This window comes from Ictidomys tridecemlineatus, unplaced genomic scaffold (genome assembly GCF_052094955.1).
Source record: "Ictidomys tridecemlineatus isolate mIctTri1 unplaced genomic scaffold, mIctTri1.hap1 Scaffold_568, whole genome shotgun sequence".
Taxonomy (NCBI): domain Eukaryota; kingdom Metazoa; phylum Chordata; class Mammalia; order Rodentia; family Sciuridae; genus Ictidomys; species Ictidomys tridecemlineatus.
In genome coordinates this window covers 184,811-256,899 of record NW_027523815.1, presented here as the reverse complement: position 1 = coordinate 256,899, position 72,089 = coordinate 184,811, and the positions used below count along the sequence as shown (strand labels likewise).

The following is a 72,089-nucleotide window of genomic DNA, read 5'->3' as shown; positions in this document are numbered from 1 at the left end:
GCCTCCCCAGCTGCTAGGATGACAGACATGGGCAAAGTGACTCCATAAAGAAATCCTTCAGCATATACACTGTGGAATACTGTGTAGCCATGAAGAAGGATAGCTTCCTTTCCTTTGTGAATGAAGTGTGAGTTTGGACCTTTTCAATGAACCTGCTGCTATGGGACCCCAGGGTAGCTCACGGCTCAGAAACTGCCCCATCACCCCGGATCGTAAGGGTCCCCGCCTTTGGATGTAGGCCTTGGCTTTCTGCAGCATCCGTCTGGTTGTGCTCCCCACATCCATGGGCTGCTGGTGACCTGAGCAAGAGCACACAGTTTTCCAGAGTCACAGGAACCCACAGCTGGAGAACCATGTGGTGAAAACGAGGCTGGCCGTGCTCCCGACTGCGGTCCAGGGATCCAAGAGGAGGCCACTGAGTTTGGCAGCCATGAGAATCAGGACGCCCAGAGCCAGGATTCAGGTGTAGCGGCTGAACCGGGCAGCCACTGTGACCCCCAGCTCTGGGGGCCTGTCAGGGTCACAGTTGTTGATCAGTGTGAAGGGCAGTCCATAGAAATAGTGGAAGCTGTGGTTCAGCGGGTGGTGGCAGTGGTCACCGCGGGACTCGTAGCTCACACCCTGGTGCCACTTTCCTGCGAGTGGGGGTGGGTGGTCAGCCACACAAAGGGCGCACGCTGTTGCCTGGGACAAAGAACCCCGGGGCCATTCGGATGTGGTCAGGGGAAAGAAAACCTCGAAAGAGCAGATCCTGAATCAGCAGAGGCTATGAGTGACCTCAACCAAGACTTGCTTTTGGTTTTTGGTACCAAGGGATTGAACTCAGGGCCACTCGACCCCTGAGCCCCATCCCTGACCATTTTTGTGTTTTATTTAGAGACAGAGTCTTGCTGAGTTACTTGGGGGTTCTCTAAACTGCTGAGGTGAGCCTCTAACTTGCGGTCCTCCTGCCTCAGCCTCCCAAGCTACTGGAATTACAGGTGGTGGAGCCAGCCTCTGAGGAGCTTTCTGATTCCTTGGAGCTGAAGAAGATAGACAGGGTCATAGAAGGAAAGAAGGCAAAATATATATCAAAGAACCCCAAACCTCTGCAATGAGGAGAACTTCTGAACTGAAAATCATCTGAGAGGGCTGGAGTGGAGCCAGATACCAACTCAGGAAGCGGAGAAGGATGAAAGTTTTTTTTTTTCCTTTAGACGAAATTGGTCCCTTGACAATTGGATGGGAGGGGAATCAGGTGTTCAAATGCTTATGAGGCTGATGGCATAGCCTTGCTCCTTTGGGATTTTTGCAAAAGTGGTTTCGTTGGCAGGAAGACTGCCTGAGCCTGCGTTCCAGTAGAGGACCAGGTACTCATCGTTGTCCATTCCTGCGGATCCCACAGCAGAGCAAGGTTCATGTTCCCTTTGCCAGGAACAGGTATTAGCAAAGGGATTCTGGGCACCAGGGGACAGTGGGCAAGAATCTGGCTGTCAGCACTTGGGGAATGTGGGGAAGTGGTGCTCTGGGTAGGGAGTGGGTACAGATCAGAGAGGTTGTTAAATTTGCTATTGTGCACAGCATGACCCCACCACTGAGCATCATCTGCCCCAATATCAGCTGCATAACTAGGACACACCTTGCCTATCATGAGAACCAACCCAGTCTGCGTATCTATCTATCTATATATCTGTCTATCTATCTATCATTACCTATCATCCAGGTACCAATACGTTGCATCTATCCCCTTTCTATCCACACATCATTTACCTGTCACCTGTATGTGCATTATGCATCTGTCACCTCTATATACCTCTATCACCCATCATTAGCTATCACCTGTTCCTCTATTATCTATTGACAGGATTGCTATCAATTGAGCATCATTAATCCATCTTCCTTCATTGATGGTATCACCATCATCATCTATGGAGCATTGTATCTCACCTGTCAATCACCGTATTTCTGCTTCTCATCCACCAATGATGGTGGTAAACCCGTCCCAGAAGGCTCCCTCTGCACAGCCTACCAAGAGCACCTAACTGGCAATTTTATGAGACAAGAGCTGGTACGTGGAAAATATCAGAAGGAAAAGAACCTTTCTCCTGTACCAGACGTACACAGATATTGGTGTTGGGTGTTTTTTCCCTGAGCAATTTTTTTCTCTGAGTATCAGCACGATTCCCGAAGAACCTGCAGTGTGCTGTGTGTCCCAGATCAGCTAGGGACAATCTAGACCTCAGGAAGAGGTGTGTGGTTATTTGTGACTCCCATTTGATTACCCCAGGGGTACCTAACCCCTGAGCCCCCTCTGTAGCCCTATTTGGCACTTTACTTAGAGACAGGGTCTCACTGAGTTGCTTAGGGCCTCCTTTTGGCTGAGGCTGGCTTTGAACTCGTGATCCTCCTGCCTCAGCCTCCCAACCGCTGGGATGACAGGCGTGCGCCACCATGCCCGGTATTGTGCGTAGGTTTTAACACCCACAGGGGCTGAGGGTCGTGAGGGGTGAGGGCATACGAGCTCCTGTTTGGGGCACACACTGCAGGAAGGTGACAGGAGGGCACATTAGCTTTCAATTTCCCAGTATCTGCGGGATCACTTCCCAGCTAGAGTGGCGATGGGGTCCAGGCTGCAGCCGGGAGCTGCTGTCCAGGGTCCCCGCGACACCCACCTGATTGGAGTGGCTCTGCTTGGGGTGCAGAGCGGGGAGCCGCCAGGTGCTGGGTGAGTCTCATGCCCTCCTCCACCAGCTGGTCGATATTAAGGGTCCTGAAAAAATCAGATGAATATCTTTTGGGAAAGGGCTGGGAATGCTCTGGGCCTCAGAGGAGGCCTGCATGGAACTTCCCGGGGCTGCGTGGCACATGTCTTTGTGCACCCACTTCTCTGAGTTTGCAAAGGACAGATGAGGCTCACCCTGGGCGGTTCCTCCTACAGCCCTCCCCCCACCACAGCTGTTGCAAAAGCTACAAAGGGCACCCCAGATTTTGAATTTTGGCTTTGGCCTGGGGGGCTAGCACAGAGACACCTTGCCCATTTCAATTTCTGGAGGTCATGAATGACAGATGTTGCACAGTGTTTGTCCAGCTGGGGAATGACGTGGGTTCTGAGCCCAGGCAGTCTGCGCTCAGCCAGGACCTTAGGTGGGTTCAGGGTACAAAATGCACATCTGCGTGGTGACATTCTTCTCTTAGGGTGGCTTATGGGGAACCCCCTGTCACAATAACTCTGTGGTTACATCACAGGGCTTCTTACAGGAAGATGGACCCCAACAAAATTATATTTGAAGGAAGAGATGACCGATGTCACACACAAAGGCAAAATTTTTGGCTTTTTCTTATTTTTTGGGGGGGTATGCAACCCAGGGGGCTTGTATGCTTTAAATATCTCATCAGCATCCACGAAGGGTGCACCCTGACTTTTCTACCAGGTTTCTCAGGTGCAAAATTCAAAGAGAAGATGAAACACTTCACCTAAGAGCTTTTGCAGTCAGACGTGCAAAAATAGATTGAGAATCTTACTGTGGATACGAATCCTAAAGGCAGTGACCCAGCCCCTAGAGCTCAAGGAATTCCCCAGGGACTGTCAGATGACAGGTGCTACTCTCTTCCCTTCTCCCATGGAGGAGACTGCATCTGGTGGGAGCTAAGCTATAAAAGCTCAGACCTTGTTCTTCATGCGCCTAAAGCTGACCACTCAGTGACCTCCCATAAGAAAAGTTTTGCTCCCCTGAGGACAACTGGAAAAGTACAGAGACACTGGACGTGTCCCACTTTGGTATGTGGTGCTATTGGTTAGCAGCAGGTGGAGACCAGAAATGTTGGTCAACATCCTACAATGCACAGGATGGGCCCATCACACAGAGTGATCTGAGCCAGTGTACCAGTAGGACCAAGGCTAAAGAACCTTGTCAGTTCTTCCATCCATCCATCTACTCACCCACCCACTCATTCATCCACCATTCAACCATCCATCTATACATACATCCATTCATCCATTCACCCATTTGCCCATCCACCCACCCACCCATCCATCCACCCACCCATCAATCCATTCACCCATCCACCCATCTACCAATTTGCCCATCCAACCACCCATCTCCCCACCCATCCACCCACTCATCCATCCATCCACCCACCAAGCCACCCATCCATCCATCCATCCAGGCACCCATCTATCCATCCACCCATCCACCTATCCATCCATCCACCCATCTATCCATCTATCCATCCATTCATCCACCCACCATCCACCCATCTACCATCCATACATCCAGGCAACCATCTATCCATCCATCCATCCATCTATCCATCCATCCATCCATCCATCCATCCATCCATCCATCCACCCATCCATCCATCCATCCATCCAGGCAACCATCTACCCATCCATCCATCCATCTATCCATCCACTCATCTACCCATCCATCCATCCATCCATCCAGGCAATCATCTATCCATCTACCCATCTATCCATCCACCCACCCACCCACCATCCACCCATCTATTCATCCATCTATCCACCCACCCATCCATCTATCCATCCAGCATAGGTGGATGGGCAGATAGACAAATGGATGATGCCTGGATGAAAACATGGACAGATGGGTGGGCCGAGGAATGGCTCGTTCATAAATGGATACCTAAGATTCAGGTTGATGGATTTAGGGTAAAATTCTAGTGATTTGCTAACCCTGAGAATAAAAGACTCAGAACTGAGTACAATTTTATAAGCCTGTGTGTAACCCTCTACCCAGTTTAGCAAAAATAAGAAAATACCCCACACTCTTTAAGATCCTCTGGACTCCAAAGACCCCCATTCAGACCTCCTGGACACCATTTTGGCCCTGGTTCCCCCACACCCCACTAAGACATGCGTTTTGCCCTAGTCTCCAGACATACTGGGGATCAGGGTTTCTGTGAACCCAGGATATGCGAGTATCTTTTGGACTCACTGCTTTCAAATCCTTTGGGTCTGAACCCAGTGGTGGCATTGCTGGGTCATATTGTGATTCAATCTTAAGCTTTTGAGGGGCCACTATATTGTTCGCCAGGGGCCACCTCGAGCCCCAGGAGCTGGAGAGGCAGGAGGAGCCTCCCTGGAGCCCATGGAGGGAGCTCAGCCTGGGACTCTGGTCTCAGCCTCCGCCCTTCAGGGCTGGGTGAGGGGTGGTGGTACCTGGATTACATTTAAGTCTCTGTGTTTTGGTTATTTATTACAGCAGCCCCAGAAAACCCTTACATACCCAGCAGGGCCTCAAGTCGTTTGAGAGGGCTAAGACCCTATTTTTACTGTTGGAAAATAATCATTTTTGGTGCTGAGTTCTGCAGCACTAAGAAATTTCATTTGCACTGGTGAATTTTAAGTGAATTACTCCACGAAACTGCACACAAGGCAGCACCCCACCACCCAAACCGCACTCTACCTCAGTGTAAGGTTCCCATAGCAACCAACTTCCCTAATGCCCAGAGTATCTGCCAAGATCAGCAGGATGTTTGGCTTGGAGGCGTTTGGTGATTTCTGCTCACAGGTCTGCAGAAGCCAACATACAAGGAGGAGAAGCAGGGTGGAGTCCCTGCAGAGGAAATAAATGTACAGGATTTGGCATGCAAAGTTTACACCATGCATATGTAGATGTGAGGTGTCTGGTGAGGAATTGAACCAAACTCCTATGATGCCTACTGAGCTCCAAGAGAATTATCCAGTTGTGGGAAGCCTCTGGTTTTGCAAGGAATCCAGCAGCCCAAAGAAAACCAGGGTGGAGTCTCTACTGCTAATGGCCAATCAAGACCAAAGCTGAGAGAGGCCCATTTCCTCCCTGCACCCAAACTGGAGATTCTCAGCAAGCAATAAGACACTGAGCCCTCCTAATAAGAAAGTCCCCTCCAATTTAACCCCATGCAAACAGCGGAGGTCCCTTCTTTATCCTCTGGGGACACATTCCAAAAATCTCAGAGGATGTTGAAAGTTCAGCTAGTACCTAACCCTATATAGACTATACTTTTCCAGTATATATAGATGCCTGTCATAACGTATAATTTATAATCCAGGCAGGGCACTAGCAAGACCAGACTCACAGGGACACTAGGATTTTAAACCACAGATGGGGGATTCAAAGCAACCCCAGAGACGCAGTGCAGCCGGCAGAGAGTCCCTGAGCCTCTGAACAGGGGGCCAGGCGCCCCACCGCCCCAGCGACTACTAGGAGCTTCACTGATGGGTCCTGGGCTCCACCTGCCCCAGGACCCAGAGGGACTCAGCTATCCAGGACGCGCTGGGGGTGGGGCAACCCGGGAGAGCAGGTGGGCGGAGTCACTGCGACGTCACAATGTGGGGGGAGGGTAGCCGGAGGAAAGGGGAGGGGGCTGCCATAGACCTTGTGCGCCCTGGGGCTGGGGGACTGGAGGCCGGTCCCACTGCTGGAGGATCGGGCCGCGCAAAAGTGAAGTGGGCAGACTGGAAGACCCAGAGGGGGACTGGCGTGTCCTAGCGCTGGGGAAGGGGGGCAGCTGTGGCGGGGGGCGGGGATGAGGAAAAGTCAAGGGTCCGCATCCTGTGGTTTTTAGCTGGCGGTGGGGGAGGGTCATAAGGCCCTGCACAGTTGCGCTGGGGCGGGATGGGGGACTTGGGGGCCAAGAGCAGGGCGGGGCGTGTCCTAGAGTGGGGGTGTAGGCGTGCTGGGGGTGGGCCAGGGACGGGACTGAGTGTTGGGAACCCCGGAGCTGAGGCTGCGAGGGGTACGCGCCCAGGAGCTGGATGGGGCCTTCCTAGGGGGACACAGGGTGGAGGGCGGTGCAAGGGCGTGTTCTAAAGTGCCCAATGGACTGCAGGGGGCGGAGCAAGGGGCGTGTCCTAGAGGAGATACGCTGGGGGTGGAGCAAGGGTCTTGCCTCAGTTTGAGCCGGCAACGCATAGCTGAGGCTGGGAGTGGACGTGCCCAGGAGCCCACCAGGGCCTGTCTAGGGGGAGACTAGGCCTTAAAGTGGGGTGGCGCAAGGGGTGTGCCCTAGGATGGGGGGACTGAACATGCTGGGGGCGGGCCTTATTGTTGGGCACCGCGGAGCTGCCTCAGGGTGGACACTTGTCCCAGGAGCGGAGTGGGGAGTGACTTAGGAGGGGAAGGGGCAGCGCAGGGGTCTAGTGGCGGCCCTAGTGTTGAAGGCACCGTCAGTGCTGGGGGGAGGGGAGAGAGGCCCTGGAGCGGGACAGCAGTGGCTTAGACTGTTCCTGGGGACTCCCCAGCAGCATCAGGGAGGGGGCGCGGGGTGTGTGTGTGTGTGGGGGGGACTCAAGCCGAGCTCCAAGTCGGGACCAGGTGGAATACAGGGAGTGATAGGGCCAGACGGCCATATGGGGAGGGGACTGGACAGGAGTCTCAGCCAGGGTCAAGACCGTGTTGGGTGAGGGACAGGATTTTGTCTTAGAGTGACAGGCCATGGCTGGGGGTGGGGACCAGGACGGGACACGGAAGACTACGAATTTATTGGGGGGACACGGGCATCGGGCTGCGTGTCTTAAAAAATGTGTATGTGGAGGGTGTCACAGCCGTGTCAGGGTGGGGCAGGGGACATGCCTTATAGAGATTGTGGGACTTGGCCCTGGGGAGGGGTCCCGGCTCCGAATGGGAGGGGTCAGAGCGGGTCTTAGTGGGGAGACACCTCAGCGCAATTGTGCCGACCTGGTGTGGGGGACACAGGTCATGAGGGGGCAGGGAGCGGGTCTTGGAGAGGTTCCGAGGCCCGAGGATCTCAGCATGGGGAGATGTGTCACCCCCTACGACCCGGGAGCAGCCCCGCCTTAGTCGCAGGCGCAGTTTCCAGGGGCTCAAACCGGCCCCGCCTCCTGCTTGGCCTGCGCCCCCTCCTCCTGCTCCGCCCCCCACCTCCTTGTGCGCCCCACCCCAGCGCTGCTTTCTGGGCCTCGAAGAGAATGCGCCTGGGGCTGGGTTTTGGTGACTCGCCATTTCTGAGTGCCTTGGCTTCCTTCCCAGGGTCTTGCGCTCGTCCCCTCCCCAGGCCGGAGTGGCTCAGTCCCCGGGTCCCAAGTACCTGGCGGTGGCCTAGGCACGTCCCCTGGGCCTGGGAGCGCACCTCTGCGTGGATCCCATGGCTGTGCGCTGGCACCGAGGAAGGACCTTGACCCCAGATCTGGGCGCAATCCTGCCTGGGCTGGTGTCTCCACCCACGGGGCTGCTGGGCGCGCTCCTGGACCCTGGTGGTTCACTTCATCCGATTAACCTCCCAACTGTGGGCCTGGGGAGTGGCGCCTGGAAACAGGTTCTCCAGGGTCCCCACCTCCTTGTGAAGCTGGGGCTTCTGCAGCTGCTTATTCTGGATGGGGCACAAGTAGGATGACTCCCAAGGCAGCCAGGGCAGCTTAGGGAACACCTCCTTTTTTTTTTTTTATTCCTTCCAAGGGTGTTGGAACAGCCCCACCTCCCTCATAGAATTGGTGGGAATTCAGCTCCACCAGGTTCCGCATTTGGAATCTCTAGGGGGCTGGACTCTTGCTCCTTTGTGCACGCAGGGCCTGGGGTGAAGCCAGAATTGAACAAGTCAGTCTAGACAGTGAAAAGGGGTGAGGCCAATTTTGATGAGTCTGGCAAGTTGGAGACTTCCCTGAGGGATTAAAATGTCAATTCCTTCAGTGCCCTTCCTCCACCTTTATCCAGAACCTGCCCTTTAGCCAATCTGCTGTTAAGATAGCTTGTCCCCGGAATCGCCCCTTTCTACTGGGAGCTACAAGGTTTTTGATTAATGTGTCCTTGGCTGCTCCATCCTGTCCTTCCCCCTTTAGCTCTTCTGGTTCCCAACTTTTAAGCAGCTCAGGAGCATCCCTGGGCCTACAGAGCTCTTAATGCTTAATGCTTAAGTGCAGTTAGTGCAGCTGCCACTCTTCAAGACCCAGGTAAAGGGCTTCCCCGCCTAGGCAGCTCTCAATCACCTGTTCAGTACAGAGCAGGCATGTTGGGTTCTGCTGAAGTGACTTCCCAGTTCTTTTTTTTTATTTCTCTTTTTTTTTTACTGGGGTTTTTCACAATCAGGAGTTGGTGAAGGGGTTCCTGTCATCCGCTGTCTGACAGGGTCACAGTGTGGGGGATGCTGTGGCAGGGCCACACCATCTGGAAACCGAAACCATGGGGAATGTTAAGTGTTTTGTTTATGATCCTCCTGATATGGAGAACAGGGCATCCGTCAATCAATAATGCAGGAAAATTCCCAGAATGAGACCAAGGACACAATTGAGACAGGCCCCAAGGTGTGTTTCAATATCTCTCAGGAGACAAACAATAGTGTTATTCCTTAAGAAACTCACAGGGGAAAGATGACCAATCAAAGTTCCCAAGAAAAGCCTAATCCACAAGAAATGTTTATCCCAGGGTTAACAATGTACACTAATGTCCCCCTCCCTTCCAAAGTCACAACCTCTACAATAGACTAGTTACAAAAAAAAAAAACAAAAAAAAAACAATCGCTGTGCCAACAAGGACCACCCTATGTAACTGGCTTAATTAAAGGAAGATAATAGTATTCCCCTCGAGGACAAGAGGCTAATAAAAATACATTCCCCCCAATTAACACCCCTCCTCTGCCTCACACAGGAATTCATGATGAAAGTGGAAAACACAGAGTTAATATCAATGGCAAATGGGTTGAAATGCACAACCTGCCCTTTAGTTAAAAGATTAAGAAGACATGAAATTTGGTGGGCTTTGACCAAGGATCAAGGAAACTTTAAGAAAACAGTTAAATAGGTCATACATAAAAAAGGAAATTACTTTGGAAATTAAAAATAGAATAATGTAAAATTAATATAGATACATTTTAGAGTCACTTCGGAATAATAGGCTTTCACTATTTCAAGTGTGTTCCACTATTTGAAGTGTGTTTTACTGGGACTTTAGATTAAAAGTAAGAAAGCTTACTAATGATTATAGGTGTGCTTTAAAGTTAAAGGTTAATGAAGTAATTATACATATGATTTAAAGTTAAAAGTTAATAATAGACCAGGAGACATGTAGTTGAGTAGTATAGTGTTATGGGCCAGGTTATATGGGCAATGACCAAACAGACTCCATTTTACCCCGAGACTTCATATCATGTAAGAAATGCTTCTTCCATGCTCAGGCTTGGGTCTGTTCCTTGCAGAGACAGTTATAGGTCCTGCAGGGAGCTTTCCCTGGCTGCCCAGCTAAATTTTGTCCATTTGGACAGAACTGGGAATTGGTGTGTTTTCTGAGTCACCTGCCCCACAACAGTGTGCACCTAGTGATTAAGGTGAAAATGTAAATAATTAATCCTGATTGTCAAAGGTTACAGGAAAATATTCTAAACCATGTCCTCAATATATCTTAGATAATCAATATTTCAGAAAAGATTGTGACTCTTGAAAAGTATGGACATCAAATAAGTTTGGGGCTTTGAGACTATTAACTACCTGGAAAGATATCTACAAAAATAATATAAAAATAAATGCCCTCCTAAGGGCAGCAGATTCCTTTTGAAGGCTGCTCAGAACTTGCAACCTGCACTCCTTCAGCACCACATAAAAATAAATAAAAATTAAATAAAGGTATTGTGTCCAACTACACCTAAAAAATTTAAAAAAAATAGGAACAGAGTAATACTGAGACAATCTCATTGAGTATGTTTGTTTCTCTGTGCACCATATCGCCCCTTGACATGTCTTGAAAACGTTTCAATATCTTGCTGAACCTCACTCCTCAACCTGGGCCAATAGCTGTTTTGTTTCAAGGATGAGGCCTCCTTGGTCCATGCCCCAGAGACACCCTCATGAATACAAGCAAATCATTGGCCTCAGCCCACAGGTGAAGGGAGACTGTCCCAAGTCTCCACAGAGTTTCCTACAATGTGAGGATGAAGAGGAGCAAGGAAAAGGTACATGTGCTTGAAAAAGAGTCAAGAAGTTTAAATAAAACCCAGAAAGTGACTTGTTCATTAAACACGGGTTAGCAAGGCAGTGAGATTTGAGGGTGGGGGTAATTAAACATATTTAAGCCATTTCAATGTTTATATCATTCTTCATGTGGAAGGAGAATTGTTTTCTTCAGAAATAGATATGAAGTGGAGTTTGAGGACAAGTGGTTAAATGTTAGTCACAGCATTCAGCAGAAATCCTGGGGCAGCAAACTCAGAAAATAGGAAGAGTTTGCAGCCCACTCAGAAATGCACCCTGTGGCTGGGCAGAGAGACGCAGTGCTTTGACAGACAGCTGAACTCCCAGAGTCCAAGTTCACATTAAGGATGTGATTCCTATTTCCTACTTGGATTCTGAATTATTTTCTTTCTGTTATTATTTTTTTCTACATTAAATTTGCTCTGAGTGATGATTGATTCAAGACTCCCATTATAATCTTAACTGCTTTCTGCTTGCTAAATGACCTTCTATGAATCTTCATGATTTCATTTAAATACTTGGGGATTATTTCCCAAGTACTAGGTACTGTTTTTATACAAAAATGTACAATGAACTTTTGAAAAGATTTTTTATGGATTCAAATTAGTTACACAGGACAGCGGAATGCATTTGGTCACATGCTACATAGGGGTATTATACCTCCTCATTCTTCTGGTTGCACATGATGTAGAGTTACACTGGTCATGAAATCATATATGTACAAAGGGTAATGACGTCTTATTTATTTTACTTTCAATCTACCCCCATAGCCCCTTCCCTTTGTTCACTTCCCTCTGTCTAATCCAAAATTCCTCTATTCTTCCCAAGAACCTCAACGTTATTGTGAGTTAGATCTGCATATCTGAGAAGACATCTGGCCTCTGATTTCTTGGGACTGGCTTATTTCCCGTAGCATAATATTCTCCATTTCCATATATTTGCTGGTAAATGCCATCATCTCGTTCTTCTTTTAGGCTGCATAGTATTCCATTCTGTATATATACCAAAATTTCTTTATCCATTCATCTGTTGAAGGGCACAGAGATCAGAGATCCTCCAACCTTTGTGACAAAAATGCCATTGAGTCTGAAAAACCAGCTTGTACCTCAGAGCAAAGCCTGTTCAAAAAAGGGGCATGACCCTTGTCCTTGAAAACACCCACAGAGCACTCCTAGGCATAAATGCACCCTGCTGAGTTGTTTGTCTGCAAATAACAGGAGATATCCGCTGTGCCAGGTGTCTCTGAGTTACTCTAGGTGGGGACCCATAGCAACCCCCTAGCAGCCACCAATCAGCATGAGACAGGGAAAATACCTGAGATGCCAGATGACCCTCCCTATAGTTTATGGTGGTTGATAACATGTTGGAAAACCATGTAGTTCAGCACCTACAACACTAATGGCCTAAACCAACCAGTTCAAATGAATTCCCCTTTGTACTAATCAATCACCGCTACCCAACTTGTTCCCACCATTGAATGTGCTAATCATGTTTTAGAGTTGTTTTATGATTTTCCTGCGGTGTGTGATGATTTGCCAAGAGATGCTATGATGTATGTGAAGTCCCTGCCTTCCCCAAAGAGTGTATAAAACTGCTGCAAACACTGGGCTAGGGGCCTCTCAGCATCACCAGTTGCTGGATGCACACGAAGGACCGAATTAGCTCCCAATAAACACCTCTTTGCTGCTTACATGGACCTTGGTCTCTGGTGGTCTTTTGAGGGTCCTGAATTCGAGCCTAACACGCCTAGGGAAGATTATTGTAATAAACTTCAATTGGGCGTGAATTTTGTTAAATCTTTGTCAATTCTATAATTGTTTTGTAAAAGTCAAATACATTTTTATAAATATATTTTTTTAAATTTCCCAAAAAGTAAAAGAAAACAGTACACCCCAAATTGACATAAGGATTCAGTGTATTTTCAAAACTTGGAGAGAAATTGACAAGTTCCATAAAACCCACATCAATTTGTGAAGAAAACCAAAACTATGACCCACTCTTTCAAATGCATGACAAAACTCTGTGGTTCAGCAGAGTGACATCAGTTGTTACTATAGAACTACACTGAACAAACCACAAAGTTGTAGCCTGAGATTGGATTCTTATAAACACATGGGAGTATTTGAAGATGGAATCATACACACAACTGTGAACAATTCATTATAGTAAATGGACTACAAACTTAAAATAGGATAGAAGTGTTTCTAAAATGATTCTAGAAGATTCAAAAGTTTTCCTGCAGAATGAGGAAGCTGGAGCCCCAGCACCAGCCACACACTAAATATATAGTCATCCATGGTTAACAAATATATGAAAAAAAAAAGTTCAATATCTCTAGCAATTGGAGAAATGCAAGTTAAAACTATTCCCTCTCACTCCAGTCAGGAGGGCAATTCTCAGGAATACAAGTATCATTAAATATTGGCGAGTAGGTGGGGAAAAGGTTCACTCACCTATTGTTGGTGGGACTGCAGATTGGTGCAATCACTCTGGAAAGGAGTGTGGAGATTCCTAAGAAAACTTGAAATGGAACCACCATTTGACCCAGCTATGCCACTTCTCGATTTATATCTAAAGGACTTAAAGATCAGCACACTACAGTGACTCAGCCACAAAAATGTTTATAGCAACTCAATTTATAATAGCTCAACTCTGCAATCAGCCCAGTTGCCCTTCAACAGATGAATGGACAAAGAAAATGTAACACACACACACACACACACACACACACACACACACACACACGGAGTTTGAGGAGGGAAAAAAAAGGCTATTGGATTAGATAAATGGAAATTATGTTAAGGGAGGGGGATGGTGTAGAAAAGAGAGTAAACTTAATGGGACACATTTTTTATGTTCATATATAACTACAGACCAGGGTAACTCCACATCATGCACAACTAAAAGACTGGGATCCTAATCAGAATAAGTTACACTCCATGTATGTATAAAGTGTTTAAATATACTCTAGTGTCATGGAACACACAGAAATGCAAATACTGAAATTACTCGAATTATCAGGGTGAAAAATAAGAGGGAATTTTGGTGAGCTTGAGAGAGGAAAGATGTCTTAGAATTAGACTGAAGGTACTATCAGGAACCACTTTTAAGACTTTTTTATTTTTTATTTTATTTTCTTGGTATAGAGGATTGAACCTATGGGCACTTAACCACTGATACACATGCCCAGCTCTTCTTTATATTTTATTTAAAGACAGGGTCTCACTGAGTTGCTTCAGGTCTCACTAACTTGCCAAGGCTGGTTTGAAACTCGCAATCCTCCTGAGCCAGCCTTCTGAGCTGATGGGATGATAGGCATGAACCCCTACACCAGCAACAACAGAAAATTTGATAAAGAGTACCTAATCAAGAATTTTCTCTTCAAACACCATAAAGAATGTGAAAATCGTCTCTAGATTGAAGCATTCCAAAATCTATGCATACATCAATATAACGTTATTTTACTAATGAATGTTTTCCAAAGGTTATTTATGTGCTCTGTGCAAATACCCTCATCTCTGAAATCTGGGGGATATTAGAGTAGGTCTTCACTTGCTGCTCAGGTGACACAATCTGAGGCTAACAGGGACCCTAAGAACTCTGCAGCTGTGTGTTCCTGCAAGAGCCTGGCAGGGGTCGCCCTTCCCACACACTTCACCCTTCTCCTGCAGGATTTTCAATTGGAGGAGGAATGATGGGGTCTGACTCTCATTTATGCTTTCACTGCAAGTGAGGATACAGAACAACTCCAAAGCTGAAACCAAGCCTCTTGTGGACAAGACAGCAGGAAGCTAGACTCAGCTCCCTGAAACCTGACCCCTGGCCTCATTTGAATGGCTTCTCCTCAATAAAAGGGTTCAGCCTGTGTGTGTGTGTGTGTGTGTGTGTGTGTGTGTGTGTGTGTGTGTGTTTGTATTTTCTGAACCTCCTACAGGATCAGATGGCTGTATCTCAGGGGAAGCATTTGTTTATCGCAGAAACAAAGCCATCCATGTTCCTGGGATGACCCCCCAAATTTTTCTTCTTGTTCCTGACCAAATAAATTAAAATAAATAAATAAATGTATACACAAGGATCATCAGCTACATCACATGATGTCACATGCAGTCGTGTACTCCTAGTTAAAAACATGTTGAAATGGATCCAAAATATCTTAAGAACCACGTGGTTACATAAAGTTAATCAATTATATACTGTATTTATTTTAGGTTATGCCCTTATCTGCAGAAATATCCAAGGACTTTAACTATATTTTCATTGATATCTCTTTTCTTTTTTAAAAAAATATATATATTTTTTAAGTTGTTGATGGGCCTTTACTTTTTTTTTTTATTTATTTGTATGCGGTGCCAAGAATCAAACCCAGTGCCTCATGCATGCCAGGCAAGCGTGCTACCACTGAGCCCCAACCCCAGCCCTCATTAATATTTTTTTTTATCAAGATACAAAGATGATTATTTTTCAGAAATTATTTTCAGAAATTATTTCAAAGTGTAACCAGGAAAAATTCTAAAAGGAATTTCAACAGAGGAGAAGCACACACTGGAGGTCCTAAAAAAAAAGAAATCATCTTTGGGTAAACCAAGATCTTTATATTCTAGATTTTTATGATAAAAATATTTTCCTAAATAGAAATATTTTTATATTATTAATTAGAGAATATAGAAATGTGAAAAAAAGGGATTTATATGTACTGGACTGACTAAAAGTTTTAACTGATTAATTCAAGGATATTTCAGGCTATTTCCCTGATTTTACTCTCTATGCTGACACTGAGCTAATATTTTTGTTCATATTTTGACATGATAAAGATCTATTAAAATGTTAAGTTTAATTCCTTTAAGCAAGGTCTTTATTGCCTAATGATTCTTATTGTTTAAGGCAAGGATTAATTTGGGTGAATAAATTCACATCATTGATTAAACACTAAATACATTAAACTGCTGACATAGATTCTAATTTTTACAATTCTCCTTGGAGACTAAATTTGATTGATTCAAAGACTGTCCATTCTTGAATATTTTGTTTGTTGAATCATTTTGAGATCTGGGAATTTTATTAGGACTGAGGTTCTCCAAATTAAAGTTGTATGTTAGTTTTGAGCAATAAAAGTTGCAAACCTTGTTGAAAATTCACAGACATGATAGAAGTTCTCTGATTGGACTATTATCCACAAAATTTGGTAGGATTTATATAATGCTTAATGACATTTTTTAAAAGACCATCGAGAGACACTTATTTAAAGGATAATATTCTGAGACATAAAGATATGTTGAAACCTTCTCTCAGAAAGAGATTGAGGATTCCTTTTAAATTGTTAAGATGGATCAACTAGTATATATATTGGGAAATTACAATAATCAATACAAGGTAAATCTTATCATTAAAATACTTGTACTACTAACTATAACTTAAATTGATGATACTATGGCTTATGCCAAGTCTTTACTCAATTTTATTAAATAAAGAAAAGGGGGAACACAGGACCCTAGAGGCACACACTAGTTCTTACAAAATATTTAATTTTTTTCTTAATTGTAATATTGAGAATCTCAGGGAATATAGCTCAGTTGTTAGGGTGCTTTGCTCACATGTACAAGGCCCTGGGTTCAATCTCAGCACCACCAAAAAAAAAAATTGAGACTGCTGTTGAATTTACTGAATCATGTTCATTGCTGCTGAACATGATTAAGTAAATTAAATCAGGTTTAAAAGATAGAATTTAAACCGTCATCATGAAAATGACTGAAAAACCTGACATAGGAAGGTAAATCTTCCAACTGCAGAGTTTCCAACCATGCAGCTTCATGAACTTGTCAAGTAAGTAAAAATTATGAAGAAACTTCTATGGACCCATTCTCAGATCTATTTTTTCAATTTGTTTTTTACTTGTAGATGGAAACAATCCTTTTATTTTGTTTATGTTCTCATGTGGTGCTGAGGATCAAACCCAGGGCCTCGCATGTGCTAGGCGAGCGCTCCACCACCGAGCCACCACCCAAGCCCTCAGATCCATTTTTAATGTACATTGTAGTGTAGACTGGAAAGCCCAACCATAAAACTAGATTAATCCTACTGACTGTAGTAGTCAGCTATATGTTGATCCTATGGCAAACAGGATGTCTGGGATTCTATTTGAGGAATAGACACCATACAAGAAACCTAAACCAGACAATTATGCTGCCTTTACAAATTAAGACTACTTATGTGGACAGTTGTCCAAATTGAAAGATTGATGAAATAGAATTTTTCTCTACAGGCCAGTTATGTACACAAGGTATCTACCAATGTAGGGTTGCCCTGATCATTCTACAATAGAAATTGGCACCTTTCCTAAGTATTATTCCTGAGTATTCCTAAGTATTATGCAAATGTCTAGTCAGTACCACACAAGAATTCTAGAAATAGTGCATACATTTAGGCTGGTCTCCTAGAATGGACAAGAACAATTACAGGAGGATGCCTGTCACCTGGAGGTTTTATTGATAATACCCTAACCCTCATGAGATGGCACCCAAAAGGATGTTAGGATGTTTGTCTTCTGCAGTCAGAATATCTACATCACTGACAGACCTAACAGATTCCTTAAATGTGAGAATTAAGAGAAAAGATGATGACTATCCTGTAGCCTGCATGAATACAACTCATCGTAGTAATTGCCAGCTGATATTTCAGAGCTACACTCTGCTGAAGTTAAGGTTCAGGTCTGAAACAGGTGCATGCCAGTTAACCAGACTTAGGCCAGGATCTTTGACGGGACTAATTTAAATATCATTCGTTGCTTCTATGATACAGTCTTTATGGCTCTTTTTCAAAGTTACAACATAGGGATTCTCTTAACGTTGGACTTAAATTACTTCCAAGAGCTTTCTTAGTCAGATAAATGCTGATGGAAAAATTAGAACTCAGTTAAAATGCTCTAAAAAGCCACTGTGGTAAATATTGTGACTGAGCCCTCGGCTCCGTGCTTTGTGGAGAGGCTGAAGCGCCATGCCAAATGAAAATGTCTATGTTACCATTGTCAAGTGCAAGGCTTCCCAATAATATCGAGAAAAGATGAAGAATCTTCTGATGAGTGTTTGGTATAATAATAATAATAATAATAATAACAACAACAACAACCTGGATCTTTCAAGGTGGTGATGTCCTAGAGATAGTATGTTTTCTACTAATGCTTTTTTTGTTTCATGATGATCTCAGACCAAGAATTCAGTGACTGAAAGATACAATTTCCCAATCGCCTTTAAATATTAAGGAATAGAAAATATGGGCGGAGCCACTCTGAATGACCCCCTGCCTTCCAGTCCTGAAGCAGGAGGCTCTGACCAATCACTACACCAACTCTCTGACTCTCTCTCAGCCCCCCTTCACTTTGAAAACATCCAAAACAGGGGTCTGGCAGGACCCTTCTAATTACTTTTCTGGCCAGAGGTGGGCAGGAGAGTTTCAAATTTAAATTCCCCCCTCGCAGAGAGCACTTGGTAAGCTGTTGGCCTGGCCCTTCTGCCGGAGGAAGAGCCCACCTCAAACTGCAAGCCCTTTGTGGCTATCGTGACCAAGGGGAACCTGGTCTCTCGCAGGGCTTCCCCATACCTCTGTGGGTCTCCCCTTCCTGATCAGAGTCTTGATGGAAGCCAGAGCCCCAACCTGCATTCACACAGGCAGCCAGGAGGGAGATCTGGGGCAAAGTTGGGACTAGTTGGCTCATTATATTTCCTGATCTGGGTCTCAGGTGCGTAGAATTGGACGTTGTTTATATTTTATTTTTTTTCTGATGACCTCTACCTTTGGATAAGATTGCCCATATAATGTCACTGTTGATGTCGTTAGATTTATATCTGTCCTTTTACATTCTATTATGTTTTTTTGAGGGGGTGGGGACTGGGGATTGAACGCAGGGGCACTCAATCACTGAGCCCCATCCCCAGCCCTATTTTGTATTTTATTTAGAGAAAGGGTCTCACCAAATTGCTTAGGACCTCACCATGGCTGAGGCTGGCTTTGAACTCATGGTCCTCCTACCTCAGCCTCACAATTTGCTGTGACTTGAAGTGTGTGCCACCATGCCTGGCCCTCTGAACTACATGCCCTGAACTACATCTGTATTGCAAGCTTTATTTAGAGACAGAGTGAAGCTAAATCGCGGAGGCTGCTCTAGCAGGTTACTGATTTATTTTTTTGTTGTTGTTTGTTTTGTTTTGCTGCTTGTTATTTTTTTTTTGAAGGTTTCTGTTGTTTTTTTTTTTTTTTTTTTTTTTTTTTTTTTTTTTTTTTTTTTTTTTTTTACCGAGAGAATGAACTCATTATAGAGCTGGGACCTCCTGAGAAACTGAGGCAGTGAAAAGACCTTCTCGAACCCTTGATTTTTGCAATCACATCAGAAAGTTTTCAGACATGTCACCCTGTAACAGACATGAACTTCTTGAAGGGGAAGGGGACATTCTCAAGGGCGACAGTGGGTCCTCTCAGAAAGCAGAGGGACTCTGTGCCTCTTCTGCACTCTAGTTTTATGGGAGTCCCTGGGAATTTTCCAGAGACTCCTGCCCAGGTGCACTTTTTGACTTTTGACAGCAGGGTGACATCATACTTTCAAGTCTCGAGGGTCATTGCAACTCTATGTCACCTTGGCCCACGCTGAGCCATTCTAATTATATTCTTATCCAAAGAATTATCCTTTCTTCCAAAATTTGGTCTGTGGAAAGAGTCACAAAGTCTGTCCCCACATAGTCACTTGGGTTCCTTTTAGGGAGTTTCCTGCCTGCATTTCTCATGCAGATCACAGGTAGTTTGCTGAATGGGACATCTCATTTCCACTTAGGCCAGGCAGAGCTGCAGGTAAATTGATTTTTGGAAATCATGCATGTGCATGTCAGCACAGTGGGCCCATTTTACAGGATTATTCTCTTAATCATCTGTTCCCACCATTCTTGCGTGTGTCCCCTAGAAGACTAAGAGACAAAGGTATAGAAAAAGCACAGCTTTTACTGACAGTGTTACAGGATGGAACATGTGGGCCAGCAGGCAAGATGCAGTCAGCATTCTATCCTCTGGTTCACAAGGGTCCCCACTTCCCACCCCAGTTCCTCTTTGGCAAAGTACTATGGGGTGCACCACCTTCCAGATCTTTACCTGCATTTCCCTGTGTCCCACTGGGCTGTTTAAAGAAGCAGGCTGCAGGGCAGAGTAGCACAATCCTGAAATCCCAGTGGATTGGGAGGTTAATGCAGGAAAACTGCAAGTTGGAAGCCAGCCTCTGCAGCTTAGTGAGGCCCTAAGCCTCTTAGCCAGACCCTGTGTAAAAGTAAAAAAGAGCTGAAAGTTTGGCTCAGTGGCTAGGCAGCGCGCAGTCAAATCCCTGGTATCAAAACCCCCACATATTTGTATATAAAGCAATACACCCTTAGTTGTCCTCAACTCCCTTTGTCCTTTTGTGCCAGGAAAGTCTTCTTGAATTGAGTGCATTTTGGACCTAGACACTTTTGACTTTACCTAAATCAACACTGCTTCTTTCTCTCTTGGTCAGGGTGACCCCTACCCGACCTCCTGTGGGTCCAGGATGGTTCAGGTGCATGGACTCGGGATCTGCCACATCCACAGTCTGAGGCTGTACATGTGACTCTCCATTTTGCTCTAATTGCCCTCAGGTTGCCTTTCTTATATCTCAATAGTACATTTAAGGCAAAATACTATATTTTCATAACCAGCCATGTTTGGTATTTTATTTAGAGTCAGGCTCTCATTGAGTTGCTTAGCACCTCATTTTTGCTGATGCTAGATTAGAACTAGAAATCCTCCTGTCTTAGCCTCCTGAACCTCTATGATCACAGGAATGAACAACCATGCTGGGTCTCACCCTCTGATTTGTCAACCTCTTCATTGGATTGATAGTAGCTTGGAGTCACCGTCTGGAGTTATTCTCTCAGGCCCATTACAGTTATGCTCACACCCACCTTCTTTGAACCACAATAAAAGGGATGCTCAGTGACACAGTCCCCCTGCCCTCAATTCAATCTCTACCATGGGGGACAATAAAGGCACCTGGAATTCAATTCTAGCCCTGGCAGCTATATGACCACTTTTCCACACATTGTGGGAATACGACTTTTTACACAATAGCCCCCCCTTGGCCATGGGCAATATTGTTCAATAGAATGAACTTGGGCCAGTGAGCAGGATGTGATAGACTTCACAAATCCCAAATTAAGAGTAGAGAAAAAAAATTGTACTTAATTTCCAAGAGGGGGATAGACATGACAGACAGTGTTGGCCCCAAGTGGCAATTTTTTATGGTTTATATGCAGGGTTAAGGGACCCAGCTGAGAAGGGTTTTCGTTTCTTTCTGGTTGGACTATCGGTTCAAACCCAGAATGCTGAGAGTGCTGGGTCAGCTCCGGGGGTATGTTGCTTCCTAGGGCTTGTGGCTTTTCTTGAAAACCTTGACATGGAAAGAATACACTGGAGGGGGACTTCCTCCTGACAAAGTGAGGTCAGTCTTTGCAATACAGTGACATGCGTCCAGGTGGCAAGTGAGTGTGAGCTCACAGAGAAGTTATAAGACCACAGATGCCTGAAGCTTAAATCCTACAGATAATACTAAATCCTACATACAATTTCCCCTATCCATACATTCCTATGATTACCCTTTCTATAAAATCTCAAAGTCCTTGTCAGCATCTGAAGACAGGGTAAAAACAGGGTTTTTTTGTCTTCCTGGTGTAGGTGCACTGGTCAAAGTTTCTTTCCTGCTTTGCATCATAATCGTTTCTGTTTGGTTTTGGGTGAACATCTGAACAGACCTGTGGGGTCACCAGAGTCACATTTCTGCAAAAGACTTCCTAACATTTGAAGTAGAACATCGACACTAAGCACAAAGCACCCATTTTATTTCCACAGCATATTGCTGCCCTAGAGGATTGCCTTCTTTCCTCCCCCACCCTTTCTGCTAGGGAGGGAGCCTTGGGCATCAGAGCCAACCCCAGTTGCTTCCTTTTGTAGATCAGGAGCCTCCTCAAAGCAACAGAGGGCAGGAGGTCAGGAGAATTACTAAATAGTTTTCAAATAGTTTTCATTTTTTGATATTATATATGGGTCATATAAATGATATCTTTAAAAAGTGTTTCAAAAATTTGGAGACCGTGTCTTTCTAAGTCACTTGAGGTCGCATCAGCTGGGAAAAAAAAAAATATATATATATATATATATATATATATATATATATATATATTTTAATATATATTATTTTTCATAATATATATATATTATAGAAAATATTCTGATTAGATGTACTTAGTGTGAGAAATATATATATATATAATATATATAAATATATTATAGAAAATATCCATTTTATATATAGAATATATTATATAAAATACATATTTTATATATAAAATACATATAATATATAGAGACTATATTATATAAAATACATATTTTATGTATAAAAATATATAATATATTCTATATATTTTATAAAAAATATATTATATATATTTTATATATACAAAAATATATAAAATATAGATTATATATATAATATAAAATAATATATCGTTCTTTCTTTTTTAAGGTACTGGGAAACAAACCCAGTGGGGCTTGACCCCGTCCTCTGAGCTCCATCCCCACCTTTTCATTTTATTTGTAGACAGGGTCTCACTGTTTGCAGATGCAGACGTGACCTTGGGCTCCTCCAGCCGCAGCCTCATGGAGAAGCTGTGCTTTGTTTTTGTGTTGAGGTTAAACCCAGGGACTCGCCATGCTCGGAAAGCCCTCTATGGCTGAAGCCTAGCTCAGCGCCACGTGTCACCTCTGTCCCAGAGGCTAAGCCAAGGTTTCCCACCTGGATTCCTTCTCAGCACAGCCAGGAAGCTCCTCCTGAAAAGGGCTGGGGCCAAGAATCTGTCACTCTACCCAACTTCAGCCAGTGATTGGATGCTGTTAGCTGTCAGTCACGATCCAGAGGCGGGCCTGGAGGCCATCCATCCGGGTCGCTGGGGGGAACTGTCCAATCAGTGCGCAGAGGGAGGGAAAGGGCGGGCTGCCGCAAGCTCTGGTCTTTTCTTCCTCACCAAATGGGCTACTCCTGCTCCGGGCCCCGTGTTCTCTGCTCCAGGGACCCCAGTGACTGGGCTGCCGTGTTCTCGGGGATCTCGGGTTCCCGCAGGTTCCTCCAGAGGACGCTAGGTCACCAGAGAAGCCAAAAATTATGAGTTCGCTGAATGTAGGCAGTAAGTACCTGCCTTTGGGCCCGGCGGGCGGGCAAGCTGCTGAGTGGCGCCCTGAGTCGCCGCTGTCGGGTGGCCCTGGGTCCTGTCCCCTGGTTCCCTGGGTTTGGAAGGGAGGCTCAGGTCCCAGGTGTCTCCTTTGCTCCCTACCTGTGACCCGCACTCACTTTTCCCAACGTGTAGGAAGCAGGACCAAAAATGCAGCTTCCTTCTCTCTGTGGAGCTCCACCTAGTGGACGTCCTCCAAATTGCAGGCACCACCTGCCCTCTAAAAGGCCACCTTCTCTCCACCTCACAGCTCAGCCAGACATTCCTTCTTCCCACTGGTTTCAAATAGACACCGTCTGCTAATTGTCATTATCGCTTAGTGAAATAGTGGAAAGAATCAATCTTCCTTACCCCCTCCCTTCCCCCCTCCCTTCCCCCCTCTCTTTCTCCCTTCCCTTTGTGTTGGAATCTGGGCTGGCCTCCAATTTGTGATCCTCCTGCTTCAGCCTCCCGCTTAACTGGGGTTACAGGCTTGTGCCAATGTCCCTGGCAAGAAGAACACTTTTGAAAGCATTTGTTTTCTCTTTGTGAATATTATCCTTGAGGAGAAAGAATGATCACTCAACACTTCCTCGTGTTTGGCCAAAATAACTGCTTTAAAGGGAATAAGGGGGTTGTTTATAGATCCCAGAAATATGGAATTCTGGGCTACATCAATACAGTATAACTGCTCCCTTTTCTGAGAGTCCATGATGTAGAGTCACACCAGTCCTGTAGTTAGGTAAGCACACAGGGTAATAATGATGTAGGGACAAAGGAGACAAGGCACTGAAGATAGTTGTAAACAGGTTTATCTGGCTGCAGCAAGTCTCAGAGGGCAATGCTTTTGCTGTAATCAATCCATCCATCCCTTGAAAATTGAGTTCAGGTGGTTTCAAAATTTTATACCCAGTATGTAAGGAGAGGGGGTCAGACGTTCACATTGAAATACAGGGACCCCCAAATAACTCTCAGACCACAGAGTCTTATTCCAGTTAAGCCTTTATCGCTGGCCAGTTGCAGACACTCTGCTCTCGAAAGAATGAGATGGTCGGTGTGGTGCCCCTGCCTTCAGTTGGCTCCATATTTAAGCACAGAAACCACAAAAGTAAAGTTTGGGGGTTCAGTCAACGTAAGTAAACCTGAAAGTTGTGGTCAGTTAGTCTCCAGTAGGCCCCATAGATCATTCTGTGTTCTTGGGGAATTTTCATGAACAAAAGAATACAAACTGCCCCAGTCATGAGCTTTTTGAGTGTCATGGCTGAGTTCACAAAGTGGAGTCACCATAGTCAAGTTGTCACATCACACACATAAAAGCAGGTTTTTCTTTCTCTATTCTGGCCAAGTTAACCCTTCAAGGACAGCACCTGAGGAGGGGAGAGCTTCTTCTCCCCTTTATTTCCTCCCCCACCAGCTGTTACCATGGAGCCCAGTTGGTGACTTATTTGTGAAGCCCAGCTCGAGGCCAGAGGCCTTGTTTGAACACTACTACAAACTATTATTCTGGATACAAGTGTGTAAAAAACTAGTAACGGGGAGTCCAACACCTGGAGTGCTGATTTCTTTTTTTTTTTTTTTTTTTTTGTTTTAGAGAGAGAGAGAATTTTTTTTTAATATTTATTTTTTGATTCTCGGCAGACACAACATATTTGTTTGTATGTGGTGCTGAGGATCGAACCCGGGCCGCACGCATGGCAGGCGAGTGCACTACCGCTTGAGCCACATCCCCAGCCCAGGAGTGCTGATTTCTTCCAGACTAACTGCCCAGTAAAGTAGGGCAACACAAAAATAGGAAGTTTATCTACACTGAACTTTTTTGTGGATACTCTTTTATTGATAGTCCTAAAATTAGCCATGGTGCAGATTTCTGGAAAACCCAGTTAATTTTTTTTTGTGAAAAAATTGGTTGCCACTACAATAATGTCTGATTCCTTTACTGTCCTTTATCCCCAGCTCTTTTCAGTATGATTTTCAGAAAGGATGTGGCTATGGTGCTCAGCTCTGGCTGAAAGTTGTGATCCTCCTGCCTCAGCTTCCCAATCTGTTGGGATTAAAGTCATCGACAACCCCAGCTACAGAAAATACATTATTTTAACCCAAATATTAATTATCATACTAAGGAACATGGATTAAAGTTACCCTGAATAATGTGTGTGACCCTCCCTGGAAAAAGATTACATCACTTCTTTTTTTCTTGCTTTCTTCTTTATTTTCTTTCTTTCTTTCATTTTTTTTCCTTCTACTTTTTCCTTTTTTAATATACCAGGGATTGAACCCAGGGGCACTTAAACACTGAGCCACATTCCAAGTTTTTTTTGTATTGTATTTTCAGACATAATATCACTAAGTTCCTGATGGTCTCACTAAGTTGCTGAGTCTGGCTTTGAATTTAGCAATCCTCCTATCTTAGCCTCTCAAGCTGTTGGGATTATAGTTGTGTGCCACTTTGCCTGGCCTCCATGAACTTTTATAAAAGAAACTGTGTATCACTGCATTAACCAATTGCATTGGTAGGAACATCAGATTGGTGGGGTACAGAAAAAAACAAAGAAAATTTCTTCTGTATGTCTGTTACTGCATTCTGAGCTTTGGTAGATTTTGGAGATGTCTCGTAAGGTCAGTGATATATTCTGAGAAGTTTTGAGATTGTGGTCTGATTATAGAAATTAAGATGATGTGCTATTTAAGGGCTTATAATAGCCCAAGATAATATTTGCTCTCCATACAGAACCCTGCCTTTCCACCCTCATGGTGGTCTAGTTAGCCAAAGTCAAGTACTCTGAAGGTTCTTTGATGTAGATGCAACTGTATAGAGAACTTGAGTTCACAGCTGTAAAAATCTTGTGCTTTTTCTTTTATCTTCCTTAGGTGTAGGCACCATGTCAGATTTCTTGGGCAGAGGTTCCCTTTGGGCACCTCCCAGAATCCCATGTCCTCAGCCACTATCCTCTCCTGGAGCTGCCACAGAGTGCCCATAGCTTCCCTGTGCCTTGCAAGGTTAACAGAATTTCAGGCTCTGGGTCAGCTGCTCCCAGAGGACAGCCTAAGGTGTGGGGTGCAGCCTCTCAGGGAAGCTGCTGGGGGCCCTGGGCTGAGGAATCTTCTGGAAAAGGCCTCATCTAAAGAGCTACTTCCTTGAGACCTTGTTTTCCCCAAGCTCTGTTCCCATTCCTTGGAGACAGGCGAACACTCAGCCTGTTGATGCTGGTGCTGAGGGGCCAGGTGAGCAGTGACTCCTGCCCTTTTAGTCTCTCATGGTGTGAAGGAGCAAAACCTCTCCTGGAGCATAAGGACCACCCACCCCAGTGCAGAGCTGTGCAAACCTGTAAAGCCTCATAGACTGGAGTCATGGTCCAGGTGCCTGGGAGGGTGATCCTGGATGCTTTCCATGAGCAAGACCAGGAGAAAGCATGTCCCAGCTGTCAGGGACCTTCCCTGCCCCTTGAGCCTGACACATCTGTGCTCCCTCAGCACCAAAGCTTTTTGTGTATCACTTTGAAATGATTTGCTCACTTATGTGAGGCCCAGGTTTATTTATTCAGAGTCAAATGGGATGTACTATTATTAAAGAGGCAAGAGAGAGGTGGATTAAAATCCACCTTTTTTTTGGTTGTTGTTGTTAAAAATCCCAGCTTACAGCCAGGTACAGTGGTGCACACCTGTGATCCTTCCTGCTCCAGAGGCTAAGACGGGAGTGTTGCAAATTTGAGGACAGCCTTAGCAACTTAGCGAGGCCTTATGCAACCTGGTGAGACTGCGTCTCAAAATATAAAAATGACTGTGGATGTGGCTCAGTAGTAAAATATCTCTGGGTTTAATCTCGAGGGCATCAAACAAAAAAGAAAAAAGAAAAAAAGAAAAAAAACATCTAATTACCTATTTTACCTTTTGCTACCCCTGAATATGTGTAGAAAGTTGGTAAGATTCAGATTTGTCTTTTCAGTGGTTTCAAATTGAAATCCAACCCTAGATTCCAAAATACCACGTAAGATACAGAGAAACTCTGTCTTGCATTATTGCTGCAAAATTTGAGTCCAATTCTACTAATTTATGAATGTGATTTCATGAAAACTAGTATCTGTCCTTCACAAGGTGATGAATTTTACAAAGGACGACAGTTTTCACCGTTGTTGTCCTAACTTGGCAGGTTCAAGTGAACTGTGTGGTTTTTTGGTATCAGGAATGGTACCCAGAGATGCTTAACCATCAGCCTCTTTTAGATTCTTTGTTTTGAGACAGAGTCTTGCTACATCATCTAGGGCTGCTGGGGTTCTAGGTTTGCACCAGCACACCCGTCTTCATTGTAATTTTTAAGGACAACTTTGGCAATGCCTTGAATACCTAACTGTAATCATTGTATCACTGAATATCAGTGAAGGAGTAAATGACACCTGTTTTCTGCAAAGAAGAGATCCATGTGTTTAAATAATGGTGCTGATCCCCTCACCATGTCACCTAATTCCTGTTCCCTCCCAACTGCTTCCTCGTGGGGCCAAACTTTTGGGAGCTAGCCTTTTAGCTTATGAAACTTGGGAGTAACATAAATGCTCTTTCTATTCTCTCTGTCCTGTACAACATAAATTCTCTTTCAATTCTCTCTGTCCTGTTGCTTGGTCTTAGATACAGTTTACTGTTTTCAATTTTTTTGAAGAGTATTTTTTGTTGTTGCTGTAGTTGGACACAATAGCTATTTATTTTTATGTGGAGCTGAGGATCAAAACTAGGGTGTCTCATGTGCTAGGGAAACACTCTACTTCTGAGTCAGAATCCCAACCCTCTTATTTCCATTTTTAGATATACTTTTTCTTAAGTTTACCTCCAAAATACAGTAAACCATGCCCTAAATTTCACAGAAGTTGGTTGAAAGCTCAGTGTTTTTTAGAGAGTTTATAACATGGGAACATTCAATCTTTGTGAGAAAGTGTGGTGTCTTTCTACTGATTTTTTTGTGTTTTTATGCCTCTAATTGTGTACCTTTTGTATCATAATCATGTTTACCTAATTACATGTATTTTTTCAAGCTACTCTCCAGCCCAAGAGAATTAGTATTGTACTCTGTTGTTTATTTATTTGCTTCCTTATTGAGTGCTGGGAATTGATGCCATGGACTTGCTCATGCTTAGTTATCTTCCAGAAATAAATTTCAATTTGTGAGGAATGTTCTGGAGTTGTGCAGGCGTTTTACTGGGGAATAAACCTACAGGCACTTGACCACTGAGCACATCCTCAGCCCTTCTTATTTATTTATTTTTTCTTTTTCCTTTTTTAAAATATTGTATAGTTGTAGATGGATAGAATACCTTTATTTTATTTATTTTTCTGTGGTGCTGAGGATCATACCCAGTGCCTCACACATGTTAGCAAGTGGTCTGCCACTCAGCTACAGTCCCAGACCCCCTTTTTATTTTTGATGAAGACCAGTCTCACTAAATTCCTTAGTGTCTTGCTCTGTTGCTGAGACGGGCCTCAAACTTTTGCCATTTCCCTGCCTTGACCTCCCTAGTGGCTGAAATTACAGGTGCACACCACTACACCAGCAGTTAGAGTGAGTTTTGAAGAGTTATCATCCAATTTCTTTCCAGATGAAATAGTATTGAAAATCAGTTTTCTTGCTTTTGTTCATACTTTTGAAATTTGTAACTATGACTCTTCCTCTTTGCTTTATTTTTGCATTATTATAAAAAATGTATTTAGCATATTAATATTGTTTCTTATGTATACATTTTTAAAACTCCATGGCTTGATAGTTTATTTACTTCTGTATTAGATAAACTTTGTTTTTATGAGCAATTTTAGGCTTACATAGTTTATTAGTCAGTGTTCTCTAGAGGAACAGTATCAAGAGGAAGTATGATTATCAAAGGGGAGTCATTAGATTGGCGTACTTGACCTGAAGGTGGATGTCCACAGTGGCCATCGGCAGGCTGGAGAGCTTGAGAAGTAGTAGCTGCAGAGTCCCAGAGGCTGAAGCCACAGAACAATAGGGATCAATGGTGCTGCCTTAGTCCAGAGCAAAGATTCTAGAAACTTACTAGAGAATCACTGACAGAGTCCATTTTGGGAGAGTGAAGAATTTTGTTCCACCCAAGACACCATCCTATTCGATGGTGCTGCCTAGCTTAAGGAGGTTCTCCAGTTTGGCTCACTATCCCTTATGCCAGTCATTTGTAGACATACCCTCATAGACACACCCAGAAGCTCATTAATCATCAGCATCCTTTAATCCAATCAAGGTGGCATTTAAATGTGCCATTACATATAGTATCAAATACCCCTTCTCTCCAGCTGATAGTCTCCACTGTTTTCAAAATATTGAATTGGTGTAGGGTGTTGAACATTGGATAAAGAGAATGGATGAAGCAACATTTTGGATAAGCCAAAATTCATCCTTTATTTTAGGGTTCCTCTTCCTTGTGATGTGATTGTGTGTGTCACGTCGTATACAAGATAATGTCATACAGAAGAGAATCTTCTTCTCTGGGAATCCTGTGTTCCACTTGTTCATCACTCCTCCTCATTTCTTCCTCCCTCTCTGCTTCCTATATCTCTGGCACCCATCAGTTTTGCTAGTGCATCTATAATGTTGTCTTTTCCAGAATGTTCTTGACTTGGAATCTTACTGCACTTGGCCATTTCAAACTGGCTTCTCTCACTTTCCAGTCTGCCTTTAAGGGTGCTGTATCTTTCCAGGCTGCAGAGCTCATTTTCTGGGTGATGTTCTTTGGTGTGGTTAAACTTCAGCTTTTCCATTCAGTATTGAATGGTGCGTCTTCCTTGCATCTAGCTTTGGGCCGTTGTGGATATGGCTGCTGTAGTCACTGCAGTGAGAGTTCCTGTGCCCATAATTTTCACATCATTTGCATAGACACCTGGAGTGTGATGACTTAATTGTACAGTTTTTTGCATTTATGATTAAAATTTGCATTTATGTTTATGAGCATCATTCATAGTCTTCTGTTTCATACTTTTCTTCATCTATTTAATTTGGATAATATGGTAACTTATGCCTCAGGGAGACTTAGGAGGTGTTAACTCAGCTGTTATGTTCTGGAAACAAAGTAGAAAACTGGTGGCAGTTCTTATGTGTCTCATGGAAGCCTGTTTGAGATGTCAGAGCCTTGCCTTGCCTTTTTAGGAAGTAATTAGTTTCTGAGTCTGGTTTTCTCAGCAGCCATGGATGCATCTATTTTGTGTATTTCCCCTTTTGTGTGAGTTGTAGGAGATTGTATCTCTCAAAGAAGTGGTCCAGTTTCTGCAGTTGTCTAATTTGTGTCAAGCACATTTATGATAATCTTGTAGTCCCAATGCACTGTTGACGATGACACTTTTAAATCTGTTAGTAGGTTTTCAGTCCTCGATGCTTTTTTCTTTAATATTATTGTATATTTTACACTTTTTATTTTTTTCTTTTTATGTGGCAGTGAGGATTGAACCCAGTTTCTTCCAAGCACTAGGAAAGCAGTCTTCCACTGAGCCAAAACCCCAGTCCCTGTCCTCTGTATTCTTAGCCTTTTGTCGGTTAATCAGTGATGCGGATGTTCATGAAGAACTTTATTTGCAGACTGCGGATTTCCTGATTGTGGTTTCACCAACACCTTCTCTGTTACCTACCTGTGGTCAATTTAGGTTTACCATGCTCTTCTTTCTCTGGTTTTCTGAAGTGGCAGTTTCATTGGTTGCTTTTAGCTCTTGTTTTCTGAAATGTGCGTTGGATGACTTAGATACTAATACAGCGCCACCTCTGGTGTCCTCTATGAAATTCCTATGATGGACTTTTACATTTTTTTCTTTCAAAATGGTCACCTTTTTTCTTGAGTCACCTCTTTGTCCTGTGTCTGTTCAGAGCCCTGTGTTTAATGTCTTTTTCCCTGGAGGCTTTTCAGCTTCTTGTGATCTGATTTCTGCTTTAGCTCTCATATTCTTTGAGCATACATGGGATTTCACTGGTGGTCCACTTTTAGGGGTGTGGTTTATGTCCTGTGGAGTGTTGCTGTGACCCTGAAACCTCAGTGTGCTTCCCGTTTGGTTGAAGGTCCATGAAGCCCTCCTGTCTGCATCATTGTCCTGACAGAGTTGGGCTGATGTCTCAGAGGGTAATTGTGGGTTCTTCATTGTTTGGGGTGGTTCTGTATGGTTTCAGTCCTTGAGTATGCTTCTGTGTAAGTGGCAGGAACATTTTCTTTGTCTGTTCCATCACTGTGCAGACATCATAGCATGCTTACAGATGTAAGTGGTGGCCTCTTTCACACGCAGACTGTGTGGGATAGTTCAGAATTCTGGGCTACAAACTTGTTGCTTTACCACACTCTGGAAGAGCTTCTGCCTTAGGTTTGTTTGCACCACCATTGCTACAGGCACAATGAATCTCTTTCACAACAGACAATCATTGCAAATGTGGCCCACCCTTGATCAAAATGTCCTTGAGCAGAACATTAGTATGTGTCTCATAAATGTATATTATGGTAGTGAACTGGCTGCTGTTAAGAAGAGTTTGACAATCATTGGATATTCATTTTGCTGTGAGACTTAGAAAAGTAGCGCCTGCTGTTTATTAAGAAGATTGTTTTGAGAGTTATAAAACTTTGTAAGGCTGTTTTTTGGACAAGGTGACAATTTTATTTTTAAAGAGAGAGAAGAGAATTTTTAAAAATATTTTATTTAGTTTTTTGGCGGACAAAACATCTTTGTTTGTACGTGGTGCTGAGGATCGAACCCGGGTCACATGCATGCCAGGCGAGCGCGCTACCACTTGAGCCACATCTCCAGCCCATGGTGACATTTTTAGATCATTGAGTTCTTTCTTTTTTTTCTCATTTTTTTATTGGTTGTGTAAAACATTACAAAGCTCTTGACATATCGTATTTTATACATTAGATTCAAGTGGGTTATGAACTCCCATTTTTATCCCAATTACAGATTGCAGAATCACATCGGTTACATATCCACGTTTTTACATGATGCCATATTAGTGACTGCTGTATTCTGCTACCTTTCCTATCCTCTACTATCCCCCCTTTCATCCCCTCCCATCTTCTCTCTCTACCTCAACTACTACAATTCATTTCTCTCCTTGTTTTTTTTCCCATTCCCCTCACAACCTCTTATATGTAATTTTGTATAACAATGAGGGTCTCCTTCCATTTCCATGCAATTTCCCTTTTCTCTCCATTTTCTTCCCACCTCATTTCTCTGTTTAATGTTAGTCTTTTTCTCCTGCTCTTCCTCCCCGCTCTGTTCTTAGTTGCTCTCTTTATATCTCTTTATATCAAAGAAGACATTTGGCATTTGTTTTTTAGGGATTGGGTAGCTTCACTTAGCATAATCTGCTCAAATGCCATCCATTTCCCTGCAAATTCCATGATTTTGTCATTTTTTAGTTCTGCGTAATACTCCATTGTGTATAAATGCCACATTTTTTTTTTATCCATTCATCTATTGAAGGGCATCTGTGTTGGTTCCAAAGTCTAGATATTGTGAATTGTGCTGCTATGAACATTGATGTGGCAGTATCCCTGTAGTATGCACTTTTAAGGTCTTCAGGGAATAGTCCGAGAAGGGCAATAGCTAGGTCAAATGGTGGTTCCATTTCCAGCTTTCCCAGGAATCTCCATACAGCTTTCCAAATTGGCCGCACCAATTTGCAGTCCCACCAGCAATGTATAAGAGTACCCCTTTCCCCACATCCTCGCCAGCACTTGTTGTTATTTGACTTCATAATAGCTGCCAATCTTACTGGAGTGAGATGGTATCTTAGGGTGGTTTTGATTTGCATTTCTCTGACTGCTAGAGATGGTGAGCATTTTTTCATGTACTTGTTGATTGATTGTATGTGCTGCTCTGAGAAGTGTCTGTTCAAGTCTTTGGCCCATTTGTTCATTGGGTTATTGGTTTTTTTTTTTTGTTTGTTTGTTTGTTTTAAGAGAGAGAGAGAGATAGAGAGAGAGAGAGAGAGAGAGAGAGAGAGAGAGAGAGAGAGAGAAGAGTTTTAGAGAGAGAGAAAGAGAGAGTGAGAGAGAGATTTTTTAAATATTTTATTTTTTTAGTTTTTGGGGGACACAACATCTTTGTTTGTATGTGGTGCTGAGTATCGAACCCTGGCCACACGCATGCCCGGCGAGCGCGCTACCGCTTAAGCCAATCCCCAGCCCAAGAGAAAAGAGTTTTAACATTTATTTATTTTAGTTCTTGGCGGACACAACATTTTTGTTTTGTAGGTGATGGATCGAACCTGGACCGCATGCACGCCAGGCGAGTGCGCTACAACTTGAGCCACATCCCCAGCCCTTATTTGTTTTCTTATTGTTAATTTTTTTGAGTTTCCCAGCACCATTTGTTGAGTATGCTATCCTTCCTCCATTGCATGCTTTTAGCCCCTTTATCAAATATAGGATAGTAGTAATTTTGTGGATTGGTCTCTGTGTCCTCTATTCTGTACCATTCATCCACCCGCCTGTTTTGGTACCAGTACCATGCTGTTGTTGTGACTATTGCTCTGTAGTATAGTTTGAACTTTGGTATCACTATACCGCCTGACTCACACTTCCTGCTTAGAATTGCTTTTGCTATTCTGGGTCTTTTGTTTTTCCATATGAATTTCATAATTGCTTTGTCTCTTTCTACAAGAAATGCCCTTGGGATTTTGATTGGCATTGCATTGAAACTATAGAGAACTTTGAGTAATATTTCCATTTTGATGATGTTAGTTCTTCATATCCATGAACAGGGTATATTTTTTCATCTTCTAAGGTCTTCTATTTCTCTCTTTAGGGTTCTGTAGTTTTTATTGTTTAAATCTTTCACCTCTTTTGTTAGGTTGATTCCCAAGTATTTTATTTTTTTTTTTTGAGGATATTGTGAATTGGGTGGTTGTCCTCATTTCTATTTCATAAGATTTGGTGCTGATATACAGGAATGCCTTTGATTTATGCGAGTTGATTTTATATTTGCTGAATTCATTTATTAACTCTAGTAGTTTCTTTGTAGACCCTGTTGGGTCTGTTAGATATATTATCATATCATCCACAAATAGTGATAATTTAAGTTCCTCTTTTCCTATTTTTATGTCTTTAATTTCTTTCGTCTGTCTAATTGCTCTGGCCAGTGTTTTGAGAACTATATTGAATAGAAGTGGTGATAGAGGGCATCCCTGTCTTGTTCTAGATTTTAGAGGGAATGCCTTCAGTTTTTCCTCCATTCAGAATAGTGCTAGCCTGAGGTTTTGCATATATACCTTTTACGATGTTGAGGTAAGATTCTGTTATCCCTTGTTTTTCTAGTATTTTGAACATAAGGGGATGTTGTACTTTATCGAATGCTTTTTCTGCATCTATCGAGATGATCATGTGGTTTTTTAAGTCTATTGATGTGGTGAATAACATTTATTGATTTCTGTATATTTACCCAGCCTTGCATCCCAGGGATGAATCCTACTTGATCATGGTGCACAATTTTTTTGATATGCTTTTGTAGTCGATTCGCCAGGATTTTATTGAGGATTTTTGCATCTATGTTCATTAGAGATATTGGTCTGTAGTTTTATTTCTTTGAAGTATCTTTGTCTGGTTTCAGTATCAGGGTGATGTTGGTCTCATACAATAAATTTGGAAGATCTCCTTCTTTTTCTGTTACTTGAAATAACTTGAAAAGTATTGGTATTAATTCTTTTTTGAAGGTTTTGTAAAACTCCGCTGTATATCCATCTGTTCCAGGGCTTTTCTTGGTTGGTAGTCTTTTAATGGCTTCTTCTATTTTCTCTTTTGTCATTGGTCTGTTTAAATTGTGTGTATCTTCCTGACTCCATCTGGGCAAGTCATATGACTTAAGAAATTTATCGATATCTTCACTATCTTCTATTTTATTGGAATATAGGGTTTCAAAATAATTACTAATTATCTTCTGTATTTCTGAAGTATCTGTTGTGATATTGCCCTTTTCATTCCATATGTTGGGATTTTGAGTTCTCTCTCTTCTCTTCGTTAGCATGGCTAACGGTCTGTCTATCTTATTAATTTTTTCAAAGAACCAACTTTTAGTTTTATCAATTTTTCAATGTTTTTTTATGTTTCAATTTCATTGATTTCCATTCTGATTTTAATTATTTCTTGCCTTCTGCTACATTTGCTGTTGTTTTGCTGTTCTTTTTCTAGGGTTTTGAGATGAAATGTGAGTTTATTTATTTGTTGGTTTTTTCTTTTTTTGAGGAAGGAACTCCAGGCAATGAATTTCCCTTTTAAAACTGCTTTCATTGTATCCCATAGATTCCGATATGTTGTGTCTGTATTTTCATTTATTTGTAAGAATTTTTTGATTTCTTCCTTTATGTCTTCTGTAACCCATTGATCATTCAGTAACATATTGTTCATTTTCCAGGAGATGCAGGATTTTTCCTTCCTTCTTTTATCATTGATTTCCAGTTTCATTCTAAATGATCAGATAAGGTCCATTATATTATCTCCACCCATTTATATTTACTAAGAGTTGCCCTATGGCATAATATATGGTCTATCTTTGAGAAGAATCCATGTGTATCCACATGAGCTGAGAAGAATGTGTATCCACTTGATGATGGTTGATATATTTTATATATTTTGGTTAAGTCTAGGTTATTAATTGTGTTATTGAGTTCTACAGTTTCTTTATTCAGCTTTTGTCTTGTGGATCTGTCCATAGGAGAGAGCGGTGTGTTGAAGTCTCTGGTAATTATTGTGTTGTGGTCCATTTGACTCTTGAACTTGAGGAGAGTTTGTTTTAAGAACGTTGCAGGACCATTGTTTGGTGCATACATATTGATAATTTTTATGTCTTGTTGGTGGATGGTTCCTTTTAACAGTATATAGTGGCCTTCTTTATCCCTTTTGATTAAATTAGGTTTGAAGTTGATTTTATTCGATATGAGTATGGCAACTCCTGCTTGCTTCAGAGGACCATGTGAGTTGTATGATTTTTCCCAGCCTTTCACTTTCAACCTGTGTATGTCCTTTCCTGTCATATGAGTCTCCTAAAGGCAGCATATTGTTGGATTCGTTTTTTTATTCAAGGTTACTAGCCTTTGTCTCTTTATTGGTGAATTTAAGCCATTAACGTTTAAGGTTACTATTGATCTATTGTTTGTTTTTCCAGACATGCTTATTTATGTATTTATTTTAATATGGCTCGTTGTCTTTTTGGTTATATTTTTTGTTTTTTTTTTTATACTGGGTTACCTCCCAATGTTAGTTTTGGGTGCTGTTTTTCAATTCCTCTTCTTGTAGTGTTTTGCTCAGAATGCCTTGCAGTGCTGGTTTTCTGGCTGCAAATTCTTTTATCTTTTGTTTATCATGGAATATGTTAATTTCATTGTGAAATCTGAAGCTTAATTTTGCTGGATACAGTATTTTTAGTTGGAATTCATTATTTTTCAGCGTTTGAAATACGTTGTTTCAGGATCCTGTTGCTTTCAACGTCTGTGATAAAAAATAAGCCATTAACCTAATTGGTTTACCCCTGAATGTAATCTGCCTTCTTTCTCTCATAGTTTTTAATATTCTCTCCTTGTTCTGTGTGTTGAATATCTTCATAATTATGTGTCTTGGAGTTGTCTATACATTTGTGGGATATTTCAGATCTCAGTGACCTTTGAGGATGTGGCTGTGAACATCACCAAGGAGGAGTGGGCTTTTCTGGATGCTTCCCAGAAGATCCTTTACAGAGATGTGATGCTGTAAGTCCTCAGAAACCTGGCTTTTATAGGTAATAATTATGGTTTTAAAATTAATCAAATCGAGAACTCATGTTTATTTTGCTCATTTATGTAGAAGGTGAAAAGGAAATCAGTTGATGAATTATTGAAGCATAAATGGCACCTACGATTTGGCCAAGCATTTCTAGGTCCTAAATATTCATAATGATTATTATGTTGTCTCATTTTAGGAAACAAGTGGGAAGACAAGACCACTGAAGATCAGATTGAAAACTGTGGAAGAAACCTAAGGTAACTGTACTCACAAGAGGAATTCGTGAGGGAATCTGAGAACTGTCATATAATTTTTAAAGCAAACCAACCGAAGAAGTATGCATAATTTGAAATGTATTTATTCTTATAATATTTTTTATCAGAAATACATACTTATCTGTAACAGGTATTCAGTCTTTTCAAAGTATTTGACATGCAAAAAGGACTATGAAATTGCATATGTGAATATGACTATGTGAATAATAGCCATAGAGAAGCTGTGTTGGAAAGGATTGTTTCCTTTTAATCTCTTTATTTTCAGGCAACTTTAACAAGTCAGAAAATCTAGCCTTTATGTGATGTTGGTAGAAATTTAAAGACCTATAAAAAAATAGAAAACTGTGAATGAGTTAGGTATCAATTATGTGCTGGTCACTTCTTCTTCAAAGAAGTCCTATGGTAAACTTCAAACTTTCCCTACAGAATAGTGTGGGGAAACCTTCAAATCGATTCCAATTTTTAACCAAACAAAGACAAATTTTAATAGATTAAATCCATGTGACTTCATTTTGTGTGCAAATGATTTCATATGTCCTTCTTTCCTTTATAGGCACATCACATCTCACTCTGGACACAAATAATATAAGCGTGAAGAATATGAAGAGAAGCCATGTGAATTTAAACAATATAGGAAATCTCTGGTTTCTCTCGAAAGTGTTGACACACAAATGTTGTTAAAAACTGGATATAGACCATATGAAAGTACAGTGTGTGGGAAAGTCATCAGTTGTTCCAATGACATTCAAAGACATGAAGAAACTCATACTGGGGGGCAACCCTATGAATGTCAACAATGTGGTGAAGCCTCTTCTTCTCTCCCAGGTGTTCAAAGACACATGATAACACACAGTGGAGATAAACCTTTTCAATGTGAGGTATGTGGGAAAGGCTTTCATTTCTCCTCTTTATTTAGAAGATATGAAAGAACTGATTCTGGAGAGAAATTTTATGAATGTAAACAAGATGGTCGAATCTTTATTTCACAGACAAGTCTTCAAAAGCACAATGTCACACACATAGGGAATGCACATTTTAAATGTAAGGTATGTGGGAAAGACTTTGCTTATCCCAGATTACTTAGAATACATCAGAAAACACATACTGGAGAGAAGCCCTATGAAGGTAAGCAGTGTGGCAAAGCCTTTACTAGATCTTGTGACCTTCACATACATGAAAGAACTCACACTGGAGAGAAGCCCTATGAATGTAAGCAGTGTGGCAAAGCCTTTGCTAGATCTGGTGACCTTCACATACATGAAAGAACTCACACTGGAGAGAAGCCCTATGAATGTAAGCAGTGTGGCAAAGCCTTTGCTACATCCCGTCAGCTTCATATACATGGAAGAACACATACTGGAGAGAAGCCCTATGAATGTAAACAATGTGGAAAAGCCTTTGCTATATCCTATAAACTTAAGAGCCATGAAAGAACACACACTGGAGAGAAGCCCTATGAATGTCAACAATGTGGCAAAGCCTTTGCTAGATCTGGTGACCTTCACAGACATGGAAGAACTCATACAGGAGAAAAGCCCTATGTATGTAAGCAGTGTGGAAAAGCCTTTCCTACATTCCATCAGCTTCATGCACATAGAAGGACACATACTGGAGAGAAGCCTTATGAATGCAAACAATGTGGAAAAGCCTTTGCTACATCCTCTAAGCTTCGTGCACATGGAAGAACACATACTGGAGAGAAGCCTTATGAATGCAATCAATGTGGAAAAGCATTTGCTATGTCCTATCACCTTAACAGACATGGAAAAACACACACTGGAGAGAAGCCCTATAAATGTAAGGAGTGTGGAAAAGCCTTTACTAGATCTAGTTACCTTCAGAATCATGGAAGAACACATACTAGAAAGAAACCCTTTGGATGTCAACAATCTGGAAAAACATTTGCTTCATTGCGTCATCTTCACATACATGGAAGAATGCATACCGAAGAAAAGCCTTATGAATGTGAAAAATGTGGAAAAGCCTTTACTGCTTCCTCTTACCTTCAGATACATGAACGAACTTATACTGGAGAGAAGCCCTATGATTGTAAGCAGTGTGGCAAAGCCTTTGCTACATCTAGTAAACTTCAAATACATAGAATAGTGCATACTGGAGAGACGCTCTACGAATGTAAGCAGTGTGGCAAAGCCTTTGCTAGATCCAGTGAACTTCAAATACATGGAAGAGTGCATCCTGGAGAGAAGCCTTATTAATGTAAGCAGTTTGGCAAAGCCTTTGCTAGATCTGGTGACCTTCACAGACATGAAAGAACTCATAGTGGAGAGAAGCCCTATGTATGTAAGCAGTGTGGCAAAGCCTTTGCTACATCCTGTCAAGTTCATGAACATGGAAGAACACATACTAGAGAGAAGCCTTATGTATGTAAGCAGTGTTGAAAGCCTTTGCTAGATCTAGTCATTTTCAGATTCATGGAAGAACACACACTGGAGAGAAGCCCTATGAATGTAAACAGTGTGGAAAAACCTTTTCTAGATCTAGTCACCTTCAGATTCATGGAAAAACACACAATGGAGAGAAGCCCTATGAATGTAAGCAGTGTGGAAAAGCATTTGCTACATCTAGTTGTCTTCAGATTCATGGAAGAACACATACTAGAAAGAAACCCTTTGCATGTCAACAATGTGGAAAAACATTTGCTTCATCCCGTCATTTTCGCATACATGGAATAATGCATACCGGAGAAAAGCCCTATGAATGTATACAATGTGGAAAAGCTTTTACTGCTGCCTCTTACCTTCATATACATGAACGAACTCATAGTGGAGAGAAGCTCTATGAATGTAAGCAGTGTGGGAAAGCCTTCACTGAGTCCTCTCACCTTCACTCACATGAACAAATTCATACTGGAGAGAAGCCCTATGAATGTAAGCAGTATGGCAAAGCCTTTGCTAGATCCAGTGAACTTAAAATACATGGAAGAGTGCATACTGGAGAGAAGCCCTATGAATGTAAGCAGTGTGGCAAAGCCTTTTCTAGATCTGGTGACCTTCACATACATAATAGAATTCATAGTGGAGAGAATTCCTATGTATGTAAGCAGTGTGGCAAAGCCTTTACTACATCCTGTCAGCTTCATAAACATGGAAAAACACATACTGAAGAGAAGCCCTATGAATGCAAACAATGTGGAAAGCCTTTGCTACATTCTATAAGCTTAAGAGCCATGAAAGAACACACACTGGAGGGAAGCCCTCTGAATGTAAAGAATGTGGAAAAGCCTACACTACTGCCTCTTACCTTCAGATGCATAAACACACTCATACTGGAGAGAAGCCCTATGAATGTAAACAGTCTGGCAAAGCCTTCACTCAGTCCTCTTACCTTCACTCACATCAACAAACTCATACTGGAGAGAAGCCCTAATAATGTAAGCAGTGTGACAAAGCCTTTGCTAGATCCAGTGACTTTCACAGACACGGAAAAATGTATAATGGAGAAAAGCCCAATGAATGTCAACAATGTGGAGAAGCCTTTGCCACATCTTGTCTGCTTCACACATGTGAAAGAACATATACTTCATAGAAGTCATATGCATGAAAACAATTGGTAAACTCTTCTGTTATTACTGTTTCACTCATATACATGTAGGAAGTTTACTGGAGAAAAATCCTTTGAATGTGAAATATGGTAAATCACATTTCATATCATCCTCAAAGACAAGAGAGACTCACACAGCTGAAAATGTGTGTGTGTGTGTGTGTGTGTGTGTGTGTGTGTGTGTGTGTGTGTGTGTGTGTGAGAGAGAGAGAGAGAGAGAGCAAAGGATCAATCGATCCACTGGGGATTTAGCCTGGTGGTGCTCTACCACTGAGCTACATTCCAGTTCCTTTTTACTTTTTATTTTGATACAGGGAGTTGCTGAGTTTCTTAGGGTCTTCCTAAGAAGCTGAGGCTAGCCTCCAACATTGATTCTTCAGAATCAGCCTCTCGAGTCTGAGGAATTAAAGGCATACACCAAACTTCCAACTGAATAACTCTTTAAATGTGAAAAATATCACAAATCTTTCCATTGTCCCTGTTGCCTTCAAAGCCATTTCACTCACATTGAAAAAAAATCCCTCTGAATTTGGGGGATTTGCTACATTCTGTCAGCTTCATTTCCTTTCTTATATATGAAAACATTCATGCAGAGAAGCCCTGTGAATGTGAGAAATGTAGGAAATCTTCTAGTTTTCTCATTTTTTTCCTAAGGACTGGGAATATTGTTTTGGAATAAAAAGAATAAATCCTATGCAAGTAAGAAATATAAAGGGTTCAGCTGTTCTAGTTTTTTTCAGTTGTATGAAAAGACTCATAGTGTAGAAAATGCTGAGGATAAGCCATATGGGGATGTATTCAGCTTTGAGAGTTTTCTCCAAAGGCACAAAAGAATTCACATGTTAAAATCCCCTTTCTATCTTTAAAAATTGCAGTAACACTTTCAACTGTCCAGGTCCCTTTGAACAGCATTTAAGAAATCACACTGGGAAAAAGCCCTTTATGTAGAAATGTGGTGAGAACTTTGCTTGTTTCAGATCTATTTGAATTTTTTCAGACATGAAAAAAATTTTATTTTATTTCATTTTATTTATTTATTTTGAGATTACCACTGTAGCTGTGTGACAATGGTGTGTGCCTTCATTTCTTTTTTTCTTTCTTTTTTTTTTAAAGTACTCAGAGAGTAATTTAAAATACTCCCCTCCAACCCAGGGTACTGGGTTGAAGGGGAGTATTGCATCAGCATGAAGATTTGAAAGCAACATGTTTCTCTGGGTTAAATCTCTCTTATTGTTAGATTCCATTTTTCCGTATTTTAAGTCTTTTGTGTCTAATGTTTCATTACATATTGTATATGTTAGTTTAGGCCTCTCTACTCCAGCCTTTGGTACAGATTGGTGAAATGGCTCTTCTGAACTTCTTTCCTCTCTTTCTTAGTTCAGATTTCACCCAGGAGTGCTCTAGCACTGAGTTTCTCCACAGTCCTTTTAATTGTTATTTTTTGAGATGGGGTGAGGGTGGCAGCTGGGACCATAGGGATGTGTCTGTGTACCCTGCAGCTGGCATCTTCCTTTTGCTTGATTGCTTATTGATCTATTGATGACTCTGGGACCATCACTCTTGTCACTTGTGCTTGTTATAAGGCTCATGTATTGTGCTGTATGTAGGCACATTAAAGAGAATTATAAAACAATGTCATTTGTGTATATTGTTTAGAGAGGCGCTTTCTCAAAATATATTTTGCCCTATACTTGAGTTGCTTTCTCTTTTCTTTTCCCAGTCCTGGGGACCAAATCCTGCCTTGTGCATGCTAGTCAGGCATTCTAGCACTGAACGCTTTGTAGCTCAGGTGGTGAATTTGCTGCAGCTGTGAGTGTGGACCCCACAAATAACCACATCAGCAGATGTAGCTCTGCAGGTGTTTCTTCCACAATTGCAGCTGATCTCTTCCTTTTTAAAGGTCTTTTATACCAGTGAATTTTTTTAAAAAAACTACATCCAATTTAGGTTTTCTCCCCATGAATAATACTTAGGTGGAATATGCCAGAAAACCCAGGCTTGATTTTTCTCTGTGTTTTAGAGTACCTCAGTAGCCCTGGAAAAAATTGTGTGATGGTTTTCTTAACACACACTACATGACCAAAGGCTTGGTAAGGAGCATCCCATTCTGGTGTCCTAATATAGCGGCTCTCCCTTCTCCACCAAATAATCTTAAATAAGCTTCTTAGGAGACCTTCACCATAATTTTCTTTCAACAGAATGTCAGAAAATGATTTTGCAAAGATCTCAATGTGGGTTATAACACAGACTTCTGCTTTTGTGGCAAAGCTTGGAATACCTCTGACTAATCTTACAAGTGGTACACAAAGCACTTTCTGTGAACTAATCAAAACAACAACAACAACAACAAAACCTTTATGTATACCAATACATAAAATATTAACCTCCATCCGTGTCCCACTAGATGTAAATAAAGATCAATGAAATTCCAAGCAGTGAACCGAAAAAATTTAAGTGATACCCCTCAGAACCTAATCAATGTGCTCCTGGAACATTCCTTGGGTGTCTAGCCTCATGTGCCCTATATCACTAATAAAGCTACAGCCTCCAATCAGGTTATATTGTGCAGTACTTGCTGTGGAGTGGGCTGTTTCTGCTCAGGCTAAAGGATTCAGTTACCTGTCCCAATGATTCAAAGCCTCCTGAGCAAAACCTCACCCACAACCTATTCAGGTGTCATGGATCATGTGTGATTATTGGTAAGAGTTCCTTACATACTTGTGTCCAAATGTTGAAGTTTGCCAACATGCCAAAGATGGGTTGATTGTCACTGCTATCTCTGTTCCAGCCTTTTGCTGTGTCTTAGTGCTCATTTGGAAAGGAAGGCAAATAGAGTGTGCTGTGGCCCTTCTGTTTTTGATAAATACAGCATAAGCCATCCAGTAAAACTTCATCTTTAAAAGGTAGTTTTGAATGCTTCCCAAAATTTCCAAAAACTTTCTTTGCAGCCAATGAGTCGGTGTGGCAATTTCCTAGTTTTACAACTTTGATTTAGAAGAAATATTGCATAGAGGTGTGTGAGCACTTGACGCAGTCTGGACTTCTATGTAATAAATCCATTTGCCAAAGGCAGTAGTTGCAGGCTTGCTCCTTGGCAGTGTGAGGGACTGGAGTGAATGCACCTGTCCTGGGGTGTGGGCATTGTTTGTAGGAGTTCAGTCTTGGTGAGTACATCAGTGTAGGAATCAGACTTATAGGAAGGCTACAGAATCTCCTGACAGAACCTGCCTGTCGCTTTTGGACAGTAGTGTTGTCATGTGAGCTGGCAGGTAGGTGGCTACCTTCTGATGGATTTGGGTTTGTAGCTAAGCAAGTAGTGAGAATGTACAATGATTAAATGAGAATTAAAATATTCTTTGTCATACCAAAGACATAATTTGGGGGCCAGTCATAATAACAAGTAACCTCTTTGACCTTGAACCACATATTTTTCTTCATGTATGCATTTTCTCACAAACTTTTGTAGTGTGATGCTTATGTGGAACAAACTGAGATAAAATGGAGAGGTTTATTTAATGGTGCAGTGTACTAGTAGTTTTAAAGACTTGCAGCAGGCTTAGATTCCAATATTGTTCAAATTTTATGAAAGACTGAAATTCTCAAATTCTTGAGAATCTTCAGGTGCTTTGGCATACACCTGAAGTACCAGTGGCTCAAGATTCTGAGGCAGGATGATTATGACTTTTTTTCACTTTTTTTAAGGAGAAAGAATTTTTTAATATTTATTTTTAAGTGTTCAGTGGACACACCATCTTTATTTTATTTTTATGTGGTGCTGAGGATTGAACCCAGCACCCCATGCATACCAGGTGAGCACGCTACCATTTGAGCTACATCCCCAGCCCATCTTTTCATTTTTTAATTATATATATATATATATATATATATATATATATACATTTTTTTCCCTAAGAATCAAACTTAGTTTCTCCCACATGCTAGGCACATTGTCAACCACTGAGCCACAACCTTAGCCCAAGGGTTGTGATTTGAAAGCTGGCCCCCCTGGATAACAAGGAGTAAAGAACTCAGTGAGGCCCTGTGTCTAACAAGTAACTCAAAATAATAAATGAAAACAAGACTAGGAGGTGGCTGAGTGGTTGAGTGTCACTGAGTTCAGTTCGCAGTATAACCAAGAAAAATGAATTAGAAACCAAGTTTTAAACCATATGATGGGTGGATGGGCTTGTCCATTATATTGTTTTCTTCTTTGGATTCTCAGGCATGGTTTATTAATTCAGGAACTCTGTAAAATTCACCAATTCAATTAAAATCAAGTGTATGATTTTTAAAAAGTAATGATATTGCAAGGTCCATGAGGAGCAGCTTTCTGCTCTGGGAACCCTCTGTAATTGGTAGTCATCACAAGTGGCCATAATGTCCTTATCATAAAGAGTTTGTGAAAGCTTCTATTTTTCAGGAGTCTCTGAAGGTGCTAAACGTGCCTGTCTTTTCAGAGCTTTTGGTGGAGGAATTCCATATGGAGGTCTCTGATTTATAAATGATGTCATTGAGGAGCTCAAATAAAACTGATAAATAAAGAACAAATTACCACCTGGTCCAGTGCAGTCTAAAAGGTGTCAGATTTTCCTGTCTTTAAGGAATGTCAAGCAACCTTGGAGGAGGATGTCAGCAATTTACGATGTGCTCCTGCAAAAAACGTGATGCTGTGAGTCTCTGCTCAGGTCATTTGTGAAAAGCTGATGAGTAGTTTGAGAATTTATTTGGTCCTGTTAGTGATAAAAACAATTTGCATTAGAATGCTATTAAAATAGAGAAAACAAATATTAGCCAATTATGAGGCCAAAATATATACCAGTTGTTGATGAGATAGGATTAGTAACTTTCATTATATTTGGAATTGGGTATGGATACTTACAGACGGGACCAGATCATCAAAGTAGCAGTAATCTACCCAAGGCTAATGTTGAGATAAAGAATATCTGTATTTCTGTAGTTGGTATTTTATTTTTTCCTCTGTTATTATCAGTGACTATGTTTAAACATTTCAGGATGCCCAGAGAGAACTCTGATTTTTTCATATTTAATGAATTAGAAAATGTTAGACTATTAAATATTCTGAGAAGCACATTAGATTTTATAAGAATTTTTAGTTTTCATGTACCTTGTTTTAACATATCAAAAAACATATGAAGTGATTTAATTAGAGATTGATGGTTTTTACTTATTTATTTTTGCTACTGGGGATTGCTGTGACAAGTGTGGCCAAACTAACATGTTCTGTCAGGGTTTGATAGGACATTGGAAGAAATAAAGAGTCACACACGCAGAAGATGCAACATCTGGGATCGGGTGGAGCAATGCTCTATGATGGAGCAGAAGGTCTAAAGAATTATACCAGGAGGGCTGGGGATGTGGCTCAAGTGGTAGCATGCTCACTTGGCGTGTGTTCGGCACTAGGTTTGATCCTCAGCACTACATATAATTAAAATACAAGATGTGTCCACCAAAAATTAAAAATATAAATGAACATACATTAAAAATTATCTCTCTAAGAAAAAGGAAAAAAGAATTACACCAGCAATCTTTATTGTGTATCTTTCATTGATCATATTAAAGACTATGTAAGCATTATTCTTTGTATTTATGAAAGTTACAAAGTTAGCAAAAGTATGCAGCTATTTTCTCAGTTACATTCTATAGTTGGAATGTGCAATGTTAAGAGCACCCTGTAGCTCTCAAGAAAGTCCATCCTTTAAAGTTTTTTTAAAGCTTCTTTTAAAACAGTGGAACTGGTGAACCATGTGTTTGACTTAGCAAGGAACTTTGTGCCTGAGAATAAGGTCAAAGCTGAAAAGTCTCCCACAACAGAGTCTCCCTAAAGGAGAGCATTGCCATAGCAACCAGGCATCCTATACTTTTGCATAGTAACTTTTCCTGTCACCAAGCATGCCACTGCCATTAAGTCATTAGAGACCTCCATCTCAGACACTTGTCTCCCAATCACTGTCACTGGTCTCCACAGGGGATTGAACTCAAGGCTGCTTTACCACTGAGCTACACCCTCACCAAGGCTCCCCCTCTTTTCTCTTTCTTGAGACAGTGGTGGACAGTTGCCCAGGATGACCTCACACTCATCTAAAAATGAAGTAATGTGGTCTCTGAACCTTTACCCCAATGGCAGTCACATTTGCTGGGAACTCAGCTGAAGTGGTTCAATTAAAGTAATAACTTTGGTGGGGAGGGGGCGGCTCCGCCCCTCTGCAGGCCACTGGGCCTGATCTACATTGCAGGCAGGGGGGGAGGAGGGGGGGCGGGGGGGCTTGCCCCTCAGCAGGCCGCTGGACCTGTTCTTCTGGTGGGTTGCACGTCCACCTACCCTGCAGGAGCGTGGGGAAGCTCTGCCACTCAGCAAGTTGCTTGGCTTGACCTGCCCAGTGGGTCCCAGGTCCGACTGCCCTGCTGGTGCGTGGGAAGGGGGCGGCTCTGCCCCTCAGCAGGCCACTGCACCTGATCTGCCAGTGGTCACAGTTCCGCCTTATATTTGATAAAGGGGCTATAAGCATGCAATGGAGAAAGGATAGCATCTTCAACAAATGGTGCTGGGAAAACTGGAAATCCATATGCAACAAAATAAAACTGAATCCCTTTCTCTCGCCATGCACAAAAGTTAACTCAAAATGGATCAAGGAGCTTGATATCAAATCAAAGACATGGCATCTGATAGAAGAAAAAGTTGGCTATGACCTACATACTGTGGGCTCAGGCTCCAAATTTCTCAATAGGGCACCCATAGCACAAGAGTTAACATCTAGAATCAACAAATGGGACTTATTCAAACTAAAAAGTTTTTTCTCACCAAAAGAAACAATAAGAGAGGTAAATAGGGAGCCTACATCATGGGAACAAATCTTTACTCCTCACACTTCAGATAGAGCCCTAATATCCAGAGTATATAAAGAACTCAAAAAATTAGACAATAAGATAACAAATAACTCAATCAACAAATGGGCCAAGGACCTGAACAGACACTTCTCAGAGGAGGACATACAATCAATCAACAAGTACATGAAAAAATGCTCACCATATCTAGCAATCAGGAAAATGCAAATCAAAACCACCCTAAGATACCATCTCATTCCAGTAAGATTGGCAGCCATTATGAAGTAAAACACCAATAAGTGTTGGCGAGGATGTGGAGAAAAGAGTACACTTGTACACTGCTGGTGGGACTTCAAAATGGTGAGGCCAATTTGGAAAGCTGTATGGAGATTCCTGTTAAAGCTGGGCATGGATCCACCATTTGACCCAGCTATCGACCTTCTTGGACTATCCCCTGAGTACCTTAAAAGAGCGAACTATAGGGATACGGCCACATCAATGACTATAGTGGCATAATTCACAATAGCTAGACTGTGGAACCAACCTAGATGCCCTTCAGTAGATGAATGAATAAAAAAAAATGTGGCATCTATACACAATGGAGTATTACGCAGCACTAAGAAATGAGAAAATCATATAATTTGCAGGGAAATGGATGGCATTAGAGCAGATTATGCTAAGTGAAACTAGCCAAGCCCTAAAAAACAAATGCCAAATGTCTTCTTTGATATAAAAAGAGCAACTAGGAGCAGAACAGGAGGGAAGAGCAAGAGGAAAAGACTAACAGTAAACAAAGATGAATGGGGGGAGAGAAAGGAAGAGAGAAGGGAAAACATATGGAAATAGTAGGAGACCTTCAATGATACACAAAATTATAAGAGGTTATGAGGGGCAAGGGGGAGGGAAAAAAGGGAGAGAATTGAACAACAGCAGAGGAGGTAGACAGGGAAGATGGGAGGGGAGGGGAGGGGGGATAGTAGGGGATAGGAAAGGTAGCAGAATACAAAAGTCACTAATATGCCATTATGTAAAAATGTGAGTATGTAACAATTGTGATTCTGCAATCTGTATTTGGGGTAAAAATGGGAGTTCAAAACCTAACTGAGTCAAATGTATGAAAGATGATATATTATGAGCTCTGTAATGTTTTGAAAAATTAATAAAAAAAGGGAAAAAAAGAAAATTAAAAAAATAAGTAATAACTTTGGAATTCTATGGGATGGGACTACTGTTTCCAATCCATTCTACCAGGCCTGTTAGAAATTTGCAAGTCAATTTTTATGTCTCCAGATCATAAGAAAAAATATTTTTTTCATATTTTCACCGATGTATCAATATCAACAGACCCTAAGTACTTGGTAATAAGGGCAGGAGTTATGGGAAACTTGTTGGAATTGTGTGGATCCATCCTGCCTTCTGATTTGTCTTCCTATTTTCTCTCTCACTCCTTTTAGTAAAAGGGGTTCTTAACCACTAAGCCACATCCCCAGACCCTCTTTCATCCCCATGACAGTAGAATGCATATATATATATATATATATACACTTTGGTATATCATACTTGTACATGTTGCAGAATCATATTAGTCATGTAGTCAAATATATATTCATCCAGTAATGATGTCTGTTTCAATCTACTACTATCTTTCCTATTCCCACATTCCTCTTCCCTCTCTCCCATCACTTTCCTCAACCTAATGTAAGATAAAGTGATTCTGCCCCAATGCCCCCTCCCTCCTGAATTAGCATCAGCATAATAGAGAAAACATTTGTCTTTGATTTTGCGAGACTGGCTTATTTCACTTAGCATGATATTCTCCAACTCCAACCATTTACTAGAAAATGCCATAATTTTAGCCTACTTTCAACCTGACTAATATTCCATTGATTATATATACCACATTTTCTTTAAACATTCATCTTTCGAGAACCACCTAGGTTGGTCCATAGTCTAGCTATTGCAAGTTGAGCTGCTATAAACATTCATGTGGCTGCTGAGGAGGTCATACATGTGAAAATATTTTTTAAAACAAGTTGCTGAGCAGGAGAGAATATTTTACATTACATATTTAATTATTTCATAGTATTCAGAGTATAAAATGAACTCTAGTGACTCCATAATAAAATGATCAACAAATTAAAAAATGAATTCCGAGTTCTGAACCCCTCAGATATTTCTGCTACTCTTTATGGTGTTTTTTGAGAATGATCTTCAAAATGCTAATTGTTACTTTTTGCTCCCAGTCATCTGGAAGTTTCTAGAGAAAGTTTCTAGTCATCTGCACTAGGCCTAAGTTCCAGTGGTTTTGCTAACTTCTGTTGGTGGAAGAATTGCTTCTCTCTTAACTTATTTATAAGTATCAAAGGGGAAAATTAAACAAACAACCGATAGACTCAAGAATATTTCAGCACTTTCTGAGCTCTGTCCTACCATTGTTCATCCCAGTAATAATTCCAGGCCTTCCAGTTTTTTTCAGAAGTAGTTTTTCCATGTACTGAGCATCTAAAATTAGTGACTTCTGTTCCAGGGAGTATATCCTAAACATCCAATTTCTATAAGCAACAGAGACTGAGCATGTGCAAATATTCATACATTACTAATAGTTAGATTTGCATTGTTTGTAACTACTTCCAGAAACTAAAATTTGCAGCAGTAGTGTTAAAATTGTATTAGAAATCACAGATTTCTGTTTCACCACAGAAAATACAGTACACTCTTCTCCTAGCTACTTGACAGCCTGGAATATAACACACTTGCCTCAGAAATTTAATGCATCAGTCAAATGAAAACTTTCCTTCACAATAAGAAGTCTTGTCAGAATGCGTATGATAAAAATCTGAAAGGTAGGGGCTGGAGTTCTGGCTCAGTTATAGAGTGCTTCCCTAGCACATGGGAGGCACTGTGTTCAAGCATCAGAACCACATAAAAACAAATAAATAAAATAAAAGTTATTTGTCTATATGACTAGTAAATAAATAAGTAAAATATTTAGAAGTAAAAAACAAAAATCTGAAAGTTAGTAGGTAATCCAGAGCATATGAGCATGGATGTAAAGATTCACTTGTAGAAATGCTGGTGAGAATATAAATTGAGTAAAGCTATTTTTGAAAATGGTATTAAGGTTCTTCAATAAGTTAAAATAAAAATGTCATATGATTCAGTAGTAGTAATTCTGGGTATGTATCTAAAAAACATTGGAGTCATTAGATCATAGAAAAGACTATATTTTCATTGTAGTATTTTTTACAGAACCTGGTAAAAGACCTGAAGTACTTTTAAGGTAAATGGTAGGTTGGGCATGGTGCCACATACCTGTATTCCCAGCAGCGTGGGAGGGTGAGACAGGAGAATCATGAATTTAGAGCCAGTCTCAGCAAATCAATGAGATCTTGTCTGTAAACAAAATATAAAAAAGGAGCTGGTGATGTAGCTCAGTGGTTGACTAGCTCTGATTTCAACACACAGCATAATAAATAAATAAATAGGCTCAACACATTGACCCTATGCTATATTTTTCAAGAAGCAATTTACTTGCACCCTTTCTGGATTAACTGGACAGAATGTGTTACATTCTTTAACAAATTATTATCTGCAGAAGAAATGCAGTTTCAAAATAATGTTTGCAAGAGGAACACAAGTTACACTAAAGGGGAGACTTTCGTGATCTTGTTAAAGACCAGATTGTGGAACTCAGGGAAATAAAGATAATTCCTACTAAGCATAAAATCTGCAAGAGTTTATGATTAAGAATTCAATTATAAATCATGAACATGAGGCTAATTAACCTAAAGTTTTCATGGCACTGGATACTTGAGAGTTTGATATTATCCTGCTGTCAGTCTAAAGTCAAAAAGTGTACCTTTGCAGGATGCTTTAGAATCTTTTTTTAGATCTCTAATGAAATTGGAGAAAAAGAGAGCCATACTCTTCTCTTTACAGAGAGGACACATTCTCTCTTTTTAAAGTGTCACCTTTTTCTTCCTTCTCATCACATCATTGTGTCTGCTTTTTTCCTCATGTGAAATGCTTACAAAGAGAAAGCAAAATCTATAACCTGTCATCTAGTTCTTGGAGGAAAAATTAGAAATACTGCATCCATTTGAAATATAGCATAAAAATAGTTGATAAGGCAAAGAGGGAATGCTGGCATTAAAATTGTGAACAGAGCTGAGTGCAGTGGTGCACTCCTGTAATCCCAGGGTCTTGGAAGGCTAAAGCAGAAGAATCGTGAGTTCCATGCCAACTTCAGCAAGGGTGAAGTGCTAAGCAAATCAGTGAAACCTCTAAGCAAATCAGTGAAACCTCTTTCTTTAAATAAAATACAAAATATTGCTGGGGATTTGGCTCAAGGATCGAGTGAGCCAATAAGTTCTAGAATGACTTGTTTTCCAGTGACAATAAATTGACCCATTATAGGCTGGAACTCAAGATTCAATCACAAGTTCTACAGAAGTCATATTGAAAATAGCTGGTGTCTTATAGATAATGTGGTTAAGTTGTTCCTGCACCCTCTGTCTGATAGAGTCACAGCATGGGAGATGCCGTGGCAGAGCTACACAATTTCGAAACTGAAACCATGTGGAGGGTTAAATGTATTTTTTATGATACTCATAATATGGAAAAAAGGGTATACATCAATCAATAATAAAAGTACATGTTGACGGAAATGGCAGGAAAATTTTCAAAATGAGACTAAAGATACAATTAAGACATGCCTGGAGATGTGTTTTAAAATCTCTCAGGATTGAAACAATAGTGTTATTCCTCAAAAATTTATGAAGAAAAGCTTACAAATCTCAAGGTTCTTGAGAAAAACTAAACAATTTGCACTAAGCCCCACATTCTAAATCTATAATCTGTGCAACATAAATTTCCCCGTACTAACAGGCCCTCCTTTGCCTTACACAGGAATTCATAAAAATGGGAAACACATTGTTAATATTAATGGTAAATGGGTTGTGTTGAAGAGCCTGCTCTTTTGTTAAAGATTACAAAAACATACAAATAGTTGTAGTTTGAAAAAGTATCAAAGAAAGTCTTAAAAGAAAGCAGTTAAATAGGTCATATGAAAAAAAATTACCTTTTAAATTAAAAATAGAATAATCTAAAATTAATATACATAAATTTTGGAAGCACTTCAGAAAAGTGCTTTTAAGTAATAGGCTTTAACTAATTTAAGTGTTTTATTGGGACTTTAGAAGTAAGAAATCTTACCAATAATCATAGGTATGCTTTAAAGTTAAAGGTTAATGATATAATTATCTGTATGCTTTAAAATTAAAAGCTAATAATAGGTCAAGGTACATGTAGTCGAGTTGTGTAGTCTAGCACTTATTGATTGAGGTGAAAATGTAAAAGCTTAATCGTGATTGGCAAAGGTTACAAGAAAATATTTTAAACAATGTACTCCATATCTTAGGTAATTAATATATATCTGAAAATATTGCACTTTTCTGAAGTGCTTCCAAAATGTATGTATATTAATTAATATATATCTGAAAATATTTAACTCTTAAAAATTATGTAAGTCAAAGAAATTTTGAGCTTTGAAGCTATCCATTAACTACATGAAAAAACACTTGTAAAAAATGTTTAAAAATAAAGGCCCTCTAGGGGCAGCGAGTACTTCTGAAGGCTGCTCATAACTTGCAGCTATAGTCCTGTCTCCTCTTCTTTCACCTAAGCCACTCATCCTTCAGGATCCCTGGATCTCTGGTAGCTAGGGCTTGACCTAAACAATGAAGATTTAATTTTTTTCTTTTAAAATTAATGTTGAGTTTGTTTATGGGCTGTATTGAAATGTATATAAAATCTGTGATTTGTGCTCATATTCTCATAGTACCCCTCATAATCCTTCCACTATGCTAAAGGCAAAATTGCAAATAAGTCTCTTTTTAATTGCTTATATTTCAGAGTCTAGAGATCTGGCACCCTCCATCTCTTTTTCATTTCTATCGTTAATACTAGAAACTTTAAATATTATTAGTACTTTTCAAGTACAGCATAAGGTGTGTAGAAATGGTGGGTATATTTTTGACTGGTCTCCTAAAATTGACAAAAGGCAGTTATGCAAGGGTAATGCCATGAATCCTGGAAGATTTGTTAGTAGCATCCTTACCTTCAGGGAAGGTGGCATTGAGAAAAATGTTTGGTGCTTAATTGCTGCCTCAGAATTCTTACATTTTACTGACAAAGCTTTACCAGACTTTGTAGGCAAAAACTGTAACAGGAAGGTTCTTGCTACAGCTTATGGGCCTGTGTTCAATCTCCTTATGTTTTAATTACAGGAAATGTAAAAGTTAAAAGGGAAGATGATAGATATCTTGTAACATGTAGTAAATGTAATTTAACTTATTATACCACCAGAAATAATAGAGAAAAGGGAACTATAATGCTCCATCAGCCCTCCTTTATTACCAGGAAATATTTCAGAGCCATGGTAGGCTGATGCTGCTTTTCAAGTCTTACAACAAATACACGCCCAGCTAGCGAGACCTAAGTGTGCTCTTGGACTCATAATAGTGAGAGTTGTTCCCTTAGTTTTTTTTATTGCATCCATGGTGACAGCTTTGGTGACCTTACCTCAAATATTCAACAGGCACATTTTCTTAATTATTTGACTCAAAATACTTCCAAGGCTCTTCACAATCAAATAAATATTAATGAAAGGATTGAGACCAAGCTTAATGCCTTAGAGACTGCTGTCATGAATATAGATAATAAACTTTCCACTTTGAAATTCAAGGAAAGACTTAAATGTCATGCTAGCTATAAGTATGTGTGTGTTACCGCTGCCAAATGCAATGCTTCTTAGTGGTATTGGAAGAAGCTTCAAAACCATTTGTTGGATATTTGAAAGAAGAATGCTTGGATCTTTTGGAGCTGCATCATCACATTCAAGATAAAAGAATATAAGATTGATTTTTCAGATCCTAATTTTTAGCTGATCAAATACTTAGAGTTAAACAGCTTTAACCCTGGAAATCATTCTTAAACACTCTGCATGGTATATCTTTGTATTGTTCTCATTGCTACTTATTTTCTCTTGTGTTGTAATTGCAGGATATTGTGCCCCTAGAAGAAGAATTCAGGGACTCAAAATAATGACCCATCAACTGCTTTTTCAAAGAAAGAAAAACAGATATGTGGTAAGCTCTTCTGAGTGACCCATGCCTTCCAGTCCTGAAGCAGGAGGCTCTGACCAGTCACTACATTTGTGGTGACTTGGGCATTGTCCCAGCTCAGATAGAGAGGGGGGTCTTCAGATGTAGGCATTATTTATGAGGATTGACTTACCCTCATGGTCCTTGTAACCCTGTCTCTCTGGCCTTTTTTGAATAAAACTTTCTAAGAACAAGAGTCCTCCAATGAAAGCTCTCTTCTGAATGTGGTCACTTTCTCACCAGCCTCTCATGACTTTCTCTTGCCCTCTATTTTGGGGAGCCTGAGGCCAAGAGCAGAGAAGAAGTCCTGAAGCTTGTGTAAAGGTAAAGTGTGACTATGTTATTTGGTGTTCCTGGAAAGTCACATGAGTGCCCTTAAGTTCAGCAGGTCCGGGGTGGCAATTTGTAACTGCGTGGGCAACAATTTGCCTGACCTGCATGAGCAGAAATTTGTAACTAGTGTTCAGAGGGATTACACAGACACACACACATGCACACACACACACACACACACACACACACACACACACACACACACACACTGCTTATATTTTTTAAGAGTAAAAGCTGAAGCAAAAATGCCCCTGAGATTACTAGATACCCACAAGAAGAAAAAATGTATTTGGATACGTACCTCACATCATGTACAAAAGTAAAATTAAAAAAGGATCAAAGTTTTTTGTGTAATAGCTAGAAGCATAAAAGTCATAAAAACAGTTGAGGAAATTTTCATTACTTTGGGTGTGGTTTTGGTTATATAATATTTGTATTTATTTTATTCACGCCACTCATATAGAATAATCCTCGTTTAAAAGTGGTATGATTCATGTCAAAATAAACATTAATGTTTTTTGTAACTGTAATTCAAAAATAAAAAATAAAATTTAAAAATGTAGCTCAGGGGTAAAGCACCCCAGAGTTCAATTTCCAGTACCAATAAATAATTAATAAAGGAACAAAGACATTTCTCAATGTAATAGGCTTAATCTTGACTCTTTTAACACTTCTGTGAGTTTGGTGAAAATGAAAACCTTTTTTATGATAATTCATAATTTGTTAAAAAATATGCCCACAAAATTATAAGATTTCTCTTTTTGTTGACTCAACAATACATTCATGACTACATGAAGAAGCGACAAGTATACAGATGTTATTTGGGGTCAGAAGGTAATTAGTTAATATTATTTCTTTTATAGCCCTTCAGCTAATATGATTCCACACAATGCTATGGATCATTTGGCTCTAAAGGAATAATCTTTACTCTTGAGAAATTTCAATTTTATTTAAATCTATAGATTAAAAAAAATGGATGTCCAGGTTTGACTTCTACAAGGTAAATGTGTTTGGACTTTTTCAGATAGAAGTCCCCATTGGAAACAGTGAAATTTCAAATAGTATATACGGAAGGCTAGATGAAGTCTATAGTTTAAGAAAACATATTGGCTAAATTATAAATATATTTTTCTTTACCCTTCACAAAATTTATTATGCCACATCATAAAGCTCATATCTAAAATCCTGTAGATACTTTCTAAGTATGTGGCATTATAAGCAGTATCTTTTGGCACCTGCCTCTAATCCCAGCAGTTTGGGAGGCTGAGGCAGGAGGATCACATGTTCAAAGCCAGACTTAGCAATTGGGCTCTAAGTAAAATTTTTAAAAGGGCTGGGAATGTTTCTCAGTAGTTAAGCTCCCCTGGGTTCAATCCGTAAGGGTCCAGCGAAATGTCGGAGGAAGAGACCACAAGAGACTGTCTTATGCAACAGCAGAAGGAAGGGTTTATTTGGAGACCAGCATGCTAGGGCTCTCTCTATAGCAAAGAGAGATAGAGCTCTGAGAACAGCTTAAGCAGAGTTTATATACTTTTCTTGGAGAGAGCAGGGAGGGAAGTTACATTTTGTAGTTTGGCAGTTGGGGACAGCTCATTCTGGGAACAAGATTAACAAACAGTTCACAGTTGGGGACAGCACATTCTGGAAACAAGATTAGCAAACAGTTCTTAAGATTTCAACAATGTTTTGTTAAGCATATAGAAAAATGGAGTGACAAGTACCTATTTTAATAACCTTTCAAATCCCTTTTACCAAAAAGAAACAAAAAAAATTGTCTTTACTAAGAATCTATTGTTCAATGCAGGATCCTGAGATTTTTACATGTTTTCTGCTAAGAATCTTGTAGTTTAAATTCTCATATTTACACTTTTCTTTCATTTAAAATTAATTGTGAAAAGTGTGAAATAGTGTTTGAGATTGTGTTCCAAGTTTTGTATGGATCATTGTTCCAGATGATTTGAAAACATTTTTCCTGTAATGTCTTGGCATTCTCCTTGAAAAATAATCGACCATAAATATAAGGATCTATTTCTAAATTGTATTTTTATTTCTTTTTGCAGTAATGAATTTGAATCTAGGAACACTCTACCACTGAGATATATGCCCAGTTCATTTTTTTTTTTTGTTTTGAGACAATATCTTGCTATGTTCTCAACGGTGACCTAAAATTGTCAAATATCCTTCCTCAGTCCCCTGAGTTGCTGGTACTATAGGCATCCACAACCATGCCTGGCAATATTATTCCATTTAATCATTTTGTAAGCGTGACTCAGTAATGATTACAGTAACATTTTAAAAATAGCTTTGTGAAGATGTACTATATATACATAATAAAGGATCTCTGCTTAGTATTTTAACACATATGCCACATCCACTGATGAAATCCCTTTCTCATTTCCCACTTCCACTCTTTAACCTTTAAAAATCACCAACCTACGTTCAGGTTTAGCCTCCCCCACATGCGGGACAGCATGCAGTGTTTGTATTTCTGTGTCTGGTTTTATTTCATTTTACCACACTATCCTCCAATTTCACCCAATTGTTGCAGGTGGCAGGATTTGATTTTTATGGATGTATGGCTAGATATATGCCATATTTTCTTTATCCATCTGTCTCAGAATTCCTAGTTGATTCCATATCATTTTAACTGGGAAGTGCCTCAATAAAGATGGGCATCCAGTTATCAGATGAGTGTTTTATTGTTTTCATTACATACCCCCAAGTGGGATACCTGAATCACAAGGTAATTCTATTTTAGTATTATTTAGTTGAGATACTGAAGACTTAACCAAAGCCTCATGTGCTTGGCAAACATTTGACCATTAGACTACATGACAGTGCCTTATTTATTATTATTATTATTATTATTATTATTATTATTATTATTATTAATTTATTTTGAGAGAGCATTACATTAAGTTTCTTTAACCTCACAGCACATTCAGGATCCTCCTACTGTAGTCTTTCAAGTTGCCTACTTTACAGGCATTTATCACCATTTCTGGCTTCCAGCATATTTCTTTTTTATTGGAGACAGTGTTTTGCCCTCTTTGACCTTGAACTTGCACAAGTTGGCCTTAAACTTGTAATCCTCTCCTTTAGTTTCTTAAATATATGGGATTAGTTGTGTGCCATGATCCCAGCTATTGTTAGTTTTTTGAGTAATATGCATAGTTTTTTATATCAGCTACCCAATTTACTTGCACACACCCATGCATAAGTGTTGATTTTTCTCCACATCAACATCAGTGGTTGTCACATTTCTCAGTTATCCATTTTTACAGGAATGAGATGATACCTCATGTATTTTTTTTCTTGTGGTGCTGGGACTGAATTCAGGGCCTTGTGCATGCAAGGTAAGCACTCTACCAACTGAGCTATTTCCCCAGTCTTCCACATTGTATTTTTGATTTGCATTTTCCTGAAGGCTTATTATATTGAGCATTTTTCTATATGTTTACTGGAACTTTTTGTTTCTTCTTTTGAAAACTGTCTACTTTATTTGCCTACTTTTAAAAGGCATTACTTAGTTTTTGATTGTTTAGTTTTATTATTTTTGTATTCTTTATGTATTCTAAATATGAAGCTTGTATCAAATGCATACTGGGCAAAGAGTTTCTCCCATTTTATAGAGTTTCCACTTTTTTTCTTTGCTATAAATCAGGTTTTTAGTTTAATGCCATTTTTATTTTATTTATTCATTTTTTGATTTTGAAATTATTTCCAAAACATTTGTTGTCCTTACCAGAGCTTAAATTGCTTACTCTTGTTTATTTTGTAGTTTTACAGTCAGGTCTTTTACCCCTTTTGAATTAATTTTGAACAGGGTGAGGAATCAGGATCCTCTTTCTTTAGAACTGTAACTTTATACTGAGATTTAAAATTGGGGAGTCTTCCAATTTTTTTCTTTATATTTTTCTTGAAGAAAACCTATAGTTCATATTTGAGATTGACTGAACTTCTATGTTCACTTTAGGCTTACCATTCCATCTTTTTCAAAAATGACATGTGGGAATTTTGGTAAGGTTTACATTGGTATGTAAATCAACTTGCATTTCACTACTTCAGCAACATTAAATCTTATGAATAAATAACGGATGCCTACTTAGTCTTCTAAACATTTTGTATAGTATTTTCTGCTTACAAGACATATTTGTAATTTTTTTGCTATGAATTTAATGTTTGATACTACCATAAATGGAAATTTAAATAATTTTGCTTTGAATATTTATTGTTCAGCTTCAAAAATTATATTGATTGATTGGTGCTATATGCTGCATAAAGGCTGAAATTTTTTATTTAAATAGTTCTTTGGTAGAGACATTAGAATTTAATTCACATAAAGCCATATATCTGCTTATAGAGTTAGATATAGTTTGATTGTTTCACTTCACATTTCTAATAAGATTTTTGTTGTGGTTGTTTGGTACCATATTTAACTCAGGGGCCCTTGACCACAGAGCAAGATCCCCAGCCCTATTTTGTGTTTAATTTAGAGACAGGATCTCCCTGAGTTGCTCAGTGCCTTGCTTTTGCTGAGGCTGGCTTTGAACTCATGATCCTCCTGCCTCAGCCTTTTAAGTCACTGGGATACAGGCATGCGCCAACAATGCTCAGCTCTGATACGGATGTTTTTATTGTGTTTTTTACTGATTCAATCTCTTATTAAGTCTTTTTAGACTTTCTATGTCTAAGTCAGTTTAGATGGAAGTTTTATAGGAATTTGTTCACATTTAGTTGTTCATAATATGCCCTTAAAATTCTCTAAATTTTTTTGTGCAGTTTGCTTTGATGGTCTCACTTTTACTTTTCAAATTTATGAACTTGAGTACTCTCTCTCTCTCTCTCTCTTTTCTTGGTTAATTGAACAATCAATTTTGTAAATCCTTTGAACAATTAAGATGTTTTCTTAATTCTTTCTTTTGTATATTTCTTTTATTCTTGCTCTATTCTTTATCAAAATTCATTATCAGTGCAATTTGATTACAGTTTACTTTTCTTTGTCTAGTTGCTACATAAAGTTAGGTTTTGGTTTGGGCGGTTTTTCTATCATAATGTAGGCTTTTGTGGTTATGAATTTTCTCCTTAGGGCTACGTTAGCTGCACCTCATAAATTCAGGCATGTTTGCTTTCATTTTTTTCCACCTAAACTATTTTCTATTTTTTTTCTTCCTAAAGAGTACACTGTCTAATTGCTACATGTTTGCAAATTTTTAAATTTTGTGGTTTTTAACTTAATTTCATTGTAGTTACAAAAGATCATTGTCCTGATTTCAGTGCTTTTAAATTTATTGATTTTTTTTTGCCTTTAAAATGGCAAGTCCTGTACAATGTTTTCTACACAATGGAGGAAGAATATGTATTCTACTCTTTGGGGCAGAATATTTTGTATAGTCCTGTAGACCAAGTGTAGTTATATTGTTGTTCAAGTCAGTTTATTTTACATGGATTTTTGCTAGTCATTTTATTCTTTCTTGAAAATGGGATATCACAAATTACCCACCACTTTTTGTAGATTTTTTTCCCTTTAATCCTGATACTTTTCACTTCACATATTTTGGAAAACTATTTTTAGACATGTGTACATTTATAACTTAGTTTGTGAGATTGCCCACTTTATTTATATATATTATATATCTTAATTTTTATCACAAATATGAATATATTTAATATATAATTTAATCTATGTAATTACAAGTATATATCATATTGCCTCTATCTAACAATTTCTGTTACAGATGATTTTGTCTCACATGTGCAGAGCCCTCCAGCTGTTTTCTTTTTGTTTTTATTTGTTAGCTTGTTTTTGCCTCTAACTAACAATTTCTGTTACAGATGATTTTGTCTCACATGTGCAGAGCCCTCCAGCTGTTTTCTTTTTGTTTTTATTTGTTAGCTTATTTTTTTCTTGTACTGGTGGTTTTACCCAGGAGCACTTTAAAACTGAGACCTGTACCCAGCCATTTTTATATTTTATTTTGCGGTAGGGCCCAAATAAGTTGCAGGGAGTCATCCGTTAATTACTTGGGGTCTTGTCTCATTATGGGGCCATGGAGATTTAGGTTTTACCTTGGGAAATATCAGCAGCACCCCCAAGCACAATAGATTGCCCAAGGCACATGGCATCTAAAAGTTTCTAGGTGATATTCATTGGGTGTGACCTAGTTTAAAATTAGCCACTACAGATTTCAGTCCTTTGTTTCAGATTGCCCAGGGAGATCTTTCTGTACTTTCTCATCAAATTATGGCAGAAAATAAGATTGCTATACCAAAGGTTGAGTCTGCCATGGAGACTGCACAGCTTACTAGAATTAATCCACAAGAGCCTGTATATTGTCTAACATTTCCTAATGTTCATACTCCTACAGGAGCAATATGGCAATAATTGGGAATTATTGAGTGGCCTTGCCTACCTCATTCTCCTCAAAAGTAATCAACTCATTTTCATGGCTTTATTACTCAGTTATTTAAGGAATGACATGAGTTTTGCAGATAGTTGGGTCATAGCCTAATATTATTGTGTCTCTTTTTATACTCAAGAGCATGATTGGCTTTGGCAGTCTTCTAATGATTGGCAGATAGCTTTTGCTAATTTCCCTGGTCAAATGGAAAGCCATTACCTTCATGATAAAATTATTTAGTTTGCTCTTGTGACTACATTTATTTTCCCCAAAATTGTATGTGCTTAACCAATAGTTGGAGCACTAACAATATTTTCTGATGGATCAAGTTCAGGAAATGTACGTTTCTATAGCCATGATCATACAGAGATAATACAGACGTCTTATACTTCTGTGAAATGAGCAGAACTTAAAGCTCTCATTTGTGCTTTAATTCATTTTGCAAATGAGCCAATCAATCAATGTTTATTCAGATATTTTACATGCAGTTTGTGTTACAAAAAATATTGAAACATCAACTACTGGGAACACATCATTGCAAGAGTTATTTAATTTATTTCAGACCTTACAAAAGACAATTCAAATGTGTCACTATCCATGTTTCATTAGCCATATAAGTAGGGCACATTCTAATCTTCCAAGTCCTTTAGCATCAGGTAATGATAAGATTGATTAACTTGTTGCTGTTTGTGAATAAATATCTTTACATGATTGTGCACAAGCCTCACATTCTTTACATCATCAGAATGCTTCTTCTTTACATAAAAAACTTAATATTCCTGGAAAATAACTTGTCAAATTTTTCATCAAATCTCACAATGTTTTAAACAATTTATCTTTACCAACTGGGATTAATCCCATGGTTTATTATTAAATCAGTTATGGCAAATGAATGTAACTCACATCCCTCAATTTGGCAAACAGTGTTAAGTTCATGGTATTGTTGATTCTTACTCTAGATTTATTTTGCCACTGCCTGTGTAAAAGAAAATACTCAGCATGTTATTTCTCACTGTCTAGCTACTTTTGTAGCATTAGAATGTCTTTTAAAGATTGAAATTGATAATACACTAGCTTATACCAATTTTTCTTTTCAGCAGTTTTGCCATCAATTTTGTATTGATCATAAAACAGATATTCCATAGAAGCATCAAGGTCAAGCCATTGTAAAATGAGCTCATTTATCTATTAAGCTACAATTATTAAAAAAGTGGGGGATAAGACCCCACAAAATAACTTTAATCATGTTTTTTTAAAATTTTTTTATTGTGACTCTGAAAGTCACACTGCAGCTGAAAAACACATTTTTTTCCACTGCAGCAGGTCCCTTGAGCCATGTTTGGTGGAAGAATTTACAAACATAACAACAGAAAGAATAAGATTCAGTGATAATGTGGGGTAAAAGTCATGCTTGTGTTTTCCCAGAAAGTGCCTCTCATTCTATTGGGTACCTGAATGTGCTATCAGACATGGAGGACCCAGAACCAAGGTTCAAGTGACTGAAGATTGATCCAGAGATGTCAGCCCTTGTGTAAGGCCAACCTTACAGGTGACTGAGTTACACTCCCCAGCTGGGTGCTGAGGCGCTCAGTCACAGAAATGGGTGTGTCTTGCTATAGCCTTACGGGTGAAGCTATGTTCACCTATTCGTTTGTAATATAACCCCTTGCCCTGTTTAGGATAGAATCTTCCATGTAAGTGCCTTGTGTGTGTTTCCTCCTCTTACTGTGCTCTTGGGTGTGGCCTACCCAGGTGTCAGACAACCTGCTGACAGTGGACATCATGAAGATAGACTCAGCCCCTGAAACCTGACCCCTTGTCTCATTTGAATAGCTTCTCCTCAATATAAGGGGTCACCGTGTGCTCTCTCTCTCTCTTTTTCTGCGGACCCTTAAGGTCAGAGGAGCTGTCACAGCAACCCTCCCAAAAAAGTATTTGTGTTTCTTGTGTGGTTATTTCATGCAGCCCAGTTAGCCCAGTTTAACTAGAGTGACCCCTGAGCCTTTTAGTCGCGAGAACAGAAACCTGGCAATTGGTGCCCAACGTGGGCGAAAGGTCTGTGTCTTTAAGCCCCTGGGACAAAAGGGACAAATGCTGGCTCCTAAGCGGACTCCAATTTAAATATTAAAGAAAGTGAAGTTGAAAGTTGTCTCCAGAAGTTAAGCATGCTTAGGATTGCAGAGTATTGTGGGTAGAATTGTAGAAAGTAAGCGAATTAGAGAAAAAGTAAATCTGTGACGTTAAAATTTTCAATATTGGGGTATAATTGTAGAGACTCTAAATAAATATAGTTATTAAGATGATTGATGGGGTATGTTGTTGAGTTGAGTTCTCTCCATGGAAAGCATGCTTTTGTGGATTTTTTAAAATGTTTTTTAAAATTTTTGTTTATTGGTTTTTCAAAACATTACAAATCTCTTGACATATTTAAAATTGTTTTTATAAATCTGTATAAAAGATTTTTGGGGGGATAGAATTGTTGCTCAGCAGTAGAGTGCTTGCTTAGCATGGGTGGAACCTGAGTTCTATCCTCAGCATTGCATAAAAAAAAAAAGAGATTTTTTTGGCCTTTATGTTCTAGAAGTTTGCGCTAGAAGAGTGAGATAAAGGGAGAGAAAATTTGATGTTTACCTGGAGAGAAATAAGTTTCAATTTACTATTGTTTTTGTCAATACTCAGAATATATGAATGGACCTTTTTACTACTTGATTGTCCTATGAATCAGAATGGCTGTAACTCAGCTGCTGGGGACAAGAAACTTTTGCTGTTGCTGCTCCCTGCTTGCTATGGGGTCCTAGCCCCTGCAGCCAGCAGTGCTTTTAACCCTTGAATTACTTGACCTAAATGCCAAACACAGACTAACTTAAGATCTGATGGTAATGCTAGCATAAAAAACCTTTGGAGCACCCACATGCCACAGAAAAAAGTGCAGAATGTACAGGAGCTGCAACCGCAGGTGGCAGAGACAGAACAAGCTGCTACTGCAGTAAGATCTTGGCCAGGTGGGGGGAAATGCAGACAAAATCAAACAAAATGCAATCAGCTAGGAAAACATGGGGAACTTTTGCTCCAACAATGGGCAGTGGACTCCATGTTTTTTTCATCACCATGGTAACCAGGGGGTGCCTGGCCGGAAGTGCGGGCTTCCTGGTCCCACCTCCCATACTTTTGCGGGCTTCCGATTGGTTCTTCCACAGTCACTCAGACAGGACTTCTAGTTTCGCCTTCCAATGACTAACCTGTATTACTGTGTTTCAGATTTCTACCGAGCTGTTCAGAGTCTATTTTTAAGAATGCCTACCTGTAAATGTTAACAAAAGATATCTTTTTCAAAGAAAATTTAATTCCACAGGTTTCTATATTGCAGCCCTAAATTTAAGTTAGTTCTGAGTTAAATAACCTGACATTTCTCTATAGTTGTGATACTAAATAATGTTCTATTGATGAGAGATATCAAACATGCTTCTTTATATTTTACTTTTAATTTTGGAGGTTATGAGAATGCATTTGCTCGAAACAGAAATAAAGCCAGCAAAGTTCCTGTGATGACCAAAAAATTTTTATTGTCATTCCTAACTATAAAAATAAATATGTATACTCAAGGATTTATTACAGTTACATCAAGTGACGTCACATAGAAGAGTGCACTCCTAGTTAAGAATAAATTAAAATGGATCCAAATATTTTAAGACCACGTGGTTACATAATGTTAATATAATTATAAGTTATGTTCTTATTCTTAATATATATTTTTTTAGATATTTAGATAACCTATATTTGTTAATTGTTGAGAGCCACAGCCAAAGGGGCCCCAGCAAACTTCCAGCTACCAGCTGATGATTGGCTCAAAGCGGCCCCAGCAGCATCTAGCTGATTGGCTCCTCCACGGAGCTGCTCATTGGGGGACTTCTTTGGCTCCGCCCACACAACCCAGCCAATCGACCTCAAGAGCAAGAAAATTGTGGGAGGTGGAGAGGCTGGTGTGGGGGTAAGAGGCTTGTGGGAAGCCGATGGTGGCAGTTGGGCTCTGAGGGTTTTTTCCTGAGAAGCGGTTTTATTTGGCGTTTGTAGTTCTAAAAATAAAGTTAGTTTCTTTTGACAAGTGGCTCCTGAATTGTGCCCAGCCAGACTGCGGCAGTTAATCTATAAAATAATTAGCACATGCCTAATTGATTAGTTAATATATATTTGCCTAACTGTTTTTCTTCAACAGAAAACTTATAATTTATGCTTTATATTTACATTTATCAGATACTCTCCCTTTTCAGTTACAGATATTTGAGATAAATGTGTTTACTATAAATTTGTTTTTAAGTGAAAATACAATCTTCAAGTGGTTTCTAATTCTCAAAGTTTCTGTTCAAACTCATAAGATGATAAATAATTATAATTATGTCTACAAAATATCTAAGGATTTTAATTATATTTTCATTAATATTTCTTATCAAAGTATAATAATTTGTTTATAGATCCTAAGGTTTTCAGAAATTGTTCCAAAGTATAGCCAAAAAAAAAATTTCTAAAAGAAAAAGATGCTTCAACAAAGAAAAAGCAAACATGGGTCCTAAAAAGAAGAAAGAAATCATTTTTGGGTAAAACAAGATCTTTATATTCATTTTCCTAAGTAAAAAAGATTTTTATATTGTTATCTAAACAGATGATGTAAAAAGTTAGAACAATTTAAAAAGAGATCTATATATACTAAACTGACTATAATTAATTTAAGGGTATTTAAGGTTATTTTTCTAATTTAACTATACTAATATGAGCTAAGATTTTGTCCATATTTTGACATAATAAACTACCTATTAAAATGTAAGTTTATTTCTTTAAAGTAAGATCCTTATTTCCTAATAATTCTTACTGTTTAAGAAAAAGATTAGTTTTGGTAAATAAATTCACATTGTTGATTAAACACTAAGTATATTGAACTACTAACTTAACAATTGTCCTTAGAGACTAAAATTGATTTATTCTAAGACACTGAGATACTAATTTTTACATATTTTGTTTGTTAGATACTTATAAAATTAAAAAAAAAGTTTCATTAAGACTAATGTTCTCCAAATTAAAGTTATATATTAATTTTAAACAATAAAGATTACAAACTTCATTGATATTATATAAGTTATCTAACTAGATCTTTTGTCCATAAAAAATACAGTAAGATTTATATACTGCTTCCTACACAGAAAATAACCTTCATCATATTTTTAAAGGCAATTAAGAGATACCTATTTAAAGGATAATATTCTAAAATATAGAGATTTTGAAACCTTCTCTCAAAAAAATTGAGGATTCTTCCTAAATTGTTAGGATGGATCGACTAGTCTATATTAAAAATTTTAATAATCAATAAAAGGTAAATCTATTCTTAGTCATTTAAATACTTGTACTATTATCTATAACTTAAACTAATAATACTATGACTTATGCCAAGCCTTTACTCAATTTTATTAAATAAAGAAAAGGGGGGATACAGGATCCCAGAGAGACATTAGATTTTACAAAATACTTTAAAAGTTTTTTCTTAAATTGTATTATTGAGAGTCTTATTGTTACTGAACATGATTCAGTAAATTTAATCAGATATCAAAGGAGAGTTTAAACCAGTTATCATTATAATAAGTGAGAAACCTGACCCAGGAAGGTCAATTTCCAGCTACAAAGTTTATAGCCATGCAGCTTCACGAGCTTGTCAGGTAAATAAAAATGATGCAAAGACTTGTATGGACCCATTTTCCAGGTTCACCTTTAAAGTGTCTTGCAGTGTGGACTGGAAAGTCCACCCATGAAACTAAATTAATTGTCCTGAATGTAATGGTCAGTTATACCTATATATTGATTCTATGGTAAACAGACTGTCTGGAAGTATCTTTTGAGAAAAAGAGAGTGTTGAAATAACAGATTGTTCTGCATCCATGTGGATAACAGCTATGGACCAGATGTGAGTAACACCAATTAAGGGCCAGTTCTGTATGAGGGATCTACTCTTCATCTGTCTCTCTCAGCTTGTGACTATATTATTGTTTGTCTTTCTATGGCCTGTGTCCTTAGTTCCTGAATTCATCCCCACCATCCCGGTGCTGTGAGCTGGGCCCTCCATGGAGAAGTAACCTGAGTTTGCTGATCCTAGGGTAAATGCTGGCATGGAGGCCACGGGGGCATTATCTATCAAGGAGACAGAGAGCCCTCTTGGGGACGATGCTATGCACACTCCACATCACCCTGTTTGGCCCCAGAGAATGGCTGGTTAGCCAATGACAGGTAAGATTCCTCAAGGGAGAGACAACCAAAGACAGGCACAGTCGCAGAGGGGCCATCAGGAGAAAATTTGGGGGCCAACAAAGGTGAGGCAAAGAACCTCACCCCCTGAGATGCAAAGGCCTAATTCTTCTCCCCTTCTGAGAGAGGTCTCCTGCCCCATGGTTGCTTTGCTCCCCACATCCAGCTCAGAACAGAACCCTAGTGACAGAGACCTAGTCAACAGTGACTGCCTGCTCACCACAGCAGGAGACAAATGCAGCTACAGTAATAGGCCATGTCTGGATGCTTTTCTCTTTCTTGGTGCTCATTTTTTTTCTATGCCTTTTCTTTTCCTTTTTTTTCTCATCAGGGTTCTCCTTTGACAATAAATTTAATAGAAGAGGGGAAAATGTTAGAATAGCCTTCAGTTGCAACTAACAGCTACGAGCACATAGAGTTTCCTCACAGTATGGTAACACTAGACAGAAGATGATTGGCTTATGGATATCATCTTGCTTATGTAGATTGACAGGCACGCCCCACTCAAACCCTATAATAGTTGTGTACATTGCAAAACGAAACTGAGCTACTGGACATTGACTTGAGGTTTGTCACCAGCCAGTTATCACCAGTTCTTGGGACTGAGGTAGCCAAATAGCAGAGCAACAAACTGAGCACACCAGTGACAGAAACTTATGCTAGACAGCAGATAAAAAACTCAAGCCAGCCAATTTTGCTGGACTTTAGTGACCAAGACTACATTTACCTTTATGGACAGTTGTTGGAAAGATTATTAAAATAAAATTTTCCAAGGGTATTTTATTACTGACAGACCTAATTAACTCCTTATATATGAGAGTGAAGAGAAAAAATAAAAAATATCCTGTAGCCTATAAGAATACAACTTACTGCCTCATTAATTATTGCCAGCTAAAGTTTCAGAAGTATAATATGCTGAAGTTAATATTCAGGCTTTGAAAAAGGTGTATGTTTATTAACCAGACCTAGCCAAACTGCTGGTCTCATAATCCCTAAAGTAACTACTTTAAATATTATTTCTTGCTTATTCAATTTCGGCCTTTGTGGCTATGTCTTAAAACTTACAATGTATGGATTTTCTTAATGTTTGACTTAAATTGCATCCAACTTCTTTCATGGTCAGATAAGTGCTAATGGAAGGATGAGAACTAAGTAATGATGTTCTAAAATACAATGTAATGAATAATGAGAGTGAGTCCTTTGCCCTATGGTTTATGGAGAGGCCTAAATGCCATGGCAATGAAAATGTGTGTTATTATGGCCAAAAACAATGTGTCCCAATAAAATTGGGAAAAGATTAAAAATTTTCTGATGAGTGGTTGGAAAGGTAATAATAATCCAGATTATTATGTTGACTGTTATGAAGATAATATGTTTTCTACTAATTATTTTTGTGTTTCAATAGCAGATTGTGATGACCTTGGACCAAGAGTCAAGTGACTGAAAAAAAATTTCCCAGTTACATTCTTTTTTTTATATTAAAAAAGGGGGAATATGTGGGAGGCCAACCTTATGGGTGACTGAGTTACACTCCCCAGCTGGGTGCTGAGGCGTTCAGTCACAGAAATGGGTGTGTCTTGCTACAGCCCCATGGGTGAAGCTATGCTCACCTGTTCATTTGTAATATAACCCCTTGCCCTGTTTAGGATAGAATCTTCCATGGAAGTGCCTTGTGTGTGTCCCCTCCTCTTACTGTGCCCTTGGGTGTGGCCTACCCAGGTGTGAGTCAACCTGCTGACAGTGGACATCATGAAGATAGACTCAGCCCCCTGAAACCTGACCCCTTGCCTCATTTGAATAGCTTCTCCTCAATAAAAGGGGTCAGCGCATGCTCTCTCTCTCTCTCTCTCTTTCTGCGGTCCTTTAAGGTCAGAGGAGCCGTCACAGCAACCCCCCCCAAAAAAGGTATTTTTGTCTCTTTTGTTGTTATTTCATGCAGCCCAGTTAGCCCAGTTTAACTAGAGTGACCCCTGAGCCTTTTAGTAATGAGAACAGAAACCAGGCACTCACCCATTGTTGGTGGGACTGCAGATTGGTACAACCACTGTGGAAAGCAGTATGGAGATTCCTTAGAAAACTTGAAATGGAAGCACCATTTGACCCAGCTAGGCCACTTCTCGATTTATATTTAAAAGACTTAAAGATCAGCACACTACAGTGACTCAGCCACAAAAATATTTCTAGCAACTAAATTCACAATAGCTCAACTATGCAATCAGCCTACTTGTCCCCCACACACATACACACACACGGAGATTGAGGAGGGAAAAAAATAAAAGCCTATTGGATTAGATAAAGGGAAATTATGGGAAGGGAGGGGAATGGTATAGGAAAGAGAGTAAACTGAATGGAACACATTTTTTTGTTCATATATAACTACAGACCAGGGTAACTCCACATCATGTACAACTAAAAGACTAGGATCCTAATCAGAATAAGTTACACTCCATGTATGTATAATGTGTCCAAATATACTCTAGTGTCATTGAACACAGAGAAATGCAAATACTGAAATTACTCGAATTATCAGGACAAAAAAAAAAACAAAAGGGAATTTTGGGGATCTTGAGAGAGGAAAGATGTCTTAGAATCATACTGAAGATTCAATCAGAAACCACTTTTAAAAATTTTTTATTTATTTTATTTTATTTTTTTGGTATGAAGGATTGAACCTATGGGCACTTAACCACTGATCCACATGCCCAGCTCTTCTTTATATTTTATTTAGAGACAAGATCTCACTGAGTTGCTTCAGGCCTCACTAAGTTGCCAAGGCTGGTTTGAAACTCGCCATCCTCCTGTGCCAGCCTCCTGAGCTGCTGGGATGACAGGCATGAACTACTACACAAGCAAGAACAGAAAATTTGATAAAGAGTACCTCATCAAATTGATAAGAATTTTCTCTTCAAACACCATAAAGAATGTGAAAACAGTCTCTAGACTGAAGCATTCCAAAATCTATGCATACATCAATATAACATGATTTTACTAATGAATGTTTTCCAAAGGTTATTGATATGTCCTGTGCAAATACCCCCATCTCTGAAATCTGGGGGATCTTAGAGTGTGTCTCCACTTGCTGCTCAGGTGACACAATCTGAGGCTAAAAGGGACCCTAAGAACTCTGCAGCCGCGTGTTCCTGCAAGAGCCCGGCAGAGGGCGCCCTTCCCACACACTCCACCCTTCTCCTGCAGGATTTTTTTAATTGGAGGAGGAATGATGGGGTCTGACTCTCCGTGGTTTGTGGAGAGCCTGAAGCGTCATGCCAAATGACAATGTCTATGTTACCATTGCCAAGTGCAAGGCTTCCCAATAAAATCGAGAAAAGATGAAGAATCTTCTGGTGAGTGTTTGGCAGAATAATAACAACAACAACAACAACAACAACAACAACAACAACAACCTGGATCTTCCAAGTTGGTTATGTCCTAGAGATAGTATGTTTTCTACTAATGCCTTCTGTGTTTCAATAGTAGATCATGATGACCTCGGACCAAGAATCCAGTGACTGAAAGATACAGTTTCCCAATCGCCTTCAAATATTAAGGAAGAGGAAATATGTGGGGAGCCACTCTGAATGACGCCCCCGGTTTCCAGTCCTGAAGCAAGAGGCTCTGACCGATCACTACATCAATCCCTGAAACTATCTCTCTCATTCTTTCTTGTTCTCTCTTTCTGTGAACCTTTAAGGTCAGAGGAGACATCATAGAACACAAAGGAAAAGGTATCATGCAGCCAGGAGGGAGATCTGGGGCAAAGATGGGACTAGTTTGCTCATTACATTTCCTGATCTGGGTCTCAGGTGCGTAGAGTTGGACATTGTTTTTATTTATTTTTTTTCTGATTACCTCTACCTTTGGATAGGATCACTCAGTCAATTCTCATATAATGTCACTGTTAATGTCGTTAGTTTTATATCTGCCCTTTTACATTCTATTTTCTTATGTCTTTTTGGAGGAAGGGTGGGGACTGGGGATTGCACGCAGGGGCACTCAACTACTGAGCCCAATCCCCAGCCCTATTTTGTATTTTATTTAGAGAAAGGGTCTCGCCAAATTGCTTAGGACCTTACCATGGCTGAGGCTGGCTTTGAACTCACGGTCCTCCTGCCTCAGCCTCACAAGCTGCTGTGACTTGAAGTGTGCCCCATCATGCTCAGCCCTCTGAACTACATGCCCTGAACTTCATCTCTATTGCAAGTTTTATTTTAAGACAGAGTGAAGCTAAATTGCAGAGGCTGGTCTAGCAGGTTACTGATCTATTTTTGTTGTTGTTGTTTGTTTTGTTTTGCTGTTTGTTAATGAAGGTTTCTGATTTTTTTTTTTATTTTAGAGAGAATGAACTCATTATAGAGCTGGGACCTCCTG

The 72,089-nt window shown here is 39.9% G+C and overlaps 1 protein-coding gene and 1 pseudogene across 1 annotated transcript; one reads left to right on the top strand and one right to left on the bottom strand.

The window, feature by feature from the left end:
- The window catches only part of LOC144374060 (uncharacterized), a 13,063-nt pseudogene extending 5,120 nt beyond the window's left edge, over positions 1-7,943 (bottom strand).
- Positions 7,944-37,715: 29,772 nt separating this feature from the next.
- LOC144374058 (uncharacterized) lies at positions 37,716-42,391 on the top strand. Its single transcript, XM_078037018.1, is given in 2 exon segments — positions 37,716-39,529; positions 39,532-42,391. Coding segments are annotated over 2 exon segments (2,901 nt in total). The 5' UTR covers positions 37,716-37,806; the 3' UTR covers positions 40,710-42,391.
- The last annotated feature ends 29,698 nt before the right edge of the window (positions 42,392-72,089 follow it).